Here is a 60,948-nt window from a genome sequence, read left to right as displayed (position 1 = left end):
GATTACCTTGCCTCCCTAAGAAGAGTTCTTCAGGTGAGGGTTCCAGGAAGAGCTGTCCTTAGCACGTTGTGCCTCTGGTGAGCTTACATAGGCTTGCAAAGGCTGAAGGGGTGGGGGTGAGTATGGACACTTTATTCAGCACCACAACAGTCACATGCATCCCTTCGGTTATCACGTCTCACAGTATGATGCAAGGACTTCTTCAAGCTCCTTCAACTTCCTCCAACTTTACCACAGCTGAAAAAGCTTGCCATGATTTGGGGTTCATGGAAGCAGAGATATAAAGACTTAATAAAGCTTTCTGACCACTCATCTCAGACTAACCTCTGCTTTATGACAACTACAGCTGGCAGACTTTCTTGTGAGTAACTGGGTACTTTGTTTTCCAGGTCTGACTGGAAATGAAAATGAATGAGAAGAAAACCAAATTCTACTACTGCTCTACTGCTTTCCTTTGAGTGTGTCCTATACAAAAAGTGACAGCAGTTCCTTCAGCAGAACCACACAGAAACACTGAAGCTACAGCCACTGAAAGGTGTATTCTTGTTCAAAAAAACATTTAGCCCAGTGTAAAAAAGGAAGTCAATTGCATTCTGCTATTAAGTCTAGCAAGTTGACTCAAAACTTTTTTTTTTTTTTTTTTTTTTTTTAATACTTGCCTACATTTCAGTTCCTTTTTTGGGATGTTCACTTCAGTGCACTTGCCGTTGCAAATGCTGAGTCACATGCCAAAGTGATCAAGAGGGCTGGCCTCATTTACGTGCTGTGTACTCTAAATGACCAAACATCCAGGCTTGTAGGACATTGATGTTGCAGGATCCAGACTGCACTAAAATCAAGAGATCTCAGGCTACCTCCAGCCATTGCAGAACTGCTGTACTAAAGATGAACATTTGCTAAGAGAAGCTACAAAATGATGATTGCTCAGATTATAATAAAGCTATCACTGTTATACCCCTCTTCTTAATATATTTTTCCATTTACTATAAATGTTACTAGACACTTATTACTCATATGGCAGAAAGTGCTAATGGGTTGCACAGTAGGGGTCAGTAATACATAAATCCCCAGGATGATGCTCTCCATAAACTAAGGAGATGTCATGTAATAACCATCCTCAAAGAATCATTAGGAGAATTGCATGGCTTAATCGCTTTTTCCTCTGAGGCCCAAGTTTGATGACACAATAAATCCAGCTTTGCGGCTCATGGTATCATTAAAAAAAAATAATAATGATTTGCTGCAAATTTATTTACAAACATCTAAACTGCATAAGACCTCTGGCAGTTTCCATTTGTTAAAAAAAAATAAAAAAATCTGGCTGGTTAACTTTGTAACAGTAGGCTTTATGCTGGAAAATTATTACTTCTTTCTCTCCGTACACAGAGCCAGTGTAAGTGCTGAAAAAAATGCAGTATCACATTACAGCCAGCTTGTCACAAGCATAGGCAAACACCTCTGATCCGTATCAGAGGAATAGGACTAGGTCATCTAGCTACACACAAGCCCAGTGGAACAACAGCCTGAGTCATACGATCACACAGCAATTTATGGTGCAAGAGATCAGCTCCCTGCTCAGAACACGGCCACTCAAACAGGTTGTTCAAGGCCTTGCCCACTCAGTTTCTCAGTATTTCCCAGGACAGAGGTTCCACAACCTCTCTGGTCCTGTCCCAGTGCCTGCCCTCCCCCTCCCCCCAAAATCCTAGTGTTTCACTGAAATCTTCCCTGTTGCAACTTGTGTGCATTACACAAGAGCAGCACTGCCCATTGCACAAGTCACCAGATACTTCTGAGCTTTCTCTGCTACAGAGCAGCTGCTCAAAATGCAGGTGAAAGATCCAGATGTGTTTGTGATATTTTTATCATCCAAGAACAAACAAGAGGTTCTGCAGTGCAAACAGATGGGGATGTCAAAGGGAAAGGACGAATTTTCTTCATGCAGTCAAGTCTGTGAGAGCCTGAGGCAGAGCATCAGTACGACGCCTTTTAGTGGTAGGAACAGCAAAGACCAACACCTTGCCTGATAGTGACAGCAAAGAGTTAAGACCTCTGCTCAGGAAAGGAGAAGCAGAATACAATTCATATAAAATAAAGTACTTCTGGCCTTCAAATTTCAGTTTCAAACAGGAAACTGACTTGGAAAACCTCAACTGTTTCTGTTCAGCAAATGAAGAACATCTGAAATTAATTAGGGATGAAGACAAACTGATCTTTTAACAACTTCCTTCAAGCATGAAATCAGATAAATTAGGAACATATTTAAAATAAACATGTGTAAACATATCAAAATGCTGAGAACATTAAGAAGATTATTATTAAAATACTGAAGCAGCTTTTAACAAAAAATACCAGTGACCAAGCCTGTTTCATTCCCATATCTGAGAAGTTATACTCAAAAGCCCTATGAGTGCTGAAAGCAGATGAAATACCGGAACATTAACAAGTCAACAATAAAAATAAATTATAGGAAACAAATTATATTTATTTTAAAATTGTTTTTAATAAAAATGGAAATGAGAACAATTATACCAGTAAATAATGAAAACTAGAGCTTAAAGTTAAAAAATATTTAGTCTGTTTTACCTGACCCTCCAACAATGCTGCATAGGTTTTACTATAAAAACAAGATGCAGATACTCAGCAGGGTCCTGCTTTGCAAAACCTCTTAAATTTTAATTAGAATTAACATCCGTATTTCATATCTGAGGGCAAAATCCACCAAGAGTTACTGGATGGAGTCACTTCTGGTTTACCAAACAGATGAGCAAGTACAAGGAAAAACTACATGCTATTGGCAATGCTATTGCTAATCAGCAAGAACTTATGTCTTACTGAAAGGCTTTTGAAATTTGCTTTGAAGAAAAACTCTTGGAACACGCAAGTCTTCTTTCCTATTCACAGTTTCTCGGTGCACGTATTCATTGACCACTTGCTCATATCCCTCAGACTTGAAGATCTTAGACAAGAACTCTAAAAGACAAAAAAAAAAGATTAAAAACCCTGTTTAAGCAACTTTTAAAACACTACTCAGCATTTATATAAGCATATGTTCTTATGTGTTAGAGCATGAAAGATCACACGTGCCTTGGGATTTCAAGCTGTTCTCTGCAAGCAGACTGCTGCACTTGTACTGAATAAAATCAATACAGGACTCCTCTGGAAACATCTACTTAAGCAAAACAGCTTGCAAAAGTGGGATGTAAGCTCAGGAAAGGAACTAAACCCAGTTTAGTTTCCAAAACTTGCCACATCTGTTATATTTTATTGTGCCTCCTCATTCTCCCTGTGACCAACAGGAGTATATTTTTGCTTTGTGCAGCTGGACTTCACTAGCTGAATACATCACCTACTCCAAATATTCCAGGGGTGATCCAGCCTTACAAATGCGTCTCTGCTTGAGAAAGAATATCACCCAAGGTTACCAGACCTTCACACGCCATTGCTCCATAGAAAGAGGAACAAAATGGCAAAGTGGGTTTGGTGGTACCAAGCCTCCACTAGGTTGCACTGAAAGTATTTCTCATAAACAAAAGAATCTCACTCAAAGCATATCTTCATTTGGAAAGGCAGAATTGCCTCACAAACAAGGTGACCTAAGCAGTTTTGAGCCAGGGGAGTTTTAGGCTAGATGTTAGGAAGAACTTCTTCACTGAAAGGGTTGTGAGGCATTGGAACAGGCTGCCCAGGGAAGTGGTGGAGTCACCATCCTTGGAGGTCTTCAAAAGACGTTTAGATGTAGAGCTTAGGGATATGGTTTAGTGGAGGGCTGTTAGCGTTAGGTTGGAGGTTGGACTCGATGACCTTGAGGTCTCTTCCAACCTAGAAAATTCTGTGATTCTGTAAGCAGCAGAGAGGGCTGCCCATACTATTGACTTGTCGTGTTAACTGTAATTCATTACCCTTCCTTTCCCACAGCTTGTTTTGTTTATTTCAGGCATGATTCCAAAGAAATTTAAGCCATGCTAAACTTGTGCTACTTTGTAGGAAATAAAAGCACACCCATTTTTTCAGTACACAGGTGGAGGAGTGTGATGAAATGGCTGATCAGGTAGGCATAGGCAGCCCAGCACTAGAAGACATGGTGTGTTGAGGGGGAAAAGGAGAACACCCACTTTGGCAGTAATGCAGGATTTTATCAACTTAAACCCACCATGAAAGCACGTGAACTGGCTGTAAACAGTGTGTGTTTAAAATGGGAGATCCACATCAACAAAATAAAAATAAACAGCTGTTAATTGTGCATCAATTGAAATCTCATTATAGGACATGTTCAATTTCTTCATGAAACAGAATTACAATCACACACTCCTCCAGAAATTTAAGATTATTTCAAACAGTGGAAGAATGGATTCGCTGCCATGGAAGACCAGTGGCGTTATCTGAGGCCAGATATGTTGCAAATGGGCATCATTCAAATCATCCCATGCAGTAATTAGCTGGTGTACCAGCGTAGCGCCTCTGCTAAATAAAAGAAAAAAGCACTGGTTCCAAACTGTGCAAGAATGATGGAGTCACATTCCCTGTGACCAAAGAATTCTCAGGCATTAAGCAACATGTATATGAAAATCAGTGAGATGAATGAGATCATAAAGGATTAGAAGCAGGAGCAGAAGTGGTCCATGAGAGAATCACAGACCAGCCCAAGGCAAAACAATTGCTAACAGATCAGTTCTCTTTCTTCTTCCTTCCTCTTCTCCCCTCCCTACCATAATTCTTCCCCCAAAGCACACATTCACACTAGCAAGGAATTTCTCATTCAGAAACAAATCCTAACACATAATAAGAATGAGTTTTAAAATTCCACTGATAGGTCGTTTTCTTTTTAATTTGGTCCCTTTAGCATCCATCCTCTTTTAAGAGCTAATTGTTTAAGTAGAACTAAAAATCACTCAGTAAATAATAGTTCTAGAAATGCTTCAATGAAGCTGGAGAACAGCCTGCATTATCTTAGATTTCATCATTGTCCCATAAAGAATAGAAAGAGCCCAGATTAATGGTTTTTATATATCAGAAGCAATTAGGTAATACATTATGTCATAAAATATGAACAACATTTGCTTGGCTTCAGATTGGTCTCTTCAGTGGCTGTATTTTGCTTTAGACTAAAAGAACAAAGAGCCCAGAGAAATAAACACACAGCTCTTATGACACAATGCCCTATATTTGATACGGGGAAGTAACAGTTCAGTAGAGTTTAGCACGAGAATTGTGAGTTAGGAGGCGAGCTATAATCTCAATTCATTTTGAGAGTCTAAGCAAATTCCTTCATGTCTCTGTGCTTCCATTTACCCACCAGTAAACTGCAACAATTACTACTCTTCCTAAAGCATTCAGAGCAATGACAGAACAAAAAGACTGTTTAAATACAGTATCAAATGGAAACGCTTTTTGCATCATTTTTATGAAGAAACAGAGGGCAGAGTGACCACAGCTATCTCAACAGGATGTCTGCACAAACTTCTCAGCACTGTAGACATGATTAAGAGAAAAGAAAACACTCTACAATATGTCTTACCTTCAGTAAAAAAATACGCTCTTGTCCCATCTTGTCTAACATAGAAGTTTTCTCCAAGTTTGCTGCCAGATTTAAACCTGAGCATTGCATGATCATACAGTCCATAGTCTCTGAACAGGACACACTTGCCTGGTTTTAATACCTGTCATGTAATACATACATGCTTTAATAAGACAGATTGATTTAGCCATATATATATATATATATATATATATGTATGTATCTAACATACATATGTATGTTTATTTACACATATAGACACACACATAACTAAGTCAAGGTATCCTAACGTGTTAAATACACAAGCAATATATATTTTGAATTCATTCCCTGTGCAACAAAAATGTTATATAAAAACTGGATTGTTAGCTCTCACAAAATTATTTTTTCCCCATGAACGCTGGGGTATGAAGTATTTTAAGATACCTGTTTGGATGCTTATCAGCTAATTGAGATTTTTGCAACGCTCTTCAAAAGCAAAGAAATAAATGTACACTTCAACAATAACAGTGAAGTCATAACAGGGCATTTTCTTTGCTGACTAGCATACAGTCTAGCACACAACGTTGCCAAATAAAATTTAGAATACAATAACATGTTTTCAATGTGAGAAGGAAAAAAAGTTGCAACATAATAAGAAATAAAAAAGGAACAATTTCAGGGAAATGGTATTGCAATATAATAAGAAATAAAAAAGGAACAATTTCAGGAAAATGGTTTGCAGGTGAGATTGTTCTTTTGTTTTGTTTTGGTTTGTTTTTTAATAGCTCTTCAATAAAGAAATCAAGCTATAAAGAGTTCAGTATTTAGAAATACACAGCCATTAGCCATTCTGACTTTAGACTTTTGATGCATGCAACTTTCCTACCTCAACAAATGCCAGCTGTAGGAATATTTACCACTTGCAGCTTTGTGCAGAAACCTACAAATGAGCCAGATATCTCCACAAAGAAACAATAATTATCCTTTTCATGTACATGAGCTATGAACCAATCCCACCTTTAGAAAATGTTTGGAGTTGCATGAAAAAAAAAATAATCTAACATTCCTTTTTCAAACTACTGATGATAAAATGAACAGGACATCTGATAACATAAAAAAAATATACACACATAAAAAAATAAGTTGGCTATGTCCCTCTGCAGTCAATATATAACTCAAGCTCACCTCAGAGAAATTAAAACATTTGAATTGTGATTGTTCTGAAACTGCCCTCTGTGAGGGCCTATCCTAGCCCATCAACCAACAAAGGCAGTCCAGAGAGCTAAATCTCTCTAGATTAACGTTAATCTCTGAGCATGCCATTTCTGAATGACCACAGGTCAAGCATGTTTAATAATAACAATAATGTTCCAACTGCAAGTCACTGTATCTTCTGGAAGTCAATTATGGTTCGCTGTCATCTGTATCTTATCAACACAGACATTTCAGCAATCCATAAACATTATTTGTATCATACAACCCTGAAGCCCAAGTCCCAGCTTCGAGATACCATTTTCTTGTGTTCATAACATACATTAGATTAGAATTCAAACCACTTCACAGTACCATGAGAAGAAAAAAACGTTGCAAAACATAGTTTAGCCCTTTTACAAGGCAAAATAACTAAATACCTTCCATGAATACGATGTTAATTACAAATCACCATTACAAGTGGGGCTATTTTCACAGAATAGAATTGTACTTTCAAGATAAACAGCATGTAAGTTCTTTAAAGGCTGTAAAATAAGATGTTAAAATACTTACCTTGTAAATGTTCTTCAAGACAAGATGCATTTTGTCAGGATGAATGGCAGAAAGAACAAATATAAGAGTGACAACATCCACTGAATCTGCTGGTATATTTTCTAGAAGGTCATCTTTGGTAAGATCACACTGGAACACTTTGCATCTTTCAGTGCTGTATAAGGAATTTTTCTGGGAGAATGAAAAGAGCATGCTTTCACTTAAAATTAGCAGCATTTGTTACTTCAAAAAAAAAGTTAAAAAAAAATTAGTAGAACAACACAAAAGATGGTGGCAAAAGAACATAAACATCCACTAAGTGACAAATACAACATGAAATTCATTGCTGAATACTGCAAGTGAAACTACAACTTCTAGAAGAGACTGTTCTCAGGAAGTCGAGAAGGAATGTGTGTTATGACAATTCAGAAAACATACCATTTCTCTTTTACTGCTGCTTCTATTTTTAAAAAATATAGAAATACTGTTAAAAGAAGGCTTTCATGACAGCCCTAGGGACAGCTGATGGCATTTGTGCTTGCAAGGGGGCTGTGGTACCCAGGTCATTCTGCAGGGCTGTGCTGGTCAGGCTGGGGGCAGAGGCAGCTGATGGGGGCCCTGCCACTGACTGTCTCCCACAGCAGCTCTTCTGTGGCCATGGAGTGCTCAGAGGTGCCTGGCCTTATTTCCAGTGCTGTGAGATAGGTTTGGGTGCTACACTGAACCCATTTGAGGAAGTTTAACTAAGGGTCAAAATCACTCGCCACACTCTCCTCTGCCTCTGGGGATGTACAGCCTTCGTTTGCCTGTTCACACCAGACTTAGGACTTTATTACTGGTCATTCAGGGTAGGTTCAGGTTGGAAATCAGGAGAAATTTCTTGTCAGATAGAGTGGTTAAGATTGGAACGGGTTGCCCAGGGTGGTGGTGGAGTCACCGTCCCTGGGGGTGTTTAAGAAAAGTTTGGTCTTAGGGATGTGGCTTAGTGGGTGACATTGGTGGTAGGAGGACAGTTGGACCAGATGATCTTGGAGGTCTTTTCCAACCTTAATCATTCCATGATTCTACAAAACAGATCAATCTAAATTTTTTGACAGATCTAGTCTACTCTTCATACATAAAGAAAGGCAAGAGAAGTCTGTCACTCCAGTCATTTGTAATTTTATAAGCTTCTAAGGACACTCTACAAGAGGTTCCAAACATTACACCAACCTTCACATACTCCACAGCTCTGGGAGAGAAATCACAGGCATACACAAAAATGTTCAGATCTTCTTCCAAGAGTGGAAACAAGCAGTTCCCAACCCCACAGCCAGCTTCCAGAATGGTCAGTTTCTGATCTGCAAACTGGGGAGGAAGAAATCCAAAACAAAGCACATCATTTTTGTTTTCCTCATAATACCAGCAGAGTCACTGTTCAATCAGCATATTAAAAGCTATAATCAAGTTTAATTACCATTGATTCAGAAACTGAAGTAGCCATCCATTGGATAATCTTGACACTACAGAAGAAGAATCCTGATTTTTGCAAAATTACAAAGCCTTTTAGAATGTATTAATGTTTCTTAATTGCTTACTTAAGGGGTAGATGACTAAACAGATTGCTGTACCATTTCTGTCATGTCTCATTCAGATAATAAAGAACAACAGATGCATCTGACTATTCCCCTTAATGATGTTTTGCAATTAGCCTGTAATTCTGGGTGCTCTTCTTTAAAGCTGTGTTCCGAAGTGCTCCAACTTGCAGCTTTAAACATCGTATTACCATATAGACATGTGTCCTAAATAGACTCTCTGTGTTCTAGATTCCATTCTTAGTATCCACATGGGTCAACTTTAAACTGACCTGATGCACCTGATTCTGAGAAGGTATCTTTGATATGAAGAGAGGCTATGCAGGTCACTGCACACTTAATGTGTGAGAGCTCCTGCCTTAAGGGCTTAATTAGAAGTATTATTAAATCATTTGAAAACAATCGATCTGTCTCTTACAGAGAAAGTGTACAGGGCTCACCTCCCGACATGCTTTTAACTCTTCAAACTCTCTGGTTGTCCAATGTCTGTCTTTAAAGAAGTTGGTGCTGTTTCTTTTGTAAAACAGATCCCAATTCTTCTGTGCCTCTTTTTCCAGTTTCAGTTGCTTGAATTCAGACACCAAAACCTGATCTTTTGCCAGTCTCTCAACCTCTTCTGGGCTAAGGATTCTTGTACTATGGCCTTTTCTTTGGAAAGCCCCATCTTCTGTACCTGTTGTTACTGTGTCTAAGGAATCAGCTGATGTGTTTTCATGGAGCATCCTTGAATCTTTCACACAGATATGAATAGCAAAGACCCAAGGGTGATTTTCATTTCTTTAACATCTATTTCCATCACTTAACTTGGGTAAAATAACCAAGGATCTAGAAGCAGAAAAAAAAAAAAAAAAAAAGGAGGAAGAGTTACAGCGTGCACTTATTTGGGCTTTATGGTGGTATCTCAAACATGATGGACTGCAAAACCACCTGACTTCTTGTAATTTCAATATTCCACCCAAACTAACAGCAATCACAATGATTTCAAAGTTAAAGAAGATAGTCTGCTGGTCTACTTTCTGCATAGTAAAAAAAAAAAAAAAAAAAAAAAGAGAGAAAGATGTGGCAGATCTAAACTTCTTTCATTAAAATGACTTTAAAAGGAGAGGAAGGGCTTTGTTTCTTGTGAACTCCAGTTAGCAACACCTCAGAAAAAAAACAGTAACCGAAAACCAGATGACATGGAGTGCCACTAGATTGGTAAAACAAGCTGCTGTACTTGTGTCAGCATTTCTCCTTCCTGTTCTCACCTCAGAGAGAAAACACTGGTTAAACCATCAGCACTCGTAACACCGCGTCACTTGGGCAACAGAGCAAAACCTGCACGGTGGCAAGGCCGGTGGCCAGCCCTTGTCAGCACTCCTTCCCCTGCCTCTTCCTGAGGATCCGCACCCGTTTGGACAATCGCAGGTGGTTTTTGTTTTTCTATGGGTTAAGAAAAACGGAGCAATGAAAAGAGCTCTTCAAAGGCTGGGGTCCAAAGCTTCTGGCTGATGTTAAGCTAGTTCTGACCTCTGCCTTGCCATTAAATAAATAAATAAATAAATAAATAAATAAATAAAATAAAAAATAAAGTAAAAACAGTACTTCAACTTACCAATGGAAAATTGGAAATGGGAAAAAAATGGAAACGAGGAAAGAGTGGAAATGGGAAAAAAATGGAAATGAGGAAAAAACAACAAAACTTAACGAAAAAAAAAAAAAAAACAGTACTTCGTTTAGATGCGTTACCATAAATGATACAAACAATGCTGCAAACAAAGCCATCAAATACAGATGTGCTAATGAGATAGAAAACTGTCAAAGTGCTGCCCGTGTTCCCGGGTGTCAGAGCACATCCCCTGCTCCAGAAAGGATGGAGAAGGTTGCAGAGAGGGGCTCCTCGTGGGTACACCCCCAAAAATAACCCTAACCAGCAAAGCTCCCACTATCTACCCGGCATGCTAAAAAGGCTCAAGGTCCATACTCCACAGATCGAGCTGCAAACCAAGCCCAGCCGGTCTCCCTGCTCACCGACCCGTCCCCTGCACCCCCAGCCCCCTGCAGCCTGCCCTGAGCGCATCCCCGGGGGGGGGGGGACCCGATCTTCGCGCACCCCACGCGGGGAAAGCCGCAGCCACCCCGGCTGCCCCTCCTCGTCCCTCCTCGTCCCTCCTCGTCCCTCTCTCCCTGCCTGCCTGCCGAGGGCGGGGAGCTGCGGGGGCCGCCCCTGCAGGCCCCGCTCCCCCTCGGCCGCCGGCGCCGCCGCCCCGGAGCGCTTTCCCGGCTGCACCGGGAGCCCGGAAGGGCGCGGGGCGGCGGCGCACGCAGCGGGGCGGAGGAGAGGAAGGGAGGAGAGCGGCGGGGCCATGAACGGCTCGGCGAACCCGCTGCTGGACAAGGAGGAGCACCCGCTGCAGCTGGGAGAGAGCTTCGAGCGCCGGCCCAAGGCCTCCTTCCACACCATCCGCTGTGAGCGCCGCTCCCCGTCCTTCCCTTCCCTTCCCTTCCCTTCCCTTCCCTTCCCTTCCCTTCCCTTCCCTTCCCTTCCCTTCCCTTCCCTTCCCTTCCCTTCCCTTCCCTTCCCTTCCCTTCCCTTCCCTTCCCTTCCCTTCCCTTCCCTTCCCTTCCCTTCCCTTCCCTTCCCTTCCCTTCCCTTCCCTTCCCTTCCCTTCCCTTCCCTTCCCTTCCCTTCCCTTCCCTTCCCTTCCCTTCCCTTCCCTTCCCTTCCCTTCCCTTCCCTTCCCTTCCCTTCCCTTCCCTTCCCTTCCCTTCCCTTCCCTTCCCTTCCCTTCCCTTCCCTGCCACAGTTTGAAATCCAGGGGTTGTGCCCATGCCGAGGCGACATGTAACCCTGCGACCTCCTAGCGATCTAGATACTAAGGCACTTTCCAGGAAAGCGAGGAGAAATGACTCAGAGCCACACAGTATTGCCACATGCCTGGTGATGCTGAAGGGGAGAGACGAAGCGTGAGGCAAGGTCTTAAGCAGTAAGAGAGTTTGGGAATAATCATCTGGTTTTGTTGGTGTTTTCTTTTCAGACACCAGGTATCATACCAGCTGCTCATTCCTAGCAATGGGTGCATTTTCAGTCCTAGCAATGGGTGCGTTTTATTTCATATTAGGAAATGGTTCTGAAGGGGAGCTCACAATGTTTCTGTACTTGAATTTTGTGGGCAAGAAATCACTATTTTCTTCCCCTAAATGAGTTCAGCATTTAAAATAAGTAGTTAATCACCAGCAGTATGTGAAAACAATACCAAAGTCATATTTCAGTAGCCTTATGTTAAGGTGGGAAACTTGTACAGTCGGTAATAGGATATTTTGTTGTATGATGTGTGATCCTAGGCACAGTGTCATGGCCTGTTTTCATGCAGTGTGAGTATGTAGTTCCAGTGAGATCATTCATCTGAGTGAGACTTGGAGGAGAAACTTTCTAGATCAAGCTTTTATTCGAGAAGATGATCAGTGTTTGAAGCAAAGCTATTTCCCTAAACAGTGATCCTCCATCTAATGCATCAACACCTAAATTTGTGTGGTTCACCCCTCTGATATGCATAATTACAGCATGTTAAGGGATACCATGCTATATGTATGGTGTATTTAACTGTTTATGCCTAATACGGAAGGCTTCTAGCCAGCACTAACACGCTAGCAAATCTTCATTTATAATTTAGTTTTCAAATAGCCTGACCATCAGATAAATGAGGTTGCAGTCTGGTACTTTCTGAATTAAACCCAAGCTGTATCCAGATAGAAATCCAGTGTATTTCTAGTATTGACAGTGCTTTCAAGTTCTGATCAAGTCCTTAAGGGGTTGCAAAGCCAAGGCACTCCAGACTACAAGTGAAAGAGGGCAGTTTTATTGCAAAGAATTTTTTGTGAGGTGTGTTTTCAGTGAGTGACACTCAAGTGAGATCTCTTGATTTTCTGGTTAAAACTTTATTTTTCTAGACATTGATCTGGAATGATTTATCTGGGATCTAAGTGCAATATTATTCCTGTAATCCTCTTCACGCAAACTACAGTAAGAGGATTTTGCAGGCTAAATTTGTCCGTGCCTTCTTAAAATGCTTTATTATTTTCTGTAATGTTTATGACATTCCATGCTGAAAAACTGGGTTACCATTGGAAAACATCTGAAACCATTTGACTTTTGGAAAAAAGGGTTGTGATTACATTTGGATAGAAATGTGTGCTCCATCTCAACAAAATTAGCCATGCACACCTAATAAGCTTTCTAAAATGAAAGCAATTAGTTGCTCTTAGCAAATATGCAACATTGTTTTACTGATACCTAAGAAAGAAGCGTGACACGATGAGCTTTTTCATTTAGTGACTGCTCTGCTGAAACTCTAGATCCCCTTTTTGGCAATGCCACTTACTCTTCTACAGCTGGTTTGTTTTGTTTAGCAAGCTTGCACATAGAATAGGTGGGTGACAATAGCTAGAAATTGACTGAGCAGATGAAAATGAGGGATGTGATTTGGTCTGGCAGTTAAGGCATGAGGATTAAGTCAAGTGTGGCCAATTCTGCTTGTTGTGCTGTCAAAGTAAAACTCAATTAGACATTAATGTCCCCTTAATGAGAATTTTTTACAAGCTGTTTTTTTTTCCCCTGCAAATATGCTTTTCATAGTGGAATTACATTTTTTTTTTTTTCTGAGATATGAATGTCTTAACTAATGCAGCAATTAATTGTCTTGGTGGTGACCATAGTTGCACTGCTTCATATCCAGAGATGCTAGAGTTTTTTATATATATATATATATATATATATATATATATATATACACACATATATATATATATATATATAATCTTATTTCACTTTGTCTAAATCCTGTCAAAATGTTACTTTTTTTTTTTTATGGCTCATCAGCATGTCAGAATTATTGAGGGGAACATACTGAAGTTAAACATACTTAAGTAAAAATGTTCTTGGTTCAAATAAATATACTAAACAGAAGCCCATTATTTGGGGGACACGGCATTCTCTACAGTGCAGCAATTTTTTTGAGACTAGGGCTAATTTAGAGCTTTAACTCTCTCAACTTAGTCATGCTCTCCATCCACAGCAGCTTTGGCCTTGTGTGGAGCTCCTCCGAGGTCTCCTCTAATCTTAAGGAGGTGTTATGAAGGCAAGATGCCTGTTAGTAGTCAGAAATATCAGTGAGGCTAAATGAACTGATTTCACTAAATTAATCTTTGCCACAGATGCAGTCCTCAGGTTTGAAACTGGCAGGAGCCACCCAGAGCCCTGGGTCTCGAAGTTGTTACCCCTTTGGGATGCTTGGCACAGTTTTGCACCTGTGTGTCAGGTCACCAAAAGCCTGGGCTTTGGAGAAGCCTTCTTTTGGTCTTCCAGACACTGTCTAGAAACTGGCTCATTTTAAAAAGCAAATGTAGAGTCTGGTATCATCACGTGGCTGGGGCTCTGAGCACAGACGCTTTGTACCGGTGCGTTATTACACCCTTGCTGTAAACTACCGTGTATTTTAGCATTCCCTGTAATCACAGTGAATGTGCAGTGACTTTTTACGGGGCAGCATTCTGACGGCTTCAAGACTCTTGGAAACATAATCACCATTATTTTCCTCTTTAGATGATTTTAAGCCGGCCTCGATCGATACATCTTGTGAAGGGGAGCTCCGAGTTGGTAAAGGAGACGATGTAACCATCACTTTGCCACATATTCCAGTAAGTGTGCTACATGTTGCCCTGTTTACTTGAAGGACTTTGCAACATAGATCTTTTACTGTACATGTTCTTTTTCTCTTTCTTTGTAAAAACAGGTGGGCTCAGTATTTGAGCAGCCGGACTAGCAGCACAGTGCGTGGGGGAAGGACTATACTATTGACTCTTTGTTAAGGGTTTTATTTGTAAGGTTCCAGTTTGAGCATTTGTTTTGATTCCTTCCTGCTGTTATTACTTGATTAACGAGAAGACTGCCTACTAGCTGAAGCTCTAGGGTGGTTTCCGTCCCTTTTAGTGCTACACCTTAAAGAATAAAGGCAGAGTAACTTTAGGTTTAGTCAACGTGTGATATTCAGAAGCCATGGGTAAGCCCGTGAGCTTGCTCATTGCAATAACGTGTACAGATAGCACAGACCATTCCCTGCCTTGAGCTTTATCAATGGAAGCAAGAGGAAATTTTCTACTGAGTGACAATGAAGTGGTTTCCCATCCGCTTCCTCCTCAAATTATGCCATAAAGATCTATAGCGTGAGGATGATGGTCAAACAGCAATAAAACAAGTGCTCAAACTCTTTATAGATGCAGTTGTTTTGTAATTGAGGGCTCGGTGGCTGCCTTCCCAAAACAAAAGAAAGTGCTTACATGCTGGAACCGGATTTATTTATTAGCTGAAGCTAATGCTACGTGTCAAGCCAATAAACCAGTGTGCACAGATGCAGATAGGTTTGGTGGTTGCAGGGGAGCACCCAGCAGTTTGGAAGCCATGTGTCAGATCCTCGTGGTGGTGTTTTTTCTAGCATGTTGGTGTTTTTAATTGGCAGGTGATGGTTCTGTGGTAATTCCCACTGAATGAGGCTTTAACCTGCTTCCCCTGCTCCTGTTTTTTATATGGCTTTGGTCACGTTTAGTGCAGCAGAAGGCTGTGTGCTTTTGTTTGGCTATAGAAGTGAAGAGCTCAGTAGTGCTGTTAGGGAGCAGGCAACAATGTTTAATAGCAATGCCATTCATCTTTGACTGGGAACTGTGTTGTTCATTCATCTTTTGTGGTGAACAACATCGCTTGTAACATCCCTTTCCAAATCTCTCTACCGACAAGTTTAATTTGTTTGTCTTCCCATGAGTATGAGTGGCTTTCAGCCTGTGCTGTGCTCCAGAGGGGTAAGAGCTAGCTGCACTAAGTGCAGCCCCTGGGTGTATGTTGTTCCATGGAAGTGGTGTGTATGTTCAGCAGAAAGAGCTGGGAAACACTGGGTATGATGAAGCAGAGTGAAAAGTTCTGGGGCCACTTCATCCTTACAAGGTTTACCAAATTTAAATTTCTTGTAGCCTAGTTTGCTTCTGAGCTCCATAACAACAAGCAAGATTCAGATTCTGGCTTTTTTTTTTTTTTTGTTTTGTTTTGTTTTGTTGTTTATTTGTTTTTTTGAAATTGCCTGATCCCTGTGGATATCTCTGTTTGATGATTTGTTCAGTGGAGATGTTTTCGTGTCCCTTGCCACTTGGGTAACTTGAAACACTATTTCTACTCGTGGCTTTTGCATTTGATAAACAGTCTTAGTTGGGGAAATGAAGGATTTGTTTGTTCTAAAAAGAAACTATACTTGAAGGGTTAAATCTGTTTTAACAAACCTGGTTAAATGTCACCTGTTCCATCTGCCGCCTTCTGTCCTGTAATCATCAGAATCCGTAACCAGCGTTGTTTAGGCACTAACATAAACTAAATATTTAATTTTAAGTAATGGATGGGACTATTGATTTGTTTAGGTAGGACTTCCATTTCTGCTTATTTTTTAGCCAAAATTGCAGTCTTTTCTGAGTTAAGAGGACTCTAGGCATCAGAATGATGGCCAACAAACTTTGATCATTTTTCATTAAATTTGTGTTTTATGTTTCCTGACTTACTTGTCAACAGGGAGCTGGCTTTGACTTTCAGCTTGCTTTTTATTCTCTTAAATGTTATTTTCCTCTCTTAAATGTAGGAATGATAAAAATGTAAAATGCCTTTGAAGACAAGACTTTCATGAGACTGATGTTTTCTGAATCGCATCTGTATATCTTACGCTTTCTTTGTTGGGAATTCAAATAGTTTGCCCTGACTATTCTGAAGCCATTTCAGAGTTAAACATATTCTACTTATTAGCAGTATTGAGAACAGGGATTTCATTCTGAGTAGATAAAATTTGTTTGTTCTGCTACTCTGAATAAAATGTATTCCTCTTGTCCCTGATTTCAGTTGCTTTCCTGCTGCGTGTATGAAGAAGCATATGAAGAAACATTTTTTAAAATTTCTTTTGTAGAATAGCATTACGTTACAGAGAAATTTGAGAAGGGCTCAAAGCTGAGAACTTATTTCAGTACGTTTCGTAGAGCAACATGTCCTGTTTTGATACGGTCAGATGCGTGTCCGTGCTGCCGTGTGCAGGTAGACCATAACTGAATCTGCCTCCTGTAACCCCAAAACCAGGTGTATGAGCCTGCCTTTGTGTGAATAAACTACAGTGTAGCTTAACCTCAGCAATATCTGTTAGCCAATGTAGAAGACCACATGAATTTGTCTTTATTGCCTCTCGGTCTAAGCCGTTAGATTTATACGGCTCTATGCAGTGTTGTGTGGACTTGAGGACTTTCTGGAAGGAGTCAGATACCCCATTTGTTTTTGAAAAAACATTTTTGTGTAATTTCTCAGCTTCTACGTGCGAATCTGAGTTTGAAGAAGGCAGCTGTTCTTACATAGTTTGTGAAGTTGCTTGTAAAACTTGTCTTCTTAAATATTGTCTTCTTTTTTCACCTCATAGAATAAATGCAAAGCATTTTAAATTATTTTTCAGTTGACCACATATTTCTTTAGGCAGTAGTTCTGCTACAAGAGTAATTAGAATTTTATTTCTTATCCAAACCCAAGATTTCTTGGGCAGAAATTTCTGACATTCGTCAGAATCAGCTATGCAAATTCAGCTATATTGCCATTTTGGGAAGAAGAACTGTAAGTAATGGCAACTAAGGAGAAGATGTTTTGTCACTGCAGAGACACTTAAAATGATGAAAGGCACCAATATTGCTGTGAGAAAATGTCTGTTTCTGCTGTGTTAACTGTATTTTTCCCTTTTCATGAATGAATATTTTCTGAAAGAACTAAATATTAGCTACTTAGTCTCCTAATTAGAAGAGTATGTGCATACATTTGTTTTAGTGTTTATAAACTTGTGGACAGGGGAATATAACCAAATAAATATGTGCTCTTTCTTTGATACCAGGGTTCAACTCCTCCAAGGACTGTGTTTAAAGGAAATAAAAGGCCGTATCAGAAGGACTGTGTGCTTATTATCAATCATGACACTGGGGAATATGTACTGGAAAAACTTAGTAGCAGCATTCAAGTCAAGAAAACAAGGTAAAGCTGGTGACAGGGCTAAGTTAAGAGGACAAATTTTTGCTGGCTTCCTGCTCACACTGTCTTTCAAACCTGAACCCCATTTTCTTTTATTTTGTAGTTATGTTTGCTTACTAAACTTTATCAGCTCTACATGGCCGTTATCTTGCCAGAAATGCAAATAGCTATTGGGAATGTGAATCCAAGAGTAAAGAATTTGTAAATTCTCAGCTGCTGAAAGGACGTAATTATAGTTTGCAATAAAACACCTCTGATGATTTGGAGGTTTGGAAGCTGGCTGAAAGATGGAATGTGTTTCAGGAATCTCTGGTTAGTTGAAATAGAAGATGGAAATGTTAGGCTGTCAAAAGGATTGTTGGACTTCATAGGTTTGTTCCCTACAGCTTCCTGTGGGAGTCATGGTGCTTTAATAATATGCTATTAAGGTGTAAGAAACACTCATCATCGTTTTGGATCAATGCTATACAGAGCAGAGCAAAAGTCCAAAGCCTCCAGCTGAGGAGAGGAAAAGAAAACTGAGGGAATTATGGTTGTGAGGTTTTGCCTGGAATTGCTGAGGCCAGAAATCCTTTCTGACCCAATATTCTGACTTCACTGCACAAATGCTACAAAGTGAGCAGTCAAAACATTTTTAGTAATCTTGCTGTTCTGCAGCTGCCTGAAGCTTCTGCACCACGTTCTTCCAGCACCACTGAGCCACAGGTTTTTTAAATCTAAAGAGAAAGCGGTTATTCAAATGTCTCACAAAGAAGAAGCTCTTAAACAATTTTACGAGTATGATACATTAAAAAAAAAAAAAATGTTTACTGCAGTGTTGAGCTTTTAGCTGCTAAAACTAATAGAAACGTGGGTTGCAGGTTGTCAAGAGTTGGCTGGAAGTTTGCCAAAAACCACCTTGAATTAAAGGTAAATGGGTTGTAACACTCTGAGTCACTGATGTGAAAACTCATCCATGTGGCATTCAGAGGCAAGGCATCTTGTCCAGTGGATATGAGCACATTATAAATGAGATGTGGAATGCCAACAATTTAAGTTCTGCTGGCTTTGTCTGGGTGAAGCTTAAGTCAGAAAGAAACACAGAAATGCAAGGAGAACTTGGGCTCAATGGGGTGTTTAGGATCCATTGAGTTTTGGCTCTGTCAAGGTTTAAAGTATTTCAACTTTTCTTAAGCAGAGGTAGGGTAGAAAAAAAATGGAGACTCGTGTTTTGAGAAATGGTTATTTTTTTTAATCTGTTCGGTATTCTAGCTCAGAAGTGGCATTTTTTCATGGCTACTTTGATCTTTAACGACCTGTGGACACCCTGTGGGAGCAGAGTTATTAGTGTTAACATCCTGATTACATTCCCAGGGAAGTAATTGCACTTTTTCTACATAAAGGCTTCTGTAGTTCCAAGAGCATGATTAATACTGGAAACAATCTTTTGCTTTTATCTTTTTATCTTTCACAGGAGACAGTATATCCCCAGATCTCCACTTCTACTGTAAATGACTAATGTAAAGTGTAGTAATGTGGTATCTAAAGGCAGCATTTCAATGATGAGTGAGAGGTGGCTCTGTTTTTTGAGGTTGCATCTATCATTCAATGTGGCATGGAGAAAGAATCACAGAATCCTGAGAGATGCCTTAGTTAACACTAAATGTACTAGCTCAGGTAACCACTAGTGGTTTAGCTGAAGTCCAAGAAGTTCCACATAGGCTAGTTTAACTTTTTTTCTTGGTGGGATTAGCTCACAGGCAGAAAATGTCATATTACTGATCTGGGACCATCCTAGAAGCAGAACTGAGCTCTTAATGTCCAGCTGGTTCTGCACTATTCTATGTACAGACATATTCCCAAAGGCTTTATGACAAATACACTACATACTTTAAACCTCATTATGGTGTATCATAGAGGGACCTGAATACATTCTGTTTTGTTTTTCTTGCAAGGATAATTGACTGTTCTACAATCTGAATCACATCATTGATTCAGAAAAATGAAGAAGCACTTGAGTTGGATTGAACAGCTAGGCTAGACATTATTCTGTGGAAGATTTTCCACTAAGGAAATATCTTAAACTGTTTTTTTTATCACTTCTATTCACTTGCAAGTGAATGAAAAATGGAGCAAATGCTTGCAAACTGATTGCTCCAGTCAGGTTGACCTCTAAGAGAGTTCAGTTTGAGACTGTACAATTGCAAGTGAGAAAATAGTTCCTTTTGCTAGGATAGTTTTAAGCAGGATTTTGTTTTGAGTGGATTTTTTTTATATATAGGTTGCTAATTGTTTTTTAACAATACAACTATTAATTGCTAAATTAAAGCCTTCATTGTTCTTCAGCTAGTGAGTTTGGCAACACTGAAAAACATCTGGGTTTGAAAATATATTTTGTAAGGATGCAGTATGCAGATTTGCTGTTGAGAGCATGTTTTGCATACAGAAACCTGTCAATCACTGTTCAGCTTTATAAAGCAATGTTCAAAAGGAAGTCACACATCATGCATTAGCACGAGGATACTGAAAAAGCTGAACACGGTTGCACAGCCCTGCTGAATGTCTCTGGTTCTTGTTTCAGAGCAGAGGGTAGCAGTAAGATCCAAGCCCGAATAGAACAACAATCTGCCCGAGCCTCTCAACCTCCTTCACAGTTCAGAGCCCCAACCAAGCCAGCAACTGGACCTAAAACTTCTCCTTTGAAAGATAACCCTTCACCTGAGCCTCAACTGGATGACATTAAGAGAGGTAAAGAAGGGTTTGTAGCTTCCTGGGTTTTGGTCGGCTTCCTTTCTTCTTTTTTTAATAAAAACTATGGCTTAGAATTTATACAAACACATTAGAACATACAGGGATTCAAAGCTGGTACTTGGCAGCTGGTTTGTTGTCTTTATATCTCATTTTAAGGTATCTTAATGAATTATTTATTCTCTTCTGCCAGCATAGGCATTTATGCTGCAATCTTCTCTGGCAGGAGAGAGCTTCTTCCTTCCAGGTTATTTTCTCTCTTCTAAACTATTTCTCTGTTCTCAGAAGAAGACAATAGGTGTGGATTCAAAAGGTAGAAGCTAGGGCAGCTGAATGCTAAAAGGCTGAAAGGGTGTCTTAGGTAACAACAACAAACGCTGATCCACGATCTCATCGGAGACCTGGAGTCTGTGTCATGCCAAGCAGTGTTAATAGGGGAGGGATGAGAGAGAAAACAACTGCACAGCTTCCATTACCACAACCACTCCTCTTTGGCTTTTATCACACCTGCCATTTAATTGTCCTTAAGAGCCTTGAAGAACTTCAAGAGATTATTGGCCCAACTTTGTCTCCTGCTCAAGCAATGCTTTGTTTCAGTGCTGCGCTGTGGGCAGGGCTCACTTTCTTGGCCCAAGTCCTTCCTTTCCTGCTGGTGTGGTACCTGGTTTTTCTGTGGTTAATACAGTCAAAATGGGGATAATTTTAAATTTTAATTTTTATTTGGTTCTCTTGGATTTCTTGTCTGGCATCAGACAGAATTATTTTATTTCAAGATTGTTCTTTCTGTCTAGTATTTTCTTTCTGGGTCTCTTCCCTTGTCCCATATAGCTATTTTTGCCTGCAGACTTAACCTATATTCATTTCCTAGCCTATGGTAAGAGCTTAGGAGGTTTTGATGTTGTTTTTGTTTTGTTTTCAGTTCTTGGTAATCACTGGGTGACGCTTTTACAGCTAAGCTGTCTGTGTGTCTGTATAGGTGCTGACTGGTCTCACGCTTTCACAGCAGTAGTATTTGCAGTACCTGGATCTGGTCAGCAGACAGAATCGAAGTCAGAGACTTTGTTAGCTACAGTTCCCTTAGCTGCATTGCCATTTTTATTTTCCGTGCAATAGGTAAGGAGAAAGATACCAGGTTATATATCAACTTAAGAATTCAGTCAGTTGTGAATTTTAAATGTCTTTACTTGTGATGTATAATAAGCTACTTAACCATGTGGGCACTCTTTCACATACTTACAGCAATTTATAGAGGTCATGTTGTCACAACAGAATTTCTGTATTCGTCTGGTGCAACATCTGTTCTGCAATGACCATTTTCTAGTGGTCTAAAATAATAAGTCACATTATTTAAAACTGTTCTAGTGATTTTTTTTTCCACATGATTGTTTTTTATTGGGAAGTACTTCCAAACAAATAACCTGTAGAGTTTGGTTTCCAAAATCAAGCCAAACAACACCTGACTCACACTAAAAATAGAATTTTGAGTTGGCATATCATAGAGACTTCTTCAAGGTCCATAAAGGAAGAAAGCAAAAATACCCAGGCAGTTTTCTTTCTGCTTATGGTATATATTATTTTTAACTTCTAAAGCACTCCTCAATTCTAAGCAATCCTCAAGCTTTTGGTACCCTTGAAAATAATCATTGATTATCCACAGTGTCAGCATTACTAAACAATTTATGTCGTGAGAAACTACTTGGGAAAGGTAGAACTAAAATGGCACCATTGTACAATGAAAATAATAAAACTTAAATATAAAGCTGTGAGATAGTCTCTTCAGAACTTGAAAATCTTTGGCCATAAAGATGCACATTAAAGGAAAACTAGCAGGAGTGAAGACTATATTCTTTCCAATCAAGCAGTGGTTTTCCTTTTGGATGAATTAGCTCCTTTCTATTAAAAATAAATAAACATATAGCTGAAATTCTCTGTTGTTTCTTCAATGGACACAGCACAGAACTTACAGTCCTCAGAGGAGGTGGTTAAAAGCATCTCTGTGGCACTATGGCACTCTTTTTGTTCCCAGTATGCCCTACTCAAGGGTGTGGTAAGATGCATAGCCCTTGTGATGTTTAACAATGGTTTTAAGCAAACCTCAGTGCAGGCTTTTGCTTACCTCCACTACACTCAGCTGTGCGTTCCCACAGCTCCCCTTACAGATGAGCTGGGAAGTGAACTTCCAGGTAGGTCAGTCCTCTCATCCATCCCGTTACACAGCTGTCCAAACAGCAGTGCCTGAGGAGAGAAGCAGAGCACGTGGGAGTTGAGCCAGTACTTTCCTCCGTGCAGGAGACCTTTGGGAGGCTGTCTCCAGGGTCCCACACTAGCAGAGTCTTTTCCTGTGCAAGCTTTTATATTGTCCTCCTGCTTGAAGGGAACAACAGAGAGGGTAAGAGCTTGTTTGTTCAAATACTTGGCTGCCTATGATCAAGTTTCATTAAGCAGTGAATGTTTAGACACACACACCACAATACAGTCATTTATGTTCATGAAATTACTGGCATTTATCAGATATACTTGACCACAACAGAAATGTTTTTAATAACATTGACGTAATTTAAGTGTGCGGTACCTGAAACAACACCAAAATGTATTTCTGGTTTGGAAACTATAAATTCAGTGCTTAAAAATCTGAGCAGATCTTGTTTATTTAAAATGCAGCCGTAGTCCTGGAAGTATTATTCCACAGAACTGTATTTGTCTCTCAAGGACTTCTCAATCAAATTTGCACTTCACTGTAAAATACTGCATCTTCTAGCTGCCATCTCTGCATACTCAAAATGCCAGTATCAAGTTGATTTCTATCCACCCTGCATACCATTATTAACAGTGATTATTCTGCTATGAATGTACAGCCTCATACTTCATAAAGCTGAGTGACTTTATTTCCAAAAGTCCTTAGTGTTCTTGCAGCCCAAGGTTAGGACTTCAGTTAAAAATCCTGCAGAGCCTTTTGGAGTCGAGAGAAGAGGCAAGAACACTTAGCCATGATTACTGAAAGAGATTAGGACATTTGATACAAAATACGTAGAAAAAAAAGAGCCCTGTTGAGAAAGGCTGTTCTGTGTTTCTGTGATGATTTCTGACCTTGAATTTTTTTCTTACTCTAAAACTGCACGGACTGCCAGTATAAGACAGTAAGCTGTTTTCTTTTCCTGAAAGAAAGCCTACAGTGCTATCATGAAATATGCAAAAGTTAAGGTTCCCGTGGCAATGTCAGGCTTTTCAGATTATGTAGACTCATTTAAAGTAAATGTACAAAAACATACTGTATGAAAAGCTTTCTTAAAACTAACTGTGGCACATCCTGACTCTTGTCATCTTTTAAGCCTTAAAGGTTCATCAACAAGGTGTTTGATCTTGCAGAGCGAAAAGTGATAAGACTTTTTCATTGTTCAGCTTAGGGTATATGTACACACACATACACGCACAACTATTTTAATTGGAGGCACCACAAGGAAGCATTTAGCCAAGGCTTCAATACCTGTAACTGCACTAAGTGTAACAGGCAAATTGGAAATGCAAAATCTGACAGTTTTAAAGTAGATGTGTTCTTCCTGGAAGGCTTTGGTGTCATTGTTGGCTTAACCATTGTCTTTGGCAGGGTGACATGAGGGATTTGAACAAACTTTCTTAGTAGTCCTGCTGGAGTTGTGCCTGAAACTTTCAATGATGCAGTAACTACCATAACACTTCTGGAAACAATTATGTTTTTCTCATCTGCCCATAGATTAGACATTCACAATTCTAGACTCGATGATTTAAGAGACAAGACACCTGAAAGAAAGCGAAGGAACAGCCTCTGTGAGGCGACAGTTGATTAGAAAATGGTGTCAGAACTGAGTTTTCATCCCTAACCACTGTCATGGACAACACCCTTGTGTGTATATATATTATAAGGGAAAGAGCTATTTTTCCCCATTTTCTTCTGTGACTTTCTTAGTCCTGAACTCAGAGAACGTTTATAATTTGAAATCTTAGCTATGGTTAGGCTGAGAGCAGTGACTTACAAGTGCTCATTTGTATGTGTATCAGATTCCAGCCATGAAATGGATTTTTTAAGGCCTGCAAGGCTGTTTTGGGAGGGACAGAGGGAGAAAGGCATTACAGTACAAAATTGTATCTTCTGTTGGCCTAATCATATATTCTTCATCCCTCTTCCAGTAGTCTCTTATGTCTTAAGAGATGAAAGAGTAAGCTTTGCTTGGCATACTAATAAAGCACAAAAAACACAGGTGCTCTAGTCAGGGATCTAGCTTCAGGAAGTTAAGTTGGGGCAACAGCCCCACTATCCCTAAATACCCAGCCAGACTTAGTCACATGGTTGTTCTTTTTCAATATGCCTCTAATTCAATATAACTATAACATTTGAAATTGAGCTCTGAACTTTGAAATTGAAAAGTTGGAGGTTTAAAATTGGCAACTCTGAATAACTCACAAGCTTGATCGAAGGTGAATTTTGCCTGGTATCAGTTCCCCATTTGTTGGGTAGAGATGATAGTACATGTGTTGTCTCTCACTTCTTTCATTCTTGTCTCTTTGGGCTGTGAGTTCTCACAACGTGGATTTAGAGCTACTACCACAACGATGGGCTGGCTACGTTTTGAGTGTTTCTCGTACTTTGTATGGCATGCGTGTGGATATGGTTCCCTCTTGGAAACCGGCCTAGGCGAACTGAGTCATTAGATACTTGACTTTTTGGGTGGATACAAAAAATGTCTTCTAATAGTATTTAGGACACTTGTAATGATGACAAGTTTAACAATGTGGATTGGTTTGGGGTGACTTACCTTAATGGCTGTTTGGTAACTGGCTGTTCAGCCAGCATCACCTCTTGCCGATGAGGCTGTCATGGTATTCCCCTATTTCTCTGCACTGGCAACCCTAAAGTGAGGTGTGGCTGACTTGAATGACTTCCCAGTTTCAGAATAGTCTGTTTTTCCTGGCTACTTGTGAGCTCTGTAGCAGGTTAGGGTACTGTTACTAGTCCAACATGTGAATATTCTCATGTATTCTCATCTGCTGCACTGCAGAGTTTATCTGGTGTTGTTTGTCTGTTTCTCAGGTTTGATTAGAGTGAGTTGTGTGCCTTTGTGCTGGAGCAGTTTCATACATTATCTTAAGGCAGTTCCCTTTGTGGCCTCTCTCTCTCATTGCATTTTCCAAAAGCCTAAATGTCAGTGATGTCTAACAGAATTTAAATTCCTGCATGTTTAAAAGTTTGTTTGTTTTGTTTTGTTTTTAATAAAAGAAGGGCTTGCTGTTGGCCTGTAAAATTTGATCAGAAAATTTATTTACTTTGTATGTAGAGCATATAACTTGTGGAAAATAATGAAGCAGGAAGCACTTTCATGAGCATAAAGTGTATAGATAGTAAGTGAAGGTTTTTATAATACTATCTTTGCTGCTCTTTAAATTCAGCTGCAACAATTAGGTTGAAAAGTTGTCATAATTTCTTGTTTTTCCTTCCTGACTCTCCCTTTCATGTGAGGTATTTTGATGTGATAAATTATGTTCAAGAAAACTCTTGCATTTTCACATTCTTTGCCCAGATTCCGTGGGGCCCTATTCATGGTTTCAACCAGATGAATGTCCTTTTCTTTCAGAGCTGAGAGCAGAGGTTGAAATTATCGAGCAGATGAGCAGCAGCAGTGGAAGCAGCTCATCGGATTCAGAAAGCTCATCGGGGAGTGAAGATGAAAGCTCCAGCAGTGAGGGGGAAGAGCCAGCACATGTTTCCCCTTCCCAGCCACCTCACCAGCAGTATAACAACAGGAATGCTGTTGCTAACGGCACCAGCAGGCCACAAGGAAGCAATCAGCTCATGAACACGCTCCGTAAGTAAATCCTTGCATCCTATCACTGCTGAAGCTGCTTGAGAGCACTCATTTTCTTAGCATGTTAAGCGAACTCCGTGAAGTACAGCTGGTTGAACAGTAGTCCCAGGGAGGTGCGCTGGCTGAAATATGTGGACAGATTTTTTGAACAGAAGGCTGAGACCTATCTGAAGGTGTGGAGATTGCTTCAGTCTGGTCTAGAGCCCATGGGCATCAATGTGATGGCCCCCATCGGCCATGCTGAGCCTTGATTCAGGCCTCCAGCTGGAAAGAGTGGGTAGCAGAGCATCAGTGCAGGGGATATGGGGCACTGGAGGATGGGAACCACTTTAGTGTGAAAACACAGATTAGGTATAAATAGTGGGATTGCCACATGTGTCAGTGAAAGGCCTGTGGAGAATTGTGAATGACACAAGGCTGTCCTGTGATCACAAATGCACGGTCTCTTTGTTTTTGCTATTAGCAGTGTTGCTTTGTCAGAGGATTTGCTCTATACTGTGCTGTTTTCAGTTGTGTTTTCATGAATACCACGATTTGGATATTTTGAATATTTGCCAAATACTCACTTAAAAACATCACAGCTCTAATGTTTGAAGGCACTGAATCACTACAAACTCACTCCATCATTTAAAAAGTATTTCTGTCATATTGGACTCTCCCTGGGCAGATGGTATACATCTGTGTTGCTCTTCCCTTCTGCTAGATCAGGTTCAGTGCATTTACATGAAACTAGAGCTTAGTTATCATAAATTGTTCTTAATTCCTCCTGAGGCATTTCTGAGTACATCTCTTGGCATCCACGCACAGTGAACTGGTGGAGTTTAAATGCAGATAAATACAGGGTTTCCAGCTTCAAGAAGACAAGTTAGATGTTATATAGACAATACTGAAAAGGCCTGCTGGAAAACTGGAGAGGCCAGTCAGTGTTTCTGTCAGTACTGTATGCTAGAGGAGACCCTTGGGTGAATTCCAAAGTTCAGCAGTGTCAGTGGGACTCTTTCATGTCCCTGTTTCTGAGTGTGAGCTGCCCCTGCCCTGCTTCTTTCGGCCATGACTACAATACTGCATAGGTCACTAAATTTCAAGAAGCCTTTGACCCCAGGAGAATGTAGGAGCTGTTGAGGTAGCTACTTCTCTTTTCAGGCAGTGGTTTCTGCCTGACCTTGAGTATTCAAGTCACTGGTAACCCTAAACCACATTTCCCCAAGAGGGGAAAGGAGATTAAGAAATCCAAGGCATAGCTGCTGCATACCTGCTTTGCCGAGGACCTGTGTTTGAGGCAGGGTCAGGGGAGAACATTCAAGGGGCTAGGTTTGGTTACCAGCATACAAACGTGATTATTGCACCCTTTTACCTCCTCTTTGTCCCCAAATCACAGATGCTCTGCAGGATGGGCTCTGAGACTGGAGGTTTGCTCCACATCCAGTACTCTCTGCACTTTGGAGGGGTGCCCCTGGCCTTCCTTCACCTTCACGCCCTGTGTCAGCTCAGTTCAGCCAGCAGCCTTGAGTTGCAACAGCTTTAACATTCCTGCTGCCTTATTGACACACGGAGACCTTGCCTTGGCTGCCCAATCCTCCTTAAAACAACAACAGCAACAAAATCTATTTTAATTGGGTCGAGAAAGCCAGGGAATTCCCCAGTGCCTCGTCCTGGAGCCATGCACAGGAGCTTGGCCGGGTGGAGGCTGTGAACTCCTCCTGCAGCTGCTAGTGAGGGGAGTTCTGCCCTCCCGTGGGGAGCAGCCTTGGTGGCTGTGGAGCCAAGGAGGCTCCGTCTGGCCTGGATCAGGCCATGATGCAGCTCTTGGTGCTCTCGGGCACGGAGAGCAATTCCATTAGACTGAGGTGATGCTAGCGTTCAGTTCTTGTGTTCTTACTTAAATCTTCCAGCGTGCATGTTGACTGTTCTTTGGTTTCATTGCAGTGAAATGCGAATTAACGCCTACCTGCGCCTTGTGTTTTGTTGTTTTCTTGTTTTCCAAAGGAAATGACTTGCAGTTGAGTGAGTCTGGGAGCGACAGCGATGACTAGAGGCTGAGCTTTTGCTGTTTTATACATGGAAGAACTAATTTACCTTGAAGTGATCAAATTGCTTACAAGAGGATCTGGCACAGGAACAGTTCCACGTGTGGAATTTGAGTAGAAGGAATGTATAACCCTGCAAAATATTGGATGTCGAGGGCTGTTTTACTTTGTGAATCAAGTGTATATTTTGTCCATATTCTTATTCTTTAAAAGCTTTAAATAGCTATGTACAATAGGTAAGCCAATATATGGCGCTATGTTCCGGTCTGTTCATCATCTGTAAGCTTTTAATGTGTAACTTCATCATGTCATCTAAAAATTTCTTGTCTGTAGAAGATATTCAGAAGATAATCAGCCCAGTGTGTCTTCAGGGATAGGGGAGGGGGGCGAGGGGGTTGTATATAGGGTGAGCATGAGTCAACAATGAGATTTAAGAAAATAATGGTAAGAATTCAGGAGCTAGAGTGTGCACTGAAGTGGGACTGTTATAAATTATGTTTCAACACTAAGTTGATTTATTTGATTTGGGACTTTTCTAATGTGTTTTTATTGCTATTTATGATTGATTTAATGGACATGCTTTTAAACAGTTGGGAAGGAGAAATCACAAAACCATGTTTGTCACAAACCTTGCTGCACCAGTGCCTTATAAGCAGTTTTTTTAAACAGAGCTTCAATTCCTGCCATCTTTTGTATGGGGAGCAATACTGAAGCCCCTTCAGATTGCTTTTTCAAAGAAGAGCTGTATTTCATGTACGGGCCAACTGCACTCTCAGGGCAGTTGCTCCAGTAAGATAAAGGATCTACATCACTCACCTGAACACACCAAACAGGAACCAAATCAGCATTTTCTCATGCAACTGAAGCATCTCATTTAATCCAGACCTTCAGACCTACATCTTCAGAAATACATAGGAGCCTGTTTTGCTCGTGAAATTGCAAGGTCACAAATGCAAGATATTGGACTTAACGAAATTGTAGGACCACAGCTGTGTTTGCAGTTTCCTAGAGGATGCAGAAAGAAGAGATTCCTAAGCAACTGTGCAACGGCAGAAGTCTCTCTCCCACCACAGATGTCCAGGTAGACTTTAGTCCATATCGTTTGTTGGATGTGATCTCCGTGCTTGGCAGGATTACACAGAACAAGAAATATTTGCCTACGATGAAATTCACCCCTGTTTAAGGGGGTTTAAAGGGTGCTTAGCTGGATTATCATTAACTTATTTTTTTGCTCCAATGGAAAATGAGTGCCACGGGTAGCCTCTTAAGGTTGAACACAAGGCTGACTTTTTAAGCCCAAATTTAGTAACATAGGCCAAGTGACGCCACAGTTGTGGTGTAATCCGGGGGAACGTGAAGCTGAATTGGATGCCTCTCCATTCTTACGTGTCTGCTTTGCACTGCTTTTGTCCGTCTGATCATTTGTGTTTTAACTCCTGTTTCTTTAATGAGGAAAAGAAATGGGAAACTTTCATTTTTTTTAAGGTATTGAAGAGCAGGGGGACATTGGAAGGGAGATTTTATTAAATGGTTTATTTTTTTTGCATTCGATACATATTTAGGCATATTTTTGCATTATTGTACATACATTTAAAAATACTTCTTTTTTTAAAGTGTTTTATGATGTGGGTACATATTTTAACATACAATTACGAAATATACTTGATGTAAAACCACAATTGATCTCTCTTGTGTTTTTTTTTGTTGTTGTGTTGTTTTTTTCCCCGTTCCTTCTCTGAGAGTAAAAGTGCTGTGCTCTGACAAGCTTGTACCACTCTGGGATTTTACACTTCGGTGCAGGACATGTGCATGGTAGTTGGCGGCCTAATTAATGCTATTACTGCTCCTGACTTCCCAGCTTAAGATTTGAATGAGCAGGGAGGCGTTTCTGTTACCATTTCCACATTACTGATGCTTATTGCTGAGTTCTGCTGACATTATTACTTGTGGCTAAATGGAAAAGCAGCAGTGTAACATTTTCATTGCTTCCTTCACTGGCTTCACATGCACTCTGATTGCCAGGACACGTCATAGGAAGTTCACTAATTCTGTGTAAATAAAATATATGGAATATTCTTAAGAGGATAAGACAACACTAGGCTACATTGATTCAAATCACCACATGAATTATGGTTTAAATCAGCGAGTGGGCAAGCTTTATTCACACAGGAAGTTTCTGCCTTGTTTGTACTTGAGGTCATGTTTCCCTGCTCTCCCACCCCAAAAGATTTCTTCCCTTCCACATCTGTTGGTGACCAAATGAACCAATTTTTGTGAGACTGTGTATTGCTTCTAAAGGGCATTTGGTCATCTTTTGTGCTCCCTAGAGAGGCGTCATGTCAGGGGTGGCCAACCTCTGGTTTGTGAGCTCTTCAGACACGTGTTGCTAACCCAGGCTCTGACATGGGGCTGGTGAGTAACGTGGTGTCCTGCAGCCTGTTTGTGGGCATAAGCAAGCCAGTCCTTGTGGGTGACCAGCCCATCCTTTCCTTGCCACTGTGGTACGAGTGGCTCCTGGCATCTCCCTGAGAAGCTGTCTGGGATCTCTGCCCTTCTCACAGGTATGTGGTGTGTGTTTGGTGAAGGTCAGCCATGTGGAGACCAGAAGGCAACTCATAGAGACACAAAATCTGGCTACCTCAGTTATGTTTTTCTTAACAAATATAAGTGTGGGGTAAAGCCATTGCCGGCCTGAAGTTTTGACTTGGGGCTCCTGAAGTTTGATGTTTTGTATGCTGAGAAATTGTAAATGTTACTTCTTCGTTGTTTGTAATTTGCAGTGAGTTCTATTCAGATGGAAATGGGAATTGAAATAACTTGCAGAAAAGCAGTTATTTAGCATTCTTTTAATTAGTTGACTGGCCGTATCTTTAACGTGCTGGAGAAATAAATTGACTAAAATATGTTTTGATAAAAACGTCTTAATGAAACAAGGTGTTCCTGAGTTTCTGGTACCTTCTAGTCCTGCAGGATTTTAGCACTAGCAGATCTTAACCACCTTAGGCTAATTTTTTTTTTTTTTACACACAAAGTAGGAACACTTTTTATATGCCAATTAGTTTAAATGGGAATAAACAGCACATATGGAATGCAATTATCGGAATGAACTGAAACTAAGTAAATATTTCACATTGAAGGGAAAGCTGCCTGCTGGCTGCGGTGAGGTTAGTGGCTCAGGACAGCTTCGGTTTCTGGTGGTTTCTTCTTCAGAGACTTCATCTAGTGCAGTGGTTTGACTTCCCTTAAAGCTCCACCAGCAAACACAGCCTGCTGATGATTTCTCCCATAATTAGAATTGTTTCTGTATTAATAGTCAATAATGACTTAAAGTGGTTCAATTAGACTGTCATAATTTACAATATAGTTACTATTTTTCTTTAGTATTAAAGGTTGGCTTCCAAGGGGACAACTTCAGTCGTGTCATCCGTCTCAGATGCCCTAAAATACGATTGTACCAGCACCCAACCTCATGCTTGAAGCCTCAGTCATGGGCAGAAAGGCAAAACGTGTCCCAGGCCCCAGCTGAGTGCTGTGAGTTTGCAAGAACATGCAGCATCACCCTTGCTCCTTCCACCAGAGCATCCCCCTGCTGTCACAAGTCTCGGCTGTGCCGATTTTGTTGAGGAGGCAGACTGACGGGAGAAGGTCAGTTTTGCTGAGTGTTGGTTAGAATAGCTCTAAGCTTCACTGATGGGTGATACACCTATTCTGAAGATATTTTGCCTAGCTTGATTTGCACAATTTGCTTTATCACAGACTGGCCATGTGCCTGTTTATAGTTATGTATAAGATTAGTTTGCTCTGCAAAGCTTTATAATCTTTTTTTTCCCCCCTTCTTTCAAAGTCCATTTATATGAATAAAAATGAGGTTCAACAATCCTTGTGCGCTTTTATTTTATTTTATTTTTAATTTGGAAGCTAAAAAGAAATGTAGCCTGGAATTACTTGTAATGGAGAACACATTTTCAGTAATTGCCTGTGCTTCATTGTTCAGCGTGTTGTGCATTTCCTGCTAGCAGCTGAGTCATGGAGTTCGCATGGATAACGCAGCTGCCGAGTTGCCTTCTTCATGGGATGAAGGCTTGTGCTAGCAACTTTGAGGGTCTCGTGTTCAGCTGGTAAAAATGAATGATTAACATTAAATCTACCTGGTTATTTATAGTTTGTTTTTGTTTTTGTTTTTTTTTTTACACACAAATCCATAAATAGGAAAGGAAAAGGGAAGTGTTGTTGCTTGCCTTAAAAACAGAAGCTGAGATGTTGGGGAGCCATTAGGATGGGCATATAAATGTAAAGTAACTGAATGTCAGTGCACATTGTACACCCAGATCCTGCTCTCAGGAGATAAGCTAACTGAATCCTAGCTCTGGTTTACGTGAGAAGGGTGGGCATATAAATTGAAAGGCATCTGTTTAGCTATTTCTTCCTATTCCAGCTGCTTATACTCCCTTTCCTTGTTTTGTAATTCCATTATTTCTAGCACGGGTGCTATCTGCAGCCAAAGTCCAGCAGGAATTTTACAGGAAAAGTTGAAGGATGTTGAAGTGTTACCAATGCATTAGCTGTATTTACCCTTGCCCTAAATTTATTCTGTATGACCAAGACCTCATGAATGGATCCATCTTCCTTGTTGGCCTTGCCTTTATGAGGACTAAATGCTGTTATGCTGGACAACCACCAAAAAAGTGGCAAAGTATGAGGGGGAAATACCTAAAGATGCTGTTGCTTATTATAGAGGGTGCTCTCTAGCTGAGCATCATGGTTGAAAATAAAACTCGTTACTAATACTGTGCTGTGGCTGGGAGAGAAGCTTGGAGAAAGTCATTAAAAATATCTTGCTAAGGGCATTTGCACTTTGTAGCAGCTTTGAGGGTAGTACTCAGGAGCCTGCATCTCCTGGCCTTGTGGCATCATGAGCGAAGCCTGGGTACGATTTGGAAACAGCAGGTTAGGAGCATATTGACACTCACAGAAACATGGGTTTCCAATTCACTTGGACACTCCTGAACATCTCACTCTGTGTCTCTTGAGAAATGTTTCCATTTGGAAAATTAATTTGGATGTATTTCCTCTGTGATTTAATTCTCCTGAACTTCTGCAAAAACAGGGCTTTCTGAAGGGTGGAGTGCAGAAATGCACTAAATATAATGTTGATTCATGCGTGAACCTTGCATGAAAATTTTGACCTGAATTTCTTTCCAGACCAGCTAGCTTTGTGGTAGGTGTCTATGTGAAAACCTTTGGGGCACTGTTGTACATGGCCTGGGCTGAAGGAAAGCTTTCCCTGCACACTGCAAATATGATATAACATCCACTTCTGTGCAGCCCCAGCCAGCCCCTGAACTCTGCCATTGCCCCTTTGTAACTTGGGGCTTGGCTTTTTCCTCCACAGCTCCGATACTTCCTTAGCATTTTCCTACTGCCACACTTTATAATCATTAACAAAAACAACCAAGCATATGCTCAGAAAAACAGCTACAAAATACCATTGTGAGCAGCACATTCGGGTCAGTCAGGGGATTGTCATGGTCTGTTGTCCTGGCTTCTGTCAGGCTCTGGCCATACAAGACCTGGGCACTCATCACGCCTAAAAAAAACACCACAGGTGGCCAAAATTTTGTAAGCATATAGGTAAAGCATCTTTGTCTTTTGCATAAATCTGAAAGAATTAATCTGTGCAGTAAACCAGGGTTACCATAGAGCTGGTTTTTGGAAGGGACTGTTCTGAGGGTCAGGTTCAATTGGTATCTTTTCCCACAGCAGAAACTGGTGCTCTCCTTTGCCTTAAGACAAGACGCAGATTGAACCTGACCTGCTACTGAGGCTGGAGGCAGGATCACATATAAACCGGTGTCAACAAGACTAAAAAGCCCCTAATTAAACATTAGCCAGTCAAGACAGCAGGTTTGATGGTTGGTTAATCCAGCCCGTCCACTCGCTTCCCAAATGCCCCAAGAGATTTTGAGGTGCAGTAAATATCCCATAGCTGTGCCTGCGTTAGCAAGTCGCACGGCCTGGGAGTGGAACCATAATGCAGAAGGGTGCTGAGTTTACACTGCTCACACTGTGTGCCTTTCACCCGAGAGGAATCCACTTCGTGTGCCCTCTCCGTGATGCAAACCAAAGCATGGTAAGTGGGGGATGATTGGGGCATTCACTGGGTGAGAGCTCTGCTGACCTGAGCTGAACACTAATGTGGAGGCACCCTCTGTGAGCTGGCCCCCTGCCAGCTTCTCTGCAAAAATACCAGGATAAGGAGCACATTAAGAAATACTGCTTAATCCCAGGAGCATAACGTTAAGCTTTATAGCTAGGACATTAATATATGAATCATGCTGAATAATAGCACGCCATCAACGAGCTGAGAAGCTCATATTTCCACGAATGTTAAGGCATGAACAGCGTTCCTATGTTGTACACACAAATAAATCTCCAGCTGACGGTTAAGTAAGGCGTGAAGTGACCGTGGCAAATCAAAAGGCAGAGCTAGGACCAGGCTGCAGGTTTTCTCACCCAACACCAGCCTCGTTCCCTTGCCATCAGCACAGGACTGTCCCACACAGGACAGTTTCCAAACAGAGTTAAGTTCCCAAACATGCCTGACTTTCAGAGAAGAGCTTTCAATTGCAGATAAATGATGGATGGTTTTTGCTTTTAGCAGCTGAGGCTACGTTGTGGGGGGACACAACTTCCTTTTCCATGGGGTGTGATGTCTTCATTTGGCTAAATTTAATGGCAGTCACTGCTGGTGCTCAGTTTTCCATCGTTCTTCCCCTAAAGCAAGCGACCGTGCCCCCGATGTTATTTCTAGCATCGCTGTGGCCCTGCTGGCAGAGCAACAGCAACCCAAGTTTGGACAAGGTCTGGGCCAGCATCTGTGCTTGGGAGGAGACCCTCGGGGTACAACGTGCCACATCCTGCTGTATCTGTGTCAGTTCACACCAGTGCTCATATCGGTATCTTTTTTTTTTCCCCTCTGTAGACAATGCAGCCAGTCTTCCTCTGCTTCTGCCAGCCTTTAGAAGGAAAATAAATCTCTGTAGTTAAAATCACAAGTCCTCGTAAAAAACTGCTTGTGCCCAGAAAGCTAAGCGTCGGAGCTTGCCTGAAGCTTAGGAAGAAGTGGCATTTTTTTCAATAAATTTACATCTCTAAATAGATGATAAGTGTTGAATCAATTTCCATATGTTTAAAATAGCAGAGCATTAAGTATTCTGGCACTTCAAGCAATCAACTAATTTGGGACTATTATGAGAATATCTTTTATACTAGTGGAGCAATTCATCTGAAAAACAGGGACAGCATGCATCTCTGTGCCCTTTCGATATCATAAAGGACAGCAAATCGACAAGAAATCCTATTTGTTTGCCTGAGGAGGTTACAGTGTCTTATGACATTTGGGTCTTTGCAAAATCAACTTCCAGCTCTTCACAAAGTGAGAGAGAGCAAGACAAGATGCAAGGGCAGAGGCTGTCCAGGGCTCTCCGCCTGGTTTCTCCCATCCCTGCCTCCAGGCTGGGACGGATCTCTGGCCACATCCAGCTGGCTGTGTGCTGACCCTCAGCCTGAAACAAAGCTCAGCACTTTGTTCCTACTGTCACGTTCATGTATGAGATGACAGTCATAGTGTCACGAGCATTAAATGCATAAAGCCAGTGCTTCGGAAAGTTTCAAGGAAAATGAATGCCTTTAAAATCAGCTGGTGTTTTTTACCACGGTGCTGCTGGTCTGGATGTCAAGGGCAGCAGAGCCTTGAAAACTGCCTGCCTGCAGGGCTAGGAAGATAACAGTGCATCACATTGCATTCTCCCTCACACTTAGCACACGATCTTTCTAGTCCCAAAAAACAGGGGCTTGGATGAGGACAGATTTGGGGTTGTTTGATGACTTTTTTCATTTAAGTTCTTGTCCTGGAAAAGGCGATCCCACTGGGGAGAGCTGCTAACTAGCAAGTGGATTGTTCTTGCCCAGACCTTCTTCACTATTTACGTGTTGATTTCTTACTGCCAAAGCGATAAGAAGTTCAGCCACTGACTTCAAAAGGGGGATGTCAGGACTCATGGGAGCAGCAGGATCTTAATTCTTACAGCTTTTTAGCTAACATTTTTGGGTAGTTTAAAACTTAATTGGGAAACCATGCATTTCTAATTCACCTTCCCTCCGCAACAGCTTCTTGGCTTGGATCACTCTTCACAGTTTTCTTGCTCTTTCCTCGACTCCATTTACCATGGTGATGGGATAAGGAAAGAAAATCACAAATCCCTGTCTAGATGCTCTGGAAAGCTGGGCATCCTCAGGAGCAGGAAAACCAGGTGGGAAAAAAAATCACAAGGCACCATCCAGGGATTTTTCACTTTCTACCTCAATGTTGGCTGTCGCTGCTAGGTGCTCACCATCTAAAAATCAATCTCTTGGGCAATACTCAGCTTGAGGCCCTGGAAGACCCATTGCACTGCTGTGGTAAGACATTTAATGCTCTTACAAACGTGTGTTTGTGATGGTGGATGAGACTCTGGACATAGAAAAACCATGTTGAGAATGAGCTTGTAGCAGCAACAGTAAGAAACTTTTTGTTTTTCAAGGTCCGTGGTGTGAACAAAGTCTGTGAGGGGTTGGCCATGAGCCCTAATGGGACCAGCCTCCCTTACCAACTTTTTTTTCCCCAAGGGATTTTCTTTTTTGGAGTTAGGGCAGCAGTCTTTCCTTAAGAGACCAATCTGCAGAGGCAGCGTAAAGATGTACGAGAACGGTCTGACACAGCACAGCAATTACGGGTCCCATCTCTAATAATTTACTGGAGCTCGCCCTACTGCCCTTTCTGCATTTAGATCGGCAGAAGGGTGCATAATGAGGGCCACAGGAGGACAATCGGGTTCTTAGAGCTGGTCAAGCGAATTAAAGTGAATTACTTGGCAGTTCACCAAAAGCAGACCAAAGAGGGCTCTTCAGGAGGGAAAAAAAAAAAAATGAGAGAGAGAGAGAGAGAAAGAAAAATACTCTTGAAAGTGGCCAGTCCACAGGCTGCATTTGTCAGATTTAAGACCTGTCGTAGAGGAGGACAGTGGCTCAGTGTTTTGTAGAGACACCAAACCTGTGTATTACCAGAATTCACCTGTAAAATGCAAGTATTTATAACCATGCCAGTTGAATCAGAACTATAGCAGTCCCATGCTCTTTGTTCCTGATACTCTCCACATGCAGTTGAAGGTTGAGATGCTGTTTCCAGCAGGAGGTGGTTACTGGTGAGCAGCATCCTTTTAGGACGACCTCGCAGCATTGCCCTGATCTCATGAAGGCCTGGCTCGGGGTGATGGAAAGCCCTGGGGCTGCTGCATCCCGGAGGGAGATGGAAGTGGCCCTATAGTGTGGGGGGAAATACTTTCCACAAGACTTTTGCCACCGCCCCACAGCCCAGCACCTCCTCAGGTCTCCTCCTAGCATCACCAGCATCACTATTTGTACTGCCTGCTGCTGGGGTACAGGTGGGAAGGGCAGAGAGAGCTGTCACACATGCAAAAATAAATAAGCAAGGCTGCTGGATTTGAGTGGCTATGCTGCCAGGCATGACAAAGGCTGCTGCAGCGTGTGCTGCAAGATCCTTAAAGCCTCATTCGAAACCTGCCAGCTTCCCTACCCCACAGAAGGGAGATAACGCACAATGCATTCTTCAAAGTGGCATTTTAAGGGCTAAAATGATGTTCATATGGGGCTTTGAAAATGCACATAAATCACAGGTGCTAACACCATGAAGCAGCAAGGACAAGCACCGTTTGTACCCTGCATTCTCCACAAGCTTTGGGGGGGGACCCAAAAAGAGGTCTGTGGTGCTGGCACCCTGCCCACAGGTTGCAGGCATGCTGCCACCCAGGCCAAGAGTTTGGGAAGATTTGGTGTTTTCACTGCACCTTGGAGGCCCAGAGCACAGCTCCAGGTGGGCGAGAAGTGCTTGGCACCTTCTGCCCATAGAGTGACATCCGTAGCGCCCCAGAGCATCCTCGTGAGAGTGCCAGTGGTGGGTTTTGCTGCCCTGCTTGGCATCACCGGTTGCTTTTGCAGCGGTTGTGTGATTTATTTGTCACCTAGCTGATGTGTGCTGTGTGTGACACTGACCCCGTTGGCTCGGCGTTGGGTGCCCACTACGGAAAGCAGTTAAACACCTCTCCGGGGACGAGCAGCAGCCGCTGGGTGGTATTTAGGTGGCGTTGCCTTCACCGGTGCAGCCACGTCTACCAGATGCTGGGACCAGGCTCCGTGCTGCCAGATCACCTCCCTGAGCCCCAAACCCACCCAGTGCTGCGGGGATTCCTTCTTCCTCGTGATGCAAACCCAAGGCCGCTCTGCCACGCACAGCTCAGCTCTCGCATCCCGTACGCCTTGCCAGACGTGCAGACGGCCACCTGGGACCGGCGAGAGGTTGGCGAGGGGAACCCAACCTCATCGCCCAGGCTCCGAGGCTTCCCCACGTCACGGGACACGGGACGGGGACGGCCGGCGTGGCGTGGCAGCCACCAGCAACTCGCAGCCAGGAGCTCAGGCAGGACGCGCAGGAGGGGACCCTTTTAAAAGGCTTTCTCTTTAAAACACAGAAAGGGGAAGGAAAAAAAATAATTAAAAATCTGGAAAGACAGAAAAAAGAAAAGGAAAAGAGCGAGGAAGCGGCTTGCTGGGCGTCCTCCTCCCCCAAGCAGCGCTGCTTTTTGGGGGTACCCCCTCCCCTCCCCTAGGGTCTCGCTGCCTCCGGGGGCCACCCCGGTCCCCTCGGCCGGGGCGGGGGCGCGGCGGGGGCGGGGGCGCGGGGCGGGGGCGCGGCTCTGGTCGGCGGCGCTGCCGCTGCCGGGGGCTCGCCGGCGATGGCTTTCGAGGCGCTGGCGGAGGCTGCGGAGCGGTGGTGCGCCCGCACGCCCTTCCAGCTCATCGCCGCCGAGGAGACGGAGAGGCGCATGGACTTCTACGCCGAGCCCGGGGTCTCTTTCTACGTCCTCTGCCCGGAGGCCGCCTGCGGCGACAATTTCGTGAGTGACCCGCGGGGGCGCGGGGAGGGGGGCTCGGGGAGCGAGGTGGCACGGAAGGGAATGGGGAGACTCCCCCCCCTTCTCCTCAAGTCCTGCCGGCTTCGGGACGGGGATGTGCCGGGGGCTGGGGGTGGCCCCCGGAGGGCTGCGGGGCCCGGAGCCTCCCCTGCGCGCAGGGAGAGCCGCAAAATGGAGTCCGCGGCCGGTGCGGGGCGGCCCCGCGGGCAGGGACCAGCCATCGACCCCCCCTCCCCATCCCCGGACCCCTTTCTTCATCCCCGGACCCCCTTCTCCATCCCCGGACTCCCCTCTCCATCCCCGGCCCCCCCTTTTTCTTCTGCCCCCCATCCCCCGGGGGCGCGATGCTCCCCGCCTCGCCGCCGCTGCTGCTGCCTCCGCCCCCCCTGTCACCCCCTCCGGGGGGCTGGGGGCTTGCAGGGCTGTCACGGCAAATGGAGAATGGGCAGGGATAAAATGGAGTCGGGATGACAGCAGGGCCCCCCCCCCCCCCCCTCCCCGCAGCTCCACACAGGGGCAAAAGGAGGGGGGGACCCGGCTGTCGCCCCCCCCAGTGGCAGGGGGCAGCGGGCAGGTGGCGGTGCCCTCCCCGCCGGGCTCCCGGAGGAGTTGAGCAGCAAGTTTGTGCCGAAGGAAGCAAGGGGGGGGCTCTCCTCCTTGTCCCCGTGGGCAGCAGGAGGGCAGCGGGTCCCAAAGTGGCCCCTCGCCACGGGGGCTGCAGGAGCAGGGCGCTGGTGAAGCGCTGCCGAAGGCTTTTCGACCTCGGTGATGGTTGGGGCGTCGTGGCTCGCGCCCCGCCTGCGGTGACTTCCATCCCTGGGCCCGCTTGAAATGTGCCTCATAATCCCCGTCGTGGCAGGTGAGAGGAGGGAGGTTTGACAGCTGGGCTAACGGGAACAAAGAGTGGCAAAGGGTCGACCCCGAGACCTCAAATCCCAGTGAGCGGGGACGTTCGTTTGTGTCGGGCTGAGTTATGAAGGAAGGGATCCGCAGCTGCCTTACACATCTGCCCAGGGATACACGAGACCTTCAACTGCAGGCCTGGATATGCCAAAGCGACACCTCAGGGCATGGGGGACAGCCCAGCACCCACATCCCTGCACCAAACCCATGCTCATTCCCTTCTGGAGATGCCCCTGCCCAGACAGAGCCATGCCTGCTGGACCCTCAGGCAGGGATGCGCGTGAAGCCAGCTGCAGGGCACGGCTGAAGTTGTTGTTGGCTGCTAATGGTGTTGGAAATAGCAAAGCAAGCTCGTTATTTTTCTTAGACGTGCCTTGTTTCATCCTATACTGCTCGGTAATTGAGAGAACCCTCTCAAAACAAAACCTAGTCAGCTTAAAAAAAACCAACCCAAAGCTCAAGCAGTTTCAGACCCTGCTTCCCTGCTTCCATCACAGGCCAATTTCTGTGGGTTTGCAACCATGTTTTCCCTTTTTTTTTGTTTGGCAAATATTTTCATTCCAGGGTTGCTGCGGGAAGGACTCCCCACCCAAAGCCACCAGTAATAAAACTGAGCAGAGGGGCCAAATTCTGCCATTTTGGGCATTATTATTTGAGGCACTTTTCTCTAGTGATTAGGCTTTGAAGATAGGCAGGTAGGTGTCGTTCTTAATTCTTTTCCTCTTGATGGTGTCTCTAATGCGATTAAGAACCACTAATGAACTGGTTCACCAGCATCATCTTTTCTGCTCCTGGTGCACTGTGAGGCTGCATTTATGGTCCCAGCTTGGCCGTCTTGTTTTATGCAGTCATTTTCTTTCTCTTTTTTATTTTTTATTTCCTTAGAAGGTAAGTTTACTTTCTCTACATGCAATTACAGGCTAAAGTTTATTTTAAGGAGACTTAATGCAAGCCAAGGGACTGATTCTCCTTTGCACTTGAGCCTCGTTTTGTGGCCCTGGTAACATGGAGGAGAGTGAAGGTAAAAGGAAATGTAACTACAGTTCACAGTGGCACGCTTTATGGTCTTTTTGCACCCTGTAACTCTTATAAAGGAGCCTCACATTTAATAAGCATCTGGTGCCTGGTACCCTTGTTCTCTTTCTTTATGTCCTATTTCATAATAATGTGACTTAAAAAAACTATGTAGGAGGTGCCAGAGAAGTCCATGATAACTCCCTCGTAAGGAGGAAATGATGAGCATGGTGAGTTTAAAAGGGAGGAGGAGAAAGACCGAGAAAGCTTGCCAAGAAGTAACCTGGGAGATAAAAACTGATTTTTGTATAATACCAGAGATTCCAGATCACAACGGCCATAATATTGATTTCCTGAGAAGGTGTCTTTGGGCCAGGTCTTTTAACATGTAGAAGACCCGTCTAGATGCCTACTGCCATTTTCAGTACCACCTGGACACTAAAACTCTTTGAATCAGCATTTTGGATAGCTGAATTATGTACAGGTTAGATCCTGAGGTTCATGGAGGTTCATAATCCCAAAGGATTAATTGGATTTGTATAGCCATAGCCAGTGAGGGTTGAGGTGCTGTTCCTTACAGCCCATCATTTGTTTTGTCACCTTGTTATTGCTAGTATTCAGAGTGAGCAATAAAGCAAATAAAAATACTATGCCACCTTGTTGCAAGATTTCCTGCAAAATAGTTTCTAACAGAGGTCGTGAATCTGAATACTCACCATTAAAAAATAATAATAATAAAAAATAAGGCTTTGCTGGCGTGTTCCACAGGCTAGAACAAGGCGGTCCAGCATCACCGAATCATCCAAGGACACGAGGGGAAGCAAGCCCCTCGAGCTGCAGCTCCGTGGATAACCTCAGCTCTGCGCTGTGCACGGCTGCTGAACGGAGTAACTCAGCCACAACCCTGGGTCAGCTGAGGTGGATGCTGGTGGCTGGGTGTGCTTTTGTAGTGACACAAAGCAACCGTGAGCAAAACAGGGCAAGCTTGGAAAACGCATACTCTAGTGATGAGGTTAATATGTTTTTTTTTTTAATTGCACAGCCACGGACGAGTGCTGTGGTCCACCAGAGTGCCAGCAGCCTGCTGCAAAGAGGTTCTCAGGCGCCAGGGTTTTTCCAGGAAAAGCATCTCCGTACGTGCAGTCTCACTGCCTGCTCTGGCTTTCTAAGCAGGAGCTGAATCCTCAAATTGTTTTCCTTGTTTGATTTCGAGCAGCCAAAATTCCTTTTGCAGCTCCTGTGCTGCCTCGGGGCAGCACTGAACGTCCACGGAGATCTGAAGATGCAGCTGAATTTATAGGTGTTATAACACCAGCCATTATTGCGGGTGAGGTGTTTCCTTGGGGGGAGGAGATGTGGTCAAGCCATTCAGGGGCTGATTTTCATTTGTAAGGAAGCTCCCTCCCCCGTGTATAGCTCTGATAGTCGAAGGAGGCCACAATTTACACAAGAATCAGGATGTTAACACTCGTGGTCATTTCATACATATAAACAATTAAAGCAGGATTAGCATGAGTCATGAATTGCCAATCTGGAACATCCAGCCCTCAAGTTTGGCACAAGGACTAGAAGTAATAAAAAGGTTATTGCTAACCCTGCTTATTAAGAGATCATGGGCCAGACCTCCACAATTTTGAGGCTGTTCTTACAACGCTGCGATTTTGAAGAGAGTTCATCTGGTATTTTGAAGAGGGTTCATTTGAGTCCATTTGATGTATCTTCTGCCTTTTTAGGCCATAAAAATCATGAAGCCAGATTTATTTGTTTTTTTAAAAGAGAAGCTGAGATTTGGTTATCTATTTATAGGATTCCGAGGCCCATGGCTGTAAGATGGCATGAAATACCATGAGACTTGTGGTATGTGTCTTTCAGAGCTGGCAAGGCTGTAAAGAACCCGATTGATTGCCAGACTGGTAAGAGATACATGGGTACATGGAAAGAGCAGGACCTACTCGGTAAGACAGGGCTTTTTCTGAGCAAAACATTTTGCTATGGTTATGCTTGCAAATGCAACAAGCAGCAAAGAAAATGCAGGTTCAGTGAGGTGAGTAGCACATCAGTGACAGTTTTTTGTCTTAAAGACACAACTTAGGTGATATTGAGTAGTGTTTCCTTTAGCCAGATGTAAAACTGCACCCCTGGCAGGTGTTCACCACGGAGCAGGCAGGCAACGTGGAAGCCTTATGTTGGGGATGGAAATGTCTGTTATTCTTGCTCTTTCCCTGAATGTTAGTTAAGCTGCAGGGTAACCCACCCCTGTCCCCGCTGAAGCATAACTTGCTGTTTATAGCACAGTAAAAAGCTGCACAGCACTTTGGGGAAAAGAATTGCCGTGCAAAAATAGAGGTATAAGAGTCTCTAACCATTCTTGCAGCATTAGGCTTCCCTGTTTAGCAGGCTGTCTGAGACAGTCCTGTGCACCACGTCTCCAAAAAGAAGGTCTTTAAAAGCGCATGTTAAATTGTGCTGCACGAAGCAGTGTTATCTGAGTGCTTCCTCCATTGCTCACCAGCTCCCTGTTTCAAACAACATCGTACCAGCAGAAGAAGCATCATTTTGCAGAGAGGCTTCCCAGAGCCAGGCTGGGGAAATGGCCTCTCTCAAGCAAGAGCAAGATGAGAGGAAATATCCCAAATGGGTTTACTTGTGGCTGCCAAGGTCTAGGAGGAGCAAACCTCAAAACAGAGAGAGGAAGGGAGGGAAGTGTGAAGTGTCCGGATGTTGTGGGTGCCCAAACATCTCTCCTTGGCTCTGTGTCCAGTCCATGGTTTTATTTTGCATCTTGTTTTCTTCTGCATCATCGACAGAGTTAGACACCAAATTCCACCTCCAGGGTCACATAGCGCTTGCACCAACACCCGGAGGACAAAGAGCTGCTTTAGCTCTTCCTGAGGGCTTTATGGCAGCAGATGATGCAGAAGGAAAGAAAACCCAGTGTGACTTCCAGGTCTAAGCAGGGCTAGTATCAAACAAAAACACCTCTACTTGTAAAACGTGCGTGTGATTTCCCTCCCTGCCTTCTGTTTCGTGGTGTCAGTAACATCAAAGTTCCTCCTCAGAAGCTTGGCCTCTGAAACAGCCCACAGTGCGAGTCCGAACCAAGGGGGGCCCAGTGTACTTTGGCAGATGTTTACAACCTGTCACCTTATAAAACCATGTGGAGAGGTCAGCGTGGGTTCCTGTTAACACCTTCTCTTTCTTGTGTTGCTGTTGGCTTCCAGCACGTGTGGAGTGAAAGCGAGGACTGCTTACCTTTCCTGCAGCTCGCGCAGGACTACATCTCCTCCTGTGGGAAAAAGACGCTCCATGAAATACTGGAAAAAGTCTTCAAGTCCTTCAGACCCGTAAGCGCTTCTTATTTACTTCTAAATTTCAGTTGTCTGTGACTGTCGGTACAGTAGTAGTGGATGGGGCAAAGCAGTTCTTCTCCTTACTTCTCCAGTCAGTGCCCATGTGCAGGGGTGTTAGCACATCAGTCTCTATCAGGCATTTGCAGATTGCTTCTCAGAAGCCATCTGCCTTCTTATTTCCAGCTATGAATGTGAGAGAATGAGATGCCTGCCTGGGGTGGGAAGCCAACTGGTGCTGCAGCCGGTGGCATGCAGTCTCTGCATGGGGATGGCATCGCTGCCTCCCAGGAACGGGGCACGAGTCAGGCACTTTGCACCAGAGTGATTTCCCGGTACTGTAAGTTGGGAATTTTGCAAGGACACCAGTGATGGTTCAGCTTTTGCTCTTAGGATGGCTGCCACTTGATACTTGCTAACGCCATTTTAGTCAAAGCTTGGGAAGAGGCCGGAGCCAGAGCTGGGTTTGGTGCGGAGGGGGGCTTATATTCTTGTCTTTCACTAGTTTGTGGCTGCTCAGCTTTCTCTGTCCTTGTTTGACACTAAGATTTGGGTGGAAGCCTGTTTTTTGTCAGGGTGAGGTGACTTTGTTGGGCTGGCTGTTGTGCTCCATCTGGTTTGCCAAACCCTCCTCTTGCACAGCCTCTCCTTTGGGAAGGACGACTCAAATGCAATAATTACAGTAAATGCAGCAGTCAGATACAATAACTGAAGCTTGACTGCTGGTAACTCACTGATTTTGACATGACCTGGGCTGAACGGACAGGCTGGTGCAGACGAGAGAGGAGCTTCATCACTAGGCCCATGCTTCATCCCTGCATCTCCCTTGGTGTCTGTGGCAAAGCTGACCAAAAACTTAAGTGAACATGCAGACAGCTTCCCCTCCTCTGTTTTTCTGGCTGACTAATCACGAAGACTGAAAATTTATCCCAAGTATTTGGAGCGAAAGGGAGTGGTGATATGAAAACACTGGGCCTCCCCACGTTGCACCCTTGCGTTGCCGTGGAAAGCCACAGCTGGTTGACATGAAAGAGCATAATTTTAAAAAATCCTCTGAGAGACTGGAAATAAATAGAACAGATGCACACTTTTCTTAGAAAAATCTGGAAATCTGATCCTTCAGAACAGCTGCTTGTAATTGTGAAAACATACAAAAATATAAATATGTTTCCCAGAACAATATTCGGCTCATGGATCTTCATAGCTGTTTTCTCCCCCTCTGAAAAGCTGTGTCTTTGAGGAGAGACTTCCATTGGTCTAAGTAAAGAGGACTTCAAAAAGACTTAATTAAATTGGTACAGATCACTTACTTCATTTTAAACCGCATTTATTTCAGTGTAGCTTATGTTGCTGAGAAATTGGCTTCAGTCAAACCAAGTTAAGCTACTTCAGGATAAAAGGGTTCAAAGCCAGGGGAACCATTATGCTAATTCAGTCTGGGCGCTTCGTTAACATGTCAGATTTTACCCAATGACTCCTGTAACCAAGCACACAGGCTGTGGCTGAGCTGGAACATATCTTTACCAGAGACATCCAGTCTGGATGTGAAGGCCTCAGATGATTTCAAGGGTACAATACTACTGGGCACAAATCATTAGTTACACTCTTCTGAAAAAAAAAAATCTTTTATTTATAATTTTATTTATAATTTTTCTAGTTTTGCTTCTAGTCTGTTGAATTTCGTTGTGTTTTTGTCTGCTCAAGAATAACATCCTCAGTTACCAGAGCCCTCCTGCAGACTGCAAAGTCCCGCTTCATTTTCTCTTTGAGGTACCACAAAGATAGTGTATGAGATTCTCCTTTGACTTAGTACCAAGGGGTTTGCATTGGTTGTAACGAAGCTGGTTTTATCATTCAGTGAATAGTTGTGTGTTGACAAGTCTAATGAGAAATGTATTGACATTTTTCCTGTCTTGTAATTATTAAAAACAGCACACACATGGTAGGATAGATTTTAAGAAGTGAGGAATAGTACAGTAGGTATATGGAAACTGTTATTTTACACCATTTTTCAGTTTTATTTTTTTACACCATTTTTTCAGTTTTTTTCAGGTTTATTTTTCAGTGTGGTTGTATGCCAGCTTTTGGTAAGAGGCATTGCCACACTGGTTTCACGAGTCTGTGCCTTTAAAAGTACTAGGTTATTTGTATCAGGGCACTTTGAAAGAGTTAAGAAAGACATAAAAATAAAAAAATGCCTGAGGGAAATGGCACTAACCTGAAGAGTTTGCAGAGAACCAGAAAGTGAGTCATAAAACTTAGCAGGATTCCTGCACTGAGCTTACCGCTGGTCTAAAAGCCTGCGTCCAAAGTGGGGAGTCTGCAGCGTAAAAGCCATTTACCCCAAGTTCGTTGGATTTGTATATGTCCCATTGGCCTCCCTGTACTTCCAAAAAATACCTAGCAGATGGGTATTTTGGCCAGCAGGAATAAGGAGATGTAGTTCACGCTGTGCAGCTACTGGTTGTCCTTCTTCCCTCCTCACCACCCTTCTGTTGTCCTTCTCCCCATGTCCCCACCTGACAGTTTTGTTCTCTTTGCCTATTTGGCTAATGGATCAGCTCTCTCTTTTCCACACCTTTTTTTTTTTTTTTTTTTTTTTTTTTTCTTTCAATTAAAGTCCTTCCCAGTCCGCCATAGAGATGATACTTTAGTGAACGAAGTAGATATGGACTAGAAGCAGACATGAGAGTTGGTCTGGGGTCAGCTCACACCTTCATCATCTTATCTTGTCCCCAACTTTTACTTTACCTCCTCCTGTTTTGACCAAATTTGTTTGTAGAGCTCTCTTTACCTGATCCTTCCTCCTTGGGGTCAAGATCTTGGCTGATTTGCCACTGCAGTGCAGAGACCAGTAAGTGTTTAAGGGTGGTGAGGGACAGCAGAGGTGCCAGGTGTCCTTGAAAATCCTACCTCGAAAGCATCCACGAGAGAGCAAAACTGTGCCTCCCTTGGAGGAGCATCCCATCCTGTCCCCATCCTTCCTACCCTCAGTAAAACTTAACTGAGGTGGGTGGTGGCTTTGATCCTGATGTTCACCATGCCAGGGAGGGGAGAGCTGGGTGTCCTGAGGATGAAACTAAGGGGGATGTGTGAAAAACAGAGACCTGTAGGCTTGAGAGCCTTTTTGGTTCTTGCGGTGTATGTTGTGGATTTTATTATTTTTTTTGTGCTAGTTTTGCACATAAAAGGCTTCCAGCATCCCGTAAAATGAAAATGGGGCTCTCAATCCTGTGGCTCATTTCCCTGCAAATGAGGGAGGAATTATTAGTGGAGCTGGGCAAAAAAAAAATGTGATCAAAGCTCTTTCTGCCGGTTGATGTAAACGGAGCAGTACGACACACAAATCTAATTTGAATACACCAAATCAGTTGAGCGACGATAATACTGAGGGAAAAAAGAGAGAAGTCTAGAGGCCTTGCTTTTACATTTTAAAAACTGTTTTAATTTTAGCTTAAAAATGAAAGAAAGCCCCCACATCCTGAAAATGAACCGTGTCATTTCGCGTTCACATTCTGCAGTTCAACATAGGATTTGAAAAATACGTATGCATGGGAGTATTTTTTTCTGTTTGTTCTGCTCAGAAGACAAGAACGCTTCAGCTGGGGTCTCTCTGTAAGTATTTTTAAAATGCGAAGGAGGGATGTAGTCAGCAAATTCTCCTTCCATTTTGCTGCTGAGAAACCCTGCAACTAAAAAAATGTTTTTCTCACAGTGACGGTGAAGAATACATGGACCTGGAAGCTAATTCTCTGTAATTGTCCACCAAATCATTTTGAAGGTTAATCGTGGACTAAATTAGTGTAGATCCCTAAAAATCTGCCTCGTCACAACCATCTGATTTTTATACTACCACCGAGCAAGCATCACTCGTGATTTTTCTGGTTTTGTCTCCTTTGAGAGATAGCAGCTGTGTCGCACTCCAAACAGGGTGTTGCACACACGTGTCTGTGCTGCTCCTCCAGCCCTGGCAAGCTAAATACGCAGTATTCCCAGTAATGACTGGCATGTGGTTTTGCTTTGCGGATATTAACAGCTGGTAGTATAGGATTCTAATACGAGATTTCCAGAGCAGATCCATTATTTTGGTTATCGTTTGGTTTATCTGTCTTCTTGACTTCTGTTGGCTTGGCAGCCTTTTGGAAGAGATGGGAAAAGTTCAAGCACTGTTATTTGCTCCTTCTCCTGTGGCAAGCAAATGCCATGGCAGTGATCTGAGCTGTCAGATGGAGGCATCCAAACATCCTCCAAGGAAAATGAACTGGCAGTTCTTCAGAAGCCCAAATCTAATTTGCAGAAATTTAAAGGGATTTGGGCAACTTTCAGTTGAGCACACAGTATTTGTTACGGAGGTTGCTTCACCCGGCAAGCAAGCAAGTCTTCATCTAGTGTGGTGGAGTGAAGAGTTCAGGAAAAAGCAGCTAACGTGGTGGGATCCTTGGGGTTTTAGGGACACCGCCTACTCCCCACTAGCCAGTTCTGCATGAGGATGCTTTAATTTTTGCCCTGTGGATGGTTACAGAACACAATCTTAAATCAAGTTAACTACTGCTACACTATAATCATGGTTTGTTCTGAAGTTAAACCACTGCCAGGTCTAAACACTCAAAAAATTGTGATATGACCTCAGGGACAAAGGCAGAGCTTTTCGAAAGCGCTTTGCTTTGGTTTTATTTATCTTCTGGTCTCTGAGCACTTAATTTGGTGTGAGGATGCATTTTCAAACCTTTCTCTATCACATGAGGGAGAGAAAGGGAGTCGAGATTGTTATGTAATGCTGTTATTCTAGGATTTGAGGTTTCCAAGAAGTGACATCTAGGTATTGTGGGAAGATTTAAAGCGAAACTGCACGAGTGGGTAACTCACTGTTACATGGTCTTTTCTCTTCTTTGTAGCTTCTTGGGCTTCCAGATGTTGACGATGATGCATTTGAAGAATATAACGCAGATGTGGAAGAAGAGGAACCAGAAGCCGATCACCAACAAATGGGTGTCAGTCAGCAGTAATTTGCAGAGAAGCTGAAAAATGGGGAATCTTTTGGTACCAGGTGGGATCAGGTGGTCCCACACTAGCCTGTTCGATTTAGCACATTACATGGGGATATCTGGCTCCCAGGATAAAAGTTTTCCTCTTTTTTTTTTTTTTTTTTAAAGAAATAATAATAATCTGTGATGAGCTTTGCTAAGAAGCGACCTGAATTTTGCTCCTGCTTCAGTGGGGTTTCTATGGAGTTGTCTTGGTAGCATTCTGCCATTGCCAGTCTAGAAGTAGTTTCGTTGCTGACTGTCTCCTTGATTTGTGCTCGAGAGTAACATTCACTGACACGAATGTAGGGTACTTTGAATGTAGGAACCATGGGGCTGGGGTACCGAGTACTCACACGTAACCTCTCGGGGGAAGTCTGTGCAGAGAGTAGATGCAAGCCTCACTTTTAGTTTGACAGCTTTGTTTTTTGACTCTACTACCAGACAGAACGCCAAATTTTGAGAGGTTTCTCCTGAAAAAAGCACACATTAGTTTAACAGTGGTCAGTACTGCAGAAGTGCTCGTGAAGGCTTGACAAAAATGATGGGAAGTGGGAAATCCAAGGGAGTATTTGTGTCAGACGTGTTAATGTCATTTTACTGACACCTGAGTTTACAAGAGATTGGATTAATAACTGGGAGTAATTAGAGCTGTGGTATCAACAGTACACATCATAATGAACCTGGGTAGTCTCACACCATATAATCCAAAGCCAAATACTGTTTTTATACAAATTCAATCAATTAAATCAGCCATTGCATATCCCACTTCTGCATGAAAACCAACTCTAAGCTTCATGGTTTTTAAATAACCGGTTAATTATTATGTCAATCTTGCAGCATTGTCAATTGAAGTGCAACTTAACTTGGAAGCCATAAGGGTATAAACCAGCATCTGGCTCTTAACGTTATGCTGGACTTTTTCCTCACGCTGGGCCTTTGAGCTGATCTGGGCATTTCCACCTCTGCGGAGGGGAGCTAAAATACTACCCAAGCAGGAAGGCCCCTCGTATTTTGTACCTACTTTGCATGGGGTTAAGTGGCTCCAATGAGTGCCAGACTGTGAAGATGCAGGGTCTCTTATTTACATGCCTTTTGTACCGAAAATATAAGAAGCAAAGCGATTCTGTTGTAAGACAGATATTTTCCGTGATAGATCAAAATGTTTCTAAATTAATTCCTTTTTTTTTTTTTTTTCCATTTTTTAATGGCAAAATGAAGGCCACACGGTTCAAGAGCCCTTTTATACAGAATTAGCTTTATAAAATCAAAAAGTGAGTGAAGAGAAAATGCTTGGACAACTCCCAGAAACAACTCATGCCATTTTGAAAACCCTGTTGGTAGCAACAGCTCCTTGTCCATAGACTTTTTAAAGACTTCTTTTTTTCAAAGTTACTTAAGAGAGTAAGTTTTCTTGGGGGTTTACATTTCTGATGATGGGTTGAGAGATGCATAGCTCTTGATTTTTCCAATCTGGGGCAAAGACCTTCCATAGCCAGGATGGTGTGCGGTACCTGATTACACACAGAAGTGTCTGCAATGCTTTAAAATTCCAAGTTTAAAAATATTATAAAAAAAAAAAAAAAGTGGAAGAGAAACAGAGCTTAATGAAACTTTGTACATTCTTTCGGCATGCAGGCATAAACATGATAGTTGCAACACGTTTTCTATGGACTAGTGACGTGAGAACTGTGGCAGTTCATTGTATAGCACTGTACAGCAGCAATAGGCTTTTCGCTTACGGAAATAAAGTGCAAGAACAGTGGTTTCCATCCCTGCTTTAAATCCCTACGTTTCTGTTCCTCTCCATCTCAAAAAGATGCCATAACCTTAAGAACCTTGCTTCAGGAGAAGCTTTCTCTTTGTAGCATCCAGTCCTCCAGCTGTGGCTCGTGCAAATGGAAGCGAATGGGGCCGGCTTTCCCCTGCTGCAATGCCAAGCAAGAAATAATTTACAGTAGCACAAGCTATCGATTGAATTGTTAATGAGCGGTTGAGCATTAATATGGTTGTATGCAAACATAAAGCTGTAAATTATGTAGATACATTATTTCCTGCATCCACTAACTCACTTTTTTTGTTGGAATGCCATATGCCGTTGGAGTGACCTCTGCACCAGAATGCAAGTGCGTGGTAGCTGGGGACCCTCCTGCAGCTCCCAGCCCTGCAAAATCCCCACTGCAGCCAGCAAGATTTCGTTGAAGCAAAACTCCAGAGGGTGCACGAGGCTCGGCCCTGCAGAGAGCTGCACGCTCGTGTCCCCTGTCACGCTGCTGGGAGCCGAATGCGTGCGACCCCCACCGCCGAACTGAAGCACTACCAGGCAGCACTAACAATAAACTGGAATTTTATACGTAGAAAACGTAATTGACGTGTGTATTAAATGTGAATGAGCATTAATATAGAATGTATTTTATCAAAAAATATTGATTGCTTACTTTGACCAAATACATTTCTGTATTACCATGTTACTTGTTCCATACTTAACCAAACGACACAGGAGATGCGGAGCTGGCTTCATTGTATCACAAAGTGTTTATATATTTTATTTGTATTTTATTTTTTCCTCACTGCCCCCTGTATTTTGAGGTTAGTAGCCTTTCGATAATTAACCAAGGGCAGCATGACCCCTGGCTGGGCTGCCAGACCGAGGTACTGGATTTGTGAACACGTGCGTGAATGCTCATGCATCTAGGGGCTTGGTGAGAAAATGTGGGCAGCTCTGCCACTGCCTTGCTCTGAGCTTTGGGCACATCTCAGCAGCTGGGCCTCCGTGAAATCCAGGAGGAGCAGAGGAGCTTCTTTGAAAGTCCCACCAGCAGGGCAGCCCTTTGTAAAAGGGGCTGTTCGTATTATTTGCCCACCAGTGAATGCATCACTTTTAGATCTGTGGGTGAGAAGAGGTACGCTGAGCACAGCCAGCACAGTGCAGCCTGGGGGCTCAGAAAAACGAGGGATGCCAGGGGGAAGAGCAGACCTCCAAGATGTGACAGCTGGTCTGGGGAGCAGGGGAAAGCATGGAAAAGTGCCCTTTCAGGGAGGTGCTGAGATTTCTGAGAGCACCCCGATGACCCTGCCAAGTATCCACTTATTGAACCTCTGCAGTGTGTAAGAAAGCTGCTCTGGATGTTACAAGTCGTTTTTCTATGTTAGCATCCTGCCTGAGGAATGCATTGGGATGGTGATGGAGGAAGGGGTGGAGAAAAGGCAAAATGAAAAGCCTCCTCCTCTCTTCTCTAGCGTTATTATTTATGATACCGTGTGGGTAGGTGGGAGCAACAGGCAGGGAGCAGGAAGCTGCTTCATAAAACGCACAGTAAAAAAAAAGAAACTCTTAGAAGGATTTGCTCATGATGGCAGCCAATTTAAGAGAAAATGTTGGCAAAATGTCTCCTGACAGAGATGCAAGGAATAAGGCACCCCTGAGCGCGATGGCCTGAATCTGACTGGATTTCTCCAGCCTCACCTCCTGCTGTGGGCCATTTCCCTCTGCACAGAGCCTGCCTTTGGAAGATACATGCCTCTGGAAATGCCACTTGGGATGGGAACAGGCAAAGATAGTTCTCCTACATCAGTGACCTGACCACGCCAGCTGCTGCGTTTCTGTGCTTTGCCACCTGTAGGGTGTGCTGAGCGAGACTTGATTGCATGGTTGGTATCTGATGTGGAAGGAGACCTGTTCGCTCACCTACAGCCACCCCTTCAGTGTGCCGAGTGATCATTTACAGGCTGTAGGTTTGGCTTTTTTCTCATCGCTAGATTGTTTTATGGAAGGAAATACCTACAGGTGCATCCGTGTTATTACAAAGCCCAGTTTCCACAGAGCCACGTAACACTGCTCAGTCTGTACGAGCCTGGTCGGAAAAGCACAGATGAACAAAGAGGGAGTTCATTTGTCTGAATAAACCTTTCTGAATGAATTAACTAGACTACTATAAAGTTTTCTGTTTTCATGTGAAATACATTGAACTTTGAAATTCCCTTTCTGTGCTGACCTGCTGCTGCTTATGTGGGCAAAGATCTGTGGCAGCCCTCCATGATAGGATAGCTACTTGTGTTTTCAGGGGTGGTGGTGGAAACACCAGCTCTGGATTTCAGTCAATACCATTTTTTCTGTTGTCAAGATTTCCTTTACTGATGCCGGGATCAGTCAGAGCTCAGCCCGTTGAGCAGAAATGGTGTTGTGCCACACCAGGCAAAGACTGCCCTTTGTGTGCTTTCCACCATTTGTTTTCTGGCTGGAAGATCTCTGTCTCTCTGGGACTACAAAACCGTGAAACGGGTTGCCAAAGGATGTTGCCCTTTTGTTCAATGCTTTAAAAGGTGTAAGCCTCCAGTGGAGCCCTGCATATTTTTCTGTTCCTCCTCCCGCTCCCACCACCGAGGCACCAAATCCAACAGTGTAGTTATACCAGAAGCTTGCCATTAAAGAGCTTACCAAATGCTGACGACTGATGGAGTCTTTTCTCTGTGAGCAAAATGAATTAAACAGGGGCTCTGGCAGGATAAAGTGTAGCTAAAATGTCTGTGGTGAAGGGAACGAGAGGCTTATATTCCTCAAGCAGTGTCAGAGCAGGGTGGGATAAACCCAGAGTTTGCGGGTGTAAGGAGGAGGAAATGATTCCATCTGAGCTTTGGGTACAGCAGAATAATCCATGCTTTGCAGGGCAGGATCCAGAGGGGCCAGGTCTTTCCATTCAGTGCAGTCTGGGGCAGTGGATTTGCTGTTGGAACAGGGGAATTAGCGGTAATATTTGTGGATAAGCAAGTATTTCAGACCTCCCAGGCCCTGTTTCTGTTTTGCACGGATTAGGGAGACATCTGTTCTAATTAAGAGACACGTAACAATGTTGAAATGAAAATTGGTGGTTCTGCTCAATTCATTTGTCTCTTTTGCTTAAACACCACACTTTTAATTGTCACCGTGACATCTCCTCACTCTGATTTAGTTGAAGGAACGCTGCCAGTCGCTGCCTTTTGTCATGAGCCTCTGTCGGTGGGTTGAAGAACATTTTCCAACCCGTGGAAGAGCGAATTCTTTAACCGAGCACTTCATGTTTCATTTTTTTTGGCAATTTAAATGGCATGAACATGCTGTAGGAGGACTGTGGCAGTGATATACCCTGTGGTGGCTCTGTGCCCTCAGCAGCAGCTCTGAAGCCATTCCTGATGGGGTGCCTGCCAGGACTAACCCCCTTCTGTTGGTAAACAGTCCCAGCAGCACAAGCCCCACAGCCTTTTGAGGGACACCTGGGGACAGTGGAAGCCACTGTGGCAATTGGGCTTTGACTACTGCCCTCCTGCAGATAGAGCTCTCTCATGGAAGAGGCAATGGAGCCAGCCTGCCTTCAGCTGTGTGGAGCCCCCTGCTCAGGCCTGCTGGATGGACTTCTCCCTGCTTCAGAAGTTCAAGTGAACTTAGCAGTTTGGACAGCTGATCCCTGCTGAAATAGGCCCCAGCTGCCCTGCTCTGGGGGCTGGGGAGGCCCACAGAAGGCGGTGGCTGCAACTGGGGGCACTCTGCTCCATGCCACGGCCCGGGACTGTCCGCACTCCACCTCTCCAGAGTTGCATCACTCGTTCCCCAATTTGAGAAATCAGGCTGTCCCAGGGCTTTGATGGATTTTGGCTTTGTACCAAGGAAAACAGAGCCACTGGAGGTCTGCACTTTGTGTTGTCTCTGTGAGCTCCTGCCTAATGCAGTGTTTCTCCCACCAGAGCTGTCACCGAGCAGAATAGGCTGAGAAATGCAGTTACACCCCCTTTAGCAGGTCCATGTTCTGTTTTAAGGGGCACATCATAATCAATGCTTTCTTTCTCCAAATCCTCATGTTCTTTCTTCCCTGAAAAAAAAGATTCATGCTCCCACTACGTGCTTAGTGAGTGCTGAAAGGCAATGTAAGTTTAACTTCACTTCCAGTGCCTAGGTGTACGCATCTGTGCGTTTCACTGAGTAGTGCTCCTGTTGTGCAAATAAAACTGAGGCAAGATTTGTAGAAAATAGTATAGTACCTTTTATTACCCAAACTAATCCAGTGGGGAGAGAAAGCAAACAAGCATTGAAGCTCCCAGGTGCTTCTCCAAGCTGAAATAAAAGTAGAAATGATGTGGGGCAGTCTGGTAGCAGGTAATCTCTCTCTGTAACGACCTTACCTTGCTTGTACACTTTTCTCAAGATACTTCAGCTGTAATGGTGTGGTGAAAGAGGGAGTGTTTGGGCCAGGTTTTATTTACAGCCTGTAGCAGTGCTGGAGTGCCCAGAGGTGGATGTCAGCGCTGTTACACCCACCGCAGGGCTCCTTGACAGAGCGTGTGAATGTGTTGTAGTATACGGCCAGCTTTCAAGGCTTTGGGGTTTTATGGTAGTCCCCTAGAGGTCAGCAGAGCCTAAATTTTCAATCGACTTGAGCACTGAAGGGATGATAAACACAACTTCGCTGCCAGCGTGCAAGACTCTGCTTTTGCTTTCCTGCGACCTCAATTCGTGCTGGAGAAGAGGTCAGCACCTGGGATGGAAAGCCCTGCTTTGGAGATGGATGGCCTCAGAGCTTATCATGGAGAAAAAACACACGGAGGAGGCTGGAGCGACCTGCGGATGGGTGCTGGTGTTGTCGAAGTTGCACAGTGGGAGCTGGTGCCCCCCATCCTTCCTGGGACTGCAGCTGGAGCGCACCCTGGCCACATCCATGGAGAAGACCTGTCTCACACCATGAGCAGGGCTGGTGCTTCATGCAAGGCACCCAGGAAGGCAGGAGAGCTTGCTCTTACACACCTTGAAAAAGCATTGAGCCAAAGTGTTTCACTGGTGTTTAAATAGAGAGCAATAAAAGCCCCCTTGCTGTTCATTAGGATATCATCACCTCTGCATAGGGGAGAAATATGCTTTAAAAACAAGCTTCATTCACCAAAGGGTGTGAGCAAAAAACTTAAGCTGATGCTTAAAGGCCAGTGCTTGATGAAGTGGTGCCCCTGCAGATTAAAACCCTGACTCAGTCCCCCCACGTACACACGGCGAGGTCTCTGAGCTGTGTGGTTGGGTGGCTTTGGGTTGAAGTGGCCATGGAAGGGAGCCAGAGGGTGCCACATTCATTGCCAACGTGAGGCTGACATGCCAGTCACAAACAGGTCCTACCTTATCCCAGTCACCTTTCCATGGTGCCAGGAGAGGCACAAGATCTTGGCACAAGGCACCCAGGCTAGAGGGCATTGAGGAGACCATGAGTGATGAGTCCCAATATTGTGAGTGCCAGAAATACCAGAGCTGGGACAGGCCCCAGACCAAACCTTCAACCAGCCCCTGGAAACACTTGGCCTTGCAGCCAGCAGCCTTGGAGGGGAGAGCAGACATCAGCTCTATATTCACCTGCAGGACACTGCCCTTGCACGCATGGTTTTGGTGCTGGCACTACATTTCTCAGCAAGCAGTAGCATTATCTTGAGGTGGATGTCAGCTTGCATTCACCCTACATCCCACTCGCCCCCTCCCAGCTCCAGCTGCACGCTAGATAATTGTGGGTGCAGTTACCAAAAATGGCCTCTTTCTCCCCAGTTTTTCTCCTGGTCAATGTGCCCAGGACTGTGGCTGCTTTTTTTCCCCATTGTTTTGCTGGCCACCCTCCAAGCACGGGGCTCCATTTTTCTCTGCCTCTTTACAGACAATATGCTCAGCTCCAGCAAAGGCGTTTGTGGAGAACTGAGCCTCGTGTGCTTTGTTAGGCAGGACATATTGTGCTTGAAACGCAGAGGACTCACACAGAAAAAGCAGTGCCAGCTTTTATGCCACCACACTGTCTCTTCAGGTTAATAACAGTCAGGAAATGTTTATATTGGCTCCTTGTGAAGGTTTTTATCGTTCTATCGCTTCTTGTTTGCTGTCTTCCTCTTTGTCTTTGCAAAGCCTTTATCGGGGAAGGTTTCGAGCGGGCTGTGAGTCATGCAGCAGCAATGGGGAGTGGCAGCACCGGGCTGTGCCTGCCAAGCCTGCCAGTTTGGGCCCCGCTCAGGGCTCATGACAAAGGATGCTGGCAGGTCATCCTGCTCCAAACAGGCTTCCCAGCTGCACAGCCTGAGGTGGACACATCTCTCCTGAAGATTTGTATTGTTTCTGTAGCAGAACATGCCAGAATGATTTATGTAAAGGATGAATTGCAAAGCACAGACCCCTGGGCCCTTTCTCACCTCCATGAAATGTCTGAACCTGAGTGCAAAGCGGTTTCATGGGTGAGCTGGAGGTGTACAATGGGATAGTGAAGTGTTTGCTGTGGCCTCTCCAGGACCTGCTGCAGCAGGACGTCCTTCTTCTGGTCCCGGAGCAGGGGTGCATGTTTATCCAGCTCTGCCAGATAGCAGGAGGCACCTTCTGGGAAATACCACCATATGGCTCTTGCTAAATTCCTTTAGGCTTTGTAAATGTGTAGTTTCTTGGTTGCGTCATCCAAAAAAAATATGGAGGGAAGGCATTACCTGCAGAACCAGTAATACAATCACCAGCCAGGATTCATCAGCACTCGCCAAACCATCCCCAGCACATGTGAGCAGTTAATTAGATAGCTGGCCCCATGCAGCACCCCTTGGAATAGGTTGCAGATCAGCAAAGGCGCGTGCCACGAGCCTGGGTTTGTGCATCAGCACACAAAAGAGCTCAAGAGGGCAAGTAGGGATAGACTGACCATCCCCAGGGGCTTCAGAAACTGCTATGAGGTGGTGGAGCTAGCATCTCAAAACTGAGAGGGGGGTGTTTTTGAAAAAGGTGCCTTCTCTGTTACGTTTGGAACCAAGCAATGAAACATTTCAGTTCCTTCTCTTGCTTTATAGGGGTGGCTCTGGAGGAGCAGCCACATCAACCTCTGGCCCACAGACTGCAGCTTGAGGTGGAGGGAAGGAGCCAAGGAGGAGGCACCTGGAAGGTCACAGACCCCACCTCACTGCAGGCTGTGGATCAGGAGCTGGCAGTGCACCTGAGACGAAGGGAATGGAATGGGAAAGAGGAGAAACGGAGGGACTGGCACAACATTGTGTCACAGGACTGAGGGAGAAGGGGGTCAGTTTGACCTGAGATGGGACGGAAGAAAGCTTTGTGGCCTTGTGAAGAAGGCTTGGCCAGAAGTGGACATGGAGACAGAGCAGTCACTGATGGAGAGACATGCAGGCAAACAAGGCTGTAGCAAGTACTTCAGAGCAGCAGTAACTCTCCTGCACGTCTTCTTCCTCCTCACCTCTCCACGCCTGGTCCCGCACAGGCTTTGCTGCAGCCCTGTGGCTAAAGTTCCCCATACCTTCGTGCACCTTCTCACCTCATCCGTTTGCATGGTTCATGAACTTACACGTGTTATTGCACTGCTGGTGCTTTCACCACCAGCTCTTCTTCCCGAACAGTAAAATCATGTTTTCCTTCCTATTAAAGTTTCTTTCCTGCCACTGGCCCTGTGGCATGGCTGTTTGTACGATGTATGGCAAGCCAGGCCTATAGACATGAGACCTGCCCAGGCCTGCAGCTCCTGGTGCTCACCCAGGCTGAGACCTGGGAATTAGTGGGACAACAATGCTGAGAGTTATTGCAATCAAAGCAAAAGTAACAAATGCTGCTGTTTGGTCACCTGCAGTGACTTGACACATGCTGTTGCACTGAACGTTTAGACAAGCAAGGGAATTACACAAGAGGTATTACAACCTCGAGTCCCCAGTCGCCATGTAGAAATGCTTTTCTTATCATAAAAGTGGAAGGGCTACTGGATAACACGTTTCGGAGCACTGCCACTGAAGCCAGGATGTCCAACATGTGGCTCCTACAGACTTGAGTGTCCTTGAACCTCTGCCTCAATAAGCTGCTCTCCAGCTTGGTCTGCCGCGTGTGCAACGTGGGCCCTCCTGGCTATTTTCTCTTTCGTATCCTTTTGGTACCATATGAGAGGCTCCATGTGAATCAGTTCTGACTCACCCCTTGCAGGAAAACCCTACATGTGGAGGAAACAACAATCCACTGACTGTTTCTGTGTGGAAGCAGCAAAAGCCTCGTATAATATCCCTCCTGTGCTGTGACTGCATTCCTTCAGCACCACGTGAGGTGCTCTTGCGTGAGGGTTGCCTCGGGAATGGAAGTGCTTTCTTTGCTTCCCAAAGTGAGGAAATTCGTGCTTTGTGGGGGAGTGCAGGGAGTGGAAGCACCCCAGGCTGGGCTGTTCCTGGGGAAACCCACTGGCACGCTGGGTTTGTATCAGCTGAGGGTGCACTGAGCTCAGCTCCTCTGCAGTGGCTCTGTCCCCTTGGCAAGCTAGTGCTCAGGGTATTAAGCATGCCACTGCTTTTATTTACTGATAAACATGCTGAGATGTGAAATCTGTGTGAGAAGAGAGCATGTGGTTAAAGCTGATTTTACTGAGGTAGCTCAGCAGTTACAAGAGCCTCGTAGAAGCGTGGAGAGCAAAACCCCAGCCTCCTCTTCAGCTTAACCAGTGAGCTGATTTTCAGCCAGTTCCTGCTCTTTTTGGCTGTCTAACCAACCTGTGCTGCTGCACAGAAAACTCCTAAAGGTGTTCTGGTGAAGCCTTTTCCTTCTGCAGGCAAGAGCTGGGGGTTCGTGGGGTCCCCTGCCCTGGCCCTCTCTGCAAGCACGTGTGTGACTGCCAGAGGTGCCCTAGACAGGGATGCTCCTACAGATGTGCCACCTTCAGAAGGCTGTTTTAACCCTCCATGGTTTCAGGAGCTCATTTACCAATGGGACACTTCAACATGGGGAGCAGGGGACTGCAGCACAAGGGGCCAGGGATAGGGGTCCATGGGTGGGAGCGTCTTTGGTGGGTTTTGCTGCCAAAGCTGGCAGAGCAACATCACTGAGGCTCATCCCTGCCAGGAGCTCCCTCCGCCCTTCTCAGGCTCCCATCGCTTTGCTGTCAGATTCCTACATTGCTTGAAGGAGTCGCATTTCCCTTTAGGGAGCGAGTGGTTCACATAGTTTGGTATTTATTCTGTCACGGCATTTGAGGGACTATCACTAACATTAAGAGGAAACACACATATCCATCCAGCAGAGAATAATCTGCTTAATGGCTAAATAGGAAAGCTGTATGTGTAACATGGCAGGCAGCTAGTCAGCTCCACAGGGCAATTCTCCCTTTGATAAAATTGAGAATCATTTCAAAACAGGAAATGAACTTTCCCTCTT

At 43.8% G+C, this 60,948-nt stretch overlaps 3 protein-coding genes across 5 annotated transcripts; 2 read left to right on the top strand and 1 right to left on the bottom strand.

Moving 5' to 3' along the window:
* Positions 1–2,537: 2,537 nt before the first annotated feature.
* METTL6 (methyltransferase like 6) lies at positions 2,538–10,943 on the bottom strand. Of its 3 annotated transcripts, none has more exons than XM_032181876.1 (6): positions 10,910–10,943; positions 9,258–9,642; positions 8,456–8,590; positions 7,265–7,435; positions 5,519–5,660; positions 2,538–2,973 (listed from the first exon to the last, which is right to left on the bottom strand). In XM_032181876.1, exons 2-6 carry the CDS (start codon positions 9,537–9,539, stop codon positions 2,825–2,827), a joined length of 879 nt encoding a protein of 292 aa, XP_032037767.1. In that variant the 5' UTR covers positions 9,540–9,642; positions 10,910–10,943; the 3' UTR covers positions 2,538–2,824. The 3 variants fall into 3 exon arrangements, with proteins under 3 accessions (XP_032037767.1, XP_032037766.1, XP_032037765.1); XM_032181875.1 differs by lacking the exon at positions 10,910–10,943 and adding an exon at positions 10,412–10,440; XM_032181874.1 differs by lacking the exon at positions 10,910–10,943 and adding an exon at positions 10,065–10,346.
* Positions 10,944–11,106: 163 nt separating this feature from the next.
* EAF1 (ELL associated factor 1) lies at positions 11,107–30,047 on the top strand. Its single transcript, XM_032181878.1, has 6 exons — positions 11,107–11,265; positions 14,399–14,493; positions 17,745–17,881; positions 20,439–20,605; positions 26,212–26,442; positions 28,429–30,047. Exons 1-6 carry the CDS (start codon positions 11,163–11,165, stop codon positions 28,473–28,475), a joined length of 780 nt encoding a protein of 259 aa, XP_032037769.1. The 5' UTR covers positions 11,107–11,162; the 3' UTR covers positions 28,476–30,047.
* A 9,242-nt stretch (positions 30,048–39,289) lies between these two features.
* MTURN (maturin, neural progenitor differentiation regulator homolog) lies at positions 39,290–54,231 on the top strand. Its single transcript, XM_032181458.1, has 3 exons — positions 39,290–39,481; positions 44,638–44,760; positions 49,659–54,231. The coding sequence occupies exons 1-3, from the start codon at positions 39,320–39,322 to the stop codon at positions 49,767–49,769; spliced, it is 396 nt and encodes a 131-aa protein (XP_032037349.1). The 5' UTR covers positions 39,290–39,319; the 3' UTR covers positions 49,770–54,231.
* Positions 54,232–60,948: the final 6,717 nt, after the last annotated feature.

This window comes from Aythya fuligula, chromosome 2 (genome assembly GCF_009819795.1).
Source record: "Aythya fuligula isolate bAytFul2 chromosome 2, bAytFul2.pri, whole genome shotgun sequence".
NCBI classification, from domain to species: Eukaryota; Metazoa; Chordata; class Aves; order Anseriformes; family Anatidae; genus Aythya; species Aythya fuligula.
Note: the sequence above shows the minus strand (reverse complement) of the source record. Positions and strands in the feature narration are given on the sequence as shown.

Bases quoted from the DNA above. Each gene is read 5' to 3' on its own strand.
- MTURN (XM_032181458.1), top strand. From the start codon at position 39,320: ATGGCTTTCGAGGCGCTGGCGGAGGCTGCGGAGCGGTGGTGCGCCCGC. The intron at 39,482-44,637 runs GTGAGTGACCCG...GTTGGCTTCCAG, and splicing joins CCGCCTGCGGCGACAATTTC to CACGTGTGGAGTGAAAGCGA. The intron at 44,761-49,658 runs GTAAGCGCTTCT...TCTTCTTTGTAG, and splicing joins TCTTCAAGTCCTTCAGACCC to CTTCTTGGGCTTCCAGATGT.
- METTL6 (XM_032181876.1), bottom strand. From the start codon at position 9,539: ATGCTCCATGAAAACACATCAGCTGATTCCTTAGACACAGTAACAACA. The intron at 8,591-9,257 runs GTGAGCCCTGTA...CTTCCTCCCCAG, and splicing joins AGTTAAAAGCATGTCGGGAG to TTTGCAGATCAGAAACTGAC. The intron at 5,661-7,264 runs GTAAGTATTTTA...ATTACATGACAG, and splicing joins TCTTGAAGAACATTTACAAG to GTATTAAAACCAGGCAAGTG.
- EAF1 (XM_032181878.1), top strand. From the start codon at position 11,163: ATGAACGGCTCGGCGAACCCGCTGCTGGACAAGGAGGAGCACCCGCTG. The intron at 11,266-14,398 runs GTGAGCGCCGCT...TTTCCTCTTTAG, and splicing joins CTCCTTCCACACCATCCGCT to ATGATTTTAAGCCGGCCTCG. The intron at 14,494-17,744 runs GTAAGTGTGCTA...CTTTGATACCAG, and splicing joins TCACTTTGCCACATATTCCA to GGTTCAACTCCTCCAAGGAC.